The sequence below is a fragment of the Phyllostomus discolor genome, chromosome 1, assembly GCF_004126475.2.
Source record: "Phyllostomus discolor isolate MPI-MPIP mPhyDis1 chromosome 1, mPhyDis1.pri.v3, whole genome shotgun sequence".
Lineage (NCBI taxonomy): Eukaryota > Metazoa > Chordata > Mammalia > Chiroptera > Phyllostomidae > Phyllostomus > Phyllostomus discolor.
In genome coordinates, this window is record NC_040903.2 from 183,484,438 (window position 1) to 183,556,526 (window position 72,089).

Genomic DNA, 72,089 nt, shown 5'->3' on the forward strand with positions numbered 1-72,089 from the left:
TGACCATACAGTTTGTTTTATTAACTACTCAACTCTGGGACAAGGCAGCTACCAACAATATCTGAATGAATGAATGTGGCTGTATTCCAGTATGACATCATTTATGGACACTGAAATTTGAACCTCATATAATTTTCACATGCATAAAAGCTTACCTTGATTTTGGTCTACCATTTAAAAATGTAAAAGCCATTCTTAGCTCCCAGGCCATAAACAAACAAACAAACAAACAAAAACAGGCAGTGGACTGGATTTTACACTTGCTGATAATGTCATTGGCTACTATTACAACTTAGAAATCAGGATCAACATTTTCTTTTTCTTTTTTAAATTTATTTATTAGAGAGAGGGGAAGGGAAGAAGAAAGCAAGGGAGAGAAACATTGATGTGGGAGAGAAATATTGATCTGTTGTCTCTCCTATACACCCCATTTGGGGGACTGAGCCCAAAACCCAGGCATGTGCCCAGACTGGGAATCGAACCAGCTACCCTTAGGTTTCCAGGTTGGCTCTCACTCCACTGAGCCACACCAGCCAGGGCACTATACAGAGATCATTTTATTGCTTCATCAAAGAAAGGGAGTCATTCTAGGTATTTTTGACAATTAATTTAAAATTAAATATAGAAATCAGTCATTCTGTTGGTGGCTTCTTTTCTAGGGCTTTTATTTTATTAGTTTCCATAAGATCATAAATTCATTCGATAAATATTTTTGAACACCTATGTGCCAGGTATTTTTAAGGCAAATAAAAACTCTTATTTCCCACCCTCCTAGTGACTTTATTCTAACATACTGTCTCTTTGAAGACATTACATTAGAACATGTACTAAAAACTCCCAAAAGCAGGGGGAATGAGGGTGGGGAGCCATAGCTGTTAAAATACAAAGTGAGAGGTGGCTGGAGGCAGTCCAGCCCTTCAAAATCTCCATTAGTCCTAGGAATTCACCCCCCACCCCTTAACCATGGACTTGAATAACAGCCTGTTTACTATGCAAATATAGTTTCAAAGGTAGTCCCTTAGCTCCCTTTTCCAAAAGATTGCTATCCTTACACCTGTCCTTTCTAGAAATTCTCGACCACTCCTGGTGTGGGATTTGGACTAACCCCCTCGCAGCCCTCCCAATGGGAAGGATAACAGTGGATCCTGATATGAGAGCCTACCTGTGTGTGTAAATGTCTTTCCCAAGTAGTATTTTTAAAAAAGAAAGAAAAGCGAGCGGGTAAACACTAAGCACTCCACCTGGCATGACTTCAGAATGCTTGTGATTAAGATATTCCGCTTATTGTTCGTCAAAGATCTAGGCCCGCCTTGCTCCACATAAATAGAAGCTCCGTTTCTGCGCCGCCTGCGCGCATCCTCTTACATGTCCTTAGGGTGCTAGAACAGCAGGGCTTCTCTAAATGGTTCTTAGGCTCAAAGAACATGAAAAGAAGCAGCGAAGGCTCCTGAAAGCATTTACATTGACGGGTAATATGTATCGACAGTACATTTTTCTTTTTCTCGCTGTAAAGTGAAAGCCTTTGTGCGCCGCTTTCCGTTGCTAGCACCAAGGGTGATGGAGGCAGTGGCAGCGTGGCCAGCAGCAGGAGCTGGCTGAAATTAATTAAGCGAGGTGGTTTGGGCCGCACCATCCTCACTCCTCGACCACTCCCTCGTGCTTTAACGGACTGGAAATTCGAGGGGGCATGGAAGGGGTCTAGGGGAAGAGTGCGGTGGCCCTGAAAAGTAGAAAGAACCAGAAGCATTCATTTGGGGTTCAGTCACCTGTCAGGTAATTGGAGACCAGGCTATAGACCAAAAAAAAAAAAAAAAGAAAGAAAGAAAAAGAAAAAGAAAGAAATATTTTTTATTTTTCATAGCATGAATCAAAGCAATTAAGTCCCAGCAACACTTATTGAGCCCCTGATATATACCAGACATTGTTCTAAGTGTTTCAATATCATTATTTTATTTGATTTCTGCAATAACTCTCTGTGGTAGGTACTCTAATTATGTTCATTTTACAGCTATGCAACTGAGGCTGGGAGAGGTTAAGGCTTTAAGCAGCAGGCCCAGGATCCTATCCTTGGCTGTCGGACTCCAGGGCCATCCAGTCTGCTGTGCTGCCTTGGAGAATAGTTGAACTTCTGCTTGTCATTTTCTTCTAGATTTACAGCTCAGGTTTTGCTACAGGTGATGGGCATAGATTTGCATTTTCTAGTGGAAGAGGGAATGAAGTTAAATCATAAACAAGACAATGCTTGAAAAGGATGATGTTAAAAAATACTGCAAAAAGGCCCCAGAGGGTAGCTCAGTCCTGAGAGGCCAAGATTGTAGGTTCGATCCCCAGTCAATACATACAAGAATCAACCAGTGAAACAAGAAATCAGTGTTTTTCTCTCTCCCTCTCCCTTTCCCCTCTCTCTCATTGTATAAAAATTAAAATATATATACTGCAAAGAGTTTGTGCCCTTTTCCTGACTGCTTGCTAGCACATTTCTCGCTGTTGGGAAGGAAGGACAGCATAACAGTGCTAGATTCTATATGAAGCAATTTATTAGTTTTTGAAAAGTGATAATGGCCTTGTTTTCATCTTAAGAGTTGAGAGTGGCAGCCGACTGATAGCACCTTCAGAAGCATGCGCTCAGCAAGATTCCCTAAATAGTTCTTTCCTCTCCAGTCCTGACCCAGTAACCTCTGGGCCATTCTATTCCCTGGAATCTCCTGTATAGGGCCCCAAAGAGTATGCTGATGCCTGCAACATCCTTTTAGGATGTGAAGACCCACAGACAAATGGCTCCTGGGGATGGGAACATATCAAAACGTAATCCTTACTCATAACAGAATTGAGTTTGGTGTGAACCCAGCAATCAGGGAATGAAAGGTGAGTGCATTAACCTACCATGTTATCTGTATAGGAGTTTTATATCTTAAATGGAACAGACATCCCTGCAAAACAATAATGGGCTGAGATTAATGAGTTACAGGTGACCCTCAGACACGGGAAGGTTGACTTTGGATAAGCAACCACAAAGGTCAAGTGCTTATCTGAATTAACCACAAGTCTTGGATCTGGGGTAAAAATAAAGGACGAAAAATACCCCAGGGAGAGGCTTTCTTCAACCTGAGTTTTGTGTTCTTTCTTACCTTGGGCTACATTCCGCATTGGATTGGACCAGTTCTTTTCTTATGGCATTTGCACATACATCTCTGGCCTAAGCCAGATCTCAACATCATGCAAATAGGATGAAAACCCAGAGCAATGCTTTTCAGATTTCTAGGGTTTCAGAATGAGTTGTAGGCCAATTATTTTTGCCAGCACAGAATTGAGTCTTTCTGATAGAGCCTTTGTAAGAACTGGAATGAAACTTTACAACCTTAGTCGCTTTTGCCTGGTACTGGCTTGGGGATTTGCAGCTGTCTCATTGTACAGTGCAAATATGTGGTGGTAACGATAACTTCTGTGTTTATTACTCTCATCCTTGAATCAGTTTTAATATTTCCGTTTAAGACAGAATAATCCCAGAGCAGTGCTGTGTTCTTCATTGACTGAAAAACACACTTGGAGTTGTATCCCCCATAGAGAACATATATAAAGAGACAGCCCTCATGCACCCCACCTTTGCCAGGAGTCAGAAATGAGGGAAATAAAATGCCCACTGAGAGCAAAGCTTTAAAAACAATTGGACTGAAATGGAGTATAGACACACAAAGTTTTTTCAGGCCTTATAGAAGGGCCCTAGGAAATCTGAGCAAACACATTAACGCACGCAAAGAAAGAGTGAGTGATTCAGAAGGGGGTTACCAGCCCTGAGAGGTGTGGCTAAAAGAGCCCCAGTGGCAAAAGTTAGCAGTGCTGGTTCTAGCTTTGCCCCTGGAAGACCTGCTGGGCTTGGCCAAAGTCCTTTCAGGCTGGGGTAAGCATCAACTAAACATTTACTCGAGCAAATTAGTATGGAGGTCGACAGTGCGTTAGGTGAATGTCAGGCGCTGGGGTAAAGTGCTGAGGATGAAGATTCTCTCTCAAGGCAGGGGACTGGCCTGAGCCCAGAACAGCCTGGAAGGAAGCACATTCCTATGAGGAAGAACACTGTAGGCTGAGAGCCCTCGGTCCCCAGGAAGACTTGTCTGAGGAAGTAACTGCAGAGGGAGAGGCGAAGGCCATATAGGAGTTAAACAGCTGGAGGCGGTCCATGTAAGGAGAATACCTCAAAGCGAACGAGTGTTTGCTCAGGGCCCCAGCGTGGCAGCAGATGTGAGGGATGGCGGGAGTTGGGGTGGCTGTGCCCAGAGTGGTTTTAGATATTAGACAATGTTTATTGAATACTTAGTAGGTGCTAGGCACTGTTGAAAGGGGTTTACTCTACTAATTTTCATCACAATCCTATGAAATAAACACTGTCTTCATTCCTGTTTTACTGAAGAGGTCGGTAACTGTGAATAAGCAAATGAATCACCTAAGCTCGAAAGTAGAGGAATGGGGATTTGAACCACAGAATTGTGGTTGCATAACCCATACTCTTAACCTGCTCTGATACTGAAGGCAGAAGCTGAAGTAGCCAGACTATGCAGGGCCAGTAGGTTGAGGATTTTGCCTTCTAAGAACAGTGTCCAGTTTTAGAAGAGTGTGCTTTGAGAAAAGATCACTCTGGCCTCAGTGTGATTGGCTACCATTTTTCTAAAATCTGATATGGGTTTGCTCCATGTGTAAGTCTGCAAAGGAAGAGGGAACGCTCAGATTATGTGAACTTCAAAAATACTGCTCACCAAGACAGCCATTTCTTACTATAAATTAATGCACTAGCTTTGAACATGATAGGGCCTTTCAAAATTCTTGATTGTAAGGAGAGAATACATTGCTGATGTAGTTCGTACAACAGTTGTTTCTTAATGTAAATTAATACAATGGCACCCTGGTTTGATAATCAAACTCATGAGATAGGTTAGGCGGTCTGCCCTAGAAAGGTTGATTCATATCCTCTAAAATGTTTCTGATTCGCAACACTAAGGAGCAGGCTTTGTCTATAGCACAGGAAACTCACCAGACTAAGGATACTGTCTGTGGCTGCTCAGGGGAGAGCCTGCTGCCTTTTCCCGAGGGGGACAGTTGACGACCCACAACACTCAACATCGCTGGGACTGTGTGCAACAGCCACAGGTCATTTTCCTCCTCTTCCCCTGCTTCTCTTCTTTCTCCTCCTCCTCCTGCTTAGGTGATGTTCAGCACCATATACAGGTAGGCAGTATTAGAAAGGTCTGTCAGCAGGTGTCAGGTTCAGAACTCCTTGAAGGGAATCAAGCCTTAAGGGACTGTGATGTTAGACAGGAAAATAAGAGAGAAGCCCACTTAACATAATGGGGAGCAAGATGGAGCCTGAATCTTGGGTTCACAATAGGGACCCAACATAAGAGCCTTTCAGTAGGGAGATACAAATCTGGATGAAGTGTAGAGACCGTAACTAAAGCCTCCTAAGTGATGAGATCCTTTGTGAATTGAATGCAGTTAGGAAAAAGGCAAGGTTACACCCCAAGCCCCAGGGCATTCCAACTCTGAGAGGCAGGGAGGTGAAAAGGCAGAAGAAGAGAGAGGAGGCTGACAAAGAAGTAACCATTATTGGGAATAAATTCAGTAGAGCATGGTGTCCTGGAAGGCAAGTTAAAAGTCTTTCAATGGGGAGAAAGTGACCAGTTACATTAAATATTTGCAAGCAAGACAAGCACTGAGATTAACTGGCAGATTTCCCAGTGTGGAGATCCTTGGTAATAGTAACAGAAGCAGTTTTGATGTTTGCAGGGTGAGGCCATGATCAGACTGGCTTCGAGAGAATGGGAGGAGAGAAATTACCTGCGAATACAAACAGCTTCTTCGAGGAGTTTTGTTGTCAAGTGTAGAAGAGAAAGTGAAGCAGGTGGGGAGAGGGATGCTGTCAGAGGATTTTGGGTTTTATTTTTAATGAACGGGACAGGTATGTTTCATGTTTGTATGAACGTGTTTGTATGTTATGGCAGCAGTCCAGGAAAATGAGGGGAGATTGACGGTGCAGGAGAGAGGGGAAGAATTTCTGGAGAAGTATCCTTGCGGCATTGAGAGGGATGGAATCTAGTGCAAAAGTGGGGCCTGGCCTGGGCTGAGAGCCCCGGTAGTCCTCCCAAAGTCACAGGAGGAAAGGCAGGGAGGGTGTAATAGACTCTGATGCCGGTAGGTGGGCATATGAGGTGGTAGAACCTGTGGAAGATATTTCCAAATGTTTCTGCTTTCTCGGTGACATAGGAAGCAAGTGAATGATGGTGAGTGCACTGGTTGTGGAGGGTTGAGGAGAGAAGAGAAGGCGTGAAAGAGTTGAGGAGAATGGGAGAGGGACTGGGCAAGGCCACTGAGTGATAGCCGGGCAGCATCGCTGTCCACAGGATGTGACTCTGATCAGGAGTTTACAACGAGATCCTCCAGCGTGGCTGTGCGTTCTTCTGCAGCACCTTTAGTTGCAGGGATGCTGGCATGAAAAGGGACAGAAAGTTGGATTTAATCAGGCCTGAGAATTTACCAGTGCAATGCAGTGACAGAGAAGCAAAGAGGATGAGGTGCTTGCAAGAGAAGAATAATAATGATGGATCGTGGGATTTAAGTGGGATAAGGAGGAGGAAAAGGAGGACACAGAGGGATGAGGACAGTGGTGACAAGGTGGTAGGATCAATAAATTGTAAGTCTTAGTGAAGTAAAAATATATGTGCTCCAAATGTCTCAAACTCTTGATGTTCACATTTCTTTAAATATTGATACAGTTTTTTTTTTCCTGGGAGTGGGGCGCGTCTGCTGGAACAGTCACTGCTGGGAAGCTGCCAGCAGCGGGGCTCATGGGTGAGGGGAGAGGGAGCGTGCTGGTTCCTCATGAAAGGAGGAGGTGACTGGTGTGAAGTAGCAGGCCTTGGAGTGTCCCGTCTCTTGAGTGTTATAGTCCTAGGATTGTAGGAAGAAGGGTTTAGACCCCAGGTCTCTCTCCCTCTCTTTCACACACACACACACACACACACACACACACACCTCAGATGTACATTTTTTCTTCTTTACCAAGCATTAGCATAGTGCCCTGTGCCAGATGTGTGGTGTGTCAGTGATTCATCAAAGGCCCTGGGAGACTAAGAGGAAGGGCATAGAGAGCCCAAGGTAAGGTGAAAAGTCAGGAGAGGCAAAGGCAGAAGGAAAAACACTTCCTGCAGAGGTTGTTTTGAGTCTTTAGAAGATTAAAAAAAAATGTGATTATGCCAAACAGTATTGAACAAAATAATTTATTTTTTGTTCCTTTTAAAATTTTTTCTGTTTTTAATTTTTTAAAAATATTTTATTTATTTATTCTCAGAGAGAAGGTAAGGGAGGGAGATGTTTCTTCAATGTTCAAGAGAAACATCAGTTGGTTGCCTCTCACACACCCCCCAGACAGGGACCTGGCCCACAGCCCAGGGGTGTTCCCTGACTGGGAATCGAACTGGCGACCTTTTGGTTCATAGGCTGGTGCTCAATCCACTGGGCCACACCAGCTAAGGCCCTTTCTGTTTGTTTGTTTTTTTAAAAAATTAATAAATTCTCATTCTGGAAGAGGTAGGTCACAGTATCCGGCCCAGATCTCCTTTTCTGCAATAGGTATTTAAACAAATGCTTTTTGTTTTCCTTCCCTTTCTTTTTTCTTTCTGAATTAAAAAAAAAAAAACAAAGCACTAAAAAAAGTTTTCTTGGGGTGTATCCAAAATGTGTTTATTGGGATGGCTTCCTGCTCATCCTGACTTGGGGAGCGTTCAGTGCTGCTCCCTGGCGAAGGAGCATCCTCTGTCAGCCTTGCTTTTCCTCCGGCGGGCTGGCCGGGGCCGCGGAGCAGCCCCACACAAGGCCGCTGTCTGTGCGTGGCCAACGACAGTGGTGATTGTGCAGCATCCTGGGTATTTCACATCCATGGAGTAGGAACTGGGGCTCTGCACCAGGTGCTTCTTGTGTTTCCGCTTCTCCTCTCCTGGAGAGGGCTGAAGGAGGTCCTTAGCTAGAGGCATGTTGTCATGGGGAGGTGGTCACCACCAGAAAGGAAAAAAAAAGCCTTTTAAAGACAATGTTTCACCTTAGAATTTAGTTCGTGGATGACATAAAGGCAAGTCACTGTGGAATATGCAGTGGAAACCGGATCACCGTTTCAGGAGGGGCTCCAGCTAGAAAGATGTGACATGTCTTTGCGTGCTGACCACAAGATAGGTAGATACCTGAAGCTTATCTTTCGGGAATTCTCACAGTTATGGGTCACCTCAGTTTTCTGCCCCCACCCCCACCCCCTGGTCTCAGCCAAGGGTTGCTTGGTAGTTTAGATTTTTAAGTAAAAAAATGGGCTTTTTAGATTATCCAGCCTACTTTTGTTGTTGTTGTTGGTTTTCACAGGTGTTAGAATGGAGGCCTAGTGAGGTGAATCCGTGTTCTGGTGTTCTGTGGGGGCCGTACACTGGCCTCTGGCTGCGATGCAAGCAGCCCTCCTTCTGTGCTTCTGTTGGGGCCGTGCCCCGCGTCACGGCCACCCTCGTCCTGGGTTAGAAGGACCGTTCGCCCTGGGGCTGAGATCGGCCAAGTGGCCCACGAAGCACAAGCTCACTTCATCCCACGCTGTCATGCACAGGATGGAACAGGAAGTTTTGGGAGTTTTTCGCAAAACTTATTCACAAAACAATCAAGGACTGGGGATGAGGAGGGAACGAGTTTTTTATTCTTTAGAATAAATCGTATATAGGAGATAGAAAAATAGTGGTAAAAAATATGTTGAAAGAGCTTGGGTTCTGGAGCCCGACAATGATGGTAATCCTCTGTGCCGAGCGCACGCGCCGCGCTGGACGGGCCCTCCCTCCCCTCCCGGTGTCACTGATGACGGGGTCCTTGGCAAGTTACCTCATTTCGTTGAACGTTCTTCTCCCAACAAAAAATACAAGAATACTAATGCCTTTTTCACATGGTTATTTTTGTAAAGCATTACATTTTATATCATATAAAAGTGTCTGGCGTAAAACAGGTGTTCAATTAAGTGTTAATTTGCTTTTTCTACCCTTCCCCGCAACATCCCTGAGCTTTAAAAATACTGTTCCAGACTTTGAGCTGTTCAGAAATTTCAGCAGTAAGGCAAGAATGGTTATGATTAAGTCCATTTGATATTGCGTGTTCAATTTTGTAATGTAACCTGATATCAACAGCCAAGATCTTGGTCCTGAAGGGAATTTCAGTATTCAGCCAAGTGGGGCTGATTTAATAGCCATAATTCTGAAGGTATGTTCAAGTTCAAAGTCCATCTATTTTAAAATGTAAATTGGTCTTTTTTTAATGTATTTTGTAGTGGAATTTAGGAACAAATGCTGTCACTTTTCTTCTTCTTTGCGTGGGATTGCAGGTGCCTTTGTTATCACAGAGTCCTGGCACTGAGTGGTGCCTCACACAGGAAATGCATACTCTGACACTGGGCACCAAATTGCTGAAATATCCCGTGTTTTCTATTCATTAAAGCCCTAGAGCACTATGTGCAAATTCCCTTACTTTAATTACACACCTCAGGGATGTGCAGGCCAAAAAAGAAGGCAGGCAGACAAAAAGCCAGGTCTTTGCCAAAAAACCCCAGCCCCCTAAACTGGTAAACATTTATTTTCAGCTGGGAAATCTGCTATTAATTCATATAGTGACTTTCCCAGCTGAAATAATGAGCCAAGCCCAGTGAACCAAATGCTCGCAGTGAGCAAACACAAACAGTGGGGCATCGGCCCGTCTCTCATTTCCACGTGTGTTCCTGCAGCAGCTAAGGCGCATTTGTCCATGCCCCGCTACCCGGAAGCCTACCCGTGTTTGTGCTCCACGTGTCTGTCTTCTCAAGCAGAGCTTGGAGACTCGACTGTAGAGAGGTGCTTTAAGAATTAAAAGAGAGAAAACACCAAACTAAATTATTTATTGGGGCTTAAGAGCAAAATCTCCCCAAGAGCCTCACTGACTTTCTGTTTTCTTTGAAGGCCTTAAAAATCAGAATGAGCAAAAACATGAGATTTTGAGGGAAATGCCATTTTGGAATTTTGGGGGGAAGTTAACAAAAATGCTAAACTTACGAACAAAAAAATGTATTGTTCCATAGAGTGAAATAGGAATTAAAATCCATTATAAAAGGTTGTTTAATTTTCTGGGAGACTTTTTTCATTTCCATTTCATTACAGAGCTTTCGAATGTGGAAAATAAGGAAAGAACTACCCACAGGCACCATATGCATGACAGGCTAGCGCATTTGTGACACTTAGAACTCAGATTCTAGAACAGAAAGTTGCCCTATGCGTATAAAACTTCATAAAAAGTAGTTTGTAGAAGAGCATGTGTGAAGGCTTCATGGAAAGCAAATAAGGAAGGAGAAATAAATTAACACGTGAAATAGCAAAGTAGAACAGTCAGTCAATATACTGATTAGTTCCTATGACAAAACAGAATATCTACTCAACAATTAACTGTTTACATTTTTCTTGATATAACAGAAGTTTAAAAAGTCCCAAACCCAACTTATATAAAGATATACTTTATGTTTGGAGGTCTACTACCTTCTTAATGTAAGCTTGGATGCAGAGTTTTATTCTCCAAGAATAAGACAGATTACATTTTAATGAAGATGTGGCTTTTATTATAGCAAATGTGATGAAAAGTAGCTATTAATTCACAACACTTTAAAATCAAGGTTAACCACCTCCAAACCCTTTTCCCGGAAATGAAAATTTTAGCAGAGACATGATCTTTCAGCAGTGAATAAATGAATAAAATGTATGGGAATTCTTTTTGTTCTATAAGAAGAAGCAATGCCCTATTAATTTTGACAGACAACTTGGCATTAGCCATTTAAAAATCCAACACGGGATAAAGTTATGCATTACTAGTCTTTCTACATTTTTGTCAAGAGATGAACATTTTTGCCAGATGTTTAATAATTTGCCAAGAGCTTTGTCAGTCGGTTTATTTAGCCCTGCGTGGTGATGCCAGTTTCTGTCCACCACCCCACTGGGTGTAACGCGGCCCGTCACAGCTCGCAGAGCTCCTCCCCTGCAATTAGACAAAGTCAACACAGCAATCACTCCCAACCGCCCTGAGGTACCTGCACTATCAACAGTGCAGATTCCGAGGCTTGAACAAGCTTTGCTTTGTCACTGCCTCCCCACCTCAATTAGGACTTTTTTTCTGCCCAGGCAATTTAGCACCAACACCATGGGTGGACCAGATAACTCTTTTAAAAAGCGCGTTTAAATCATTCTTCTGCCCATCCCCCCGCCCCCAGCCCAACCCAATCAATTCTTCCTCCACCCCCTTTTCACCACTTCCTCCACCACCATCCGTTCTGGGCTCCCCCCTCTCCAAGACCCCAAAAAGCAGTCTCAGATGGAAATAGGAGTCTGCAAGAAGACCGCTTGCAGTCCCTAACTAGTTACCATGCCGACTGGAGCCTGTGCTGAGGAATGTGCTGCTGCCACAAGGAACTCAATGAAAAGATGAAGAAAATGTGCAGGCAATACTAGTTTGGCCGCGATGCTGGGGAATCTGAGACAGGGCTGTTGGTATGGAAGGGTCTCACTGCATGCAATTTGCAAACATGCCAACTCAATAGCCTGTGATAGGCACTGGATGGCATTTAGAGGGCTCAGAGTCTTCAAGGGCCGGGGAGGATAAGAAGGAGATAGGAAATCTGCCTCATGAAACAATGCTTGCCCCTTAGAAATATGAGCATTAATAATTTTAATAGAAATCTGTGCAAAATGCTAAAAGAGATCGAACTTTTTATAAGCCTTCCCCTTCTCTGTCCAGTCATTATACCTTTATGAGATTTATACACACCTTACTCTTGACTGGCCATTAAGAAATCTGACTTTCTGTCCTAAAAGTCATCAGTAGAATTCATATGGTACCAGGGTTGTGCTGTCAGGAGCTCGGATGGAGTTGTAAATTGCAAGCCAGGTTTCTTGAGCCCTTCCACAGAGCAGAGGATTGCTTTCATTTGTTAGGAGAAGGGCGGAAGCAGAACGCAGTCCAGGTACAGCAGGATTCTGAGAGTGGAAGGGATTTGGAACTTTCCATCTAGATGGAGGAAGACTAGGGTTGTGCTGGGGTACTTCTAGGGAGTCTCCCTTGTCTGGAGAACTGAGCTACCATGAAATAATTCTTAGTTCAGAGGTGCCCTTGGGAATTTGAAAGTAAATACAGGACCACCATGGGGACTAGGTCCACTCCAACAAAATTCGTTTTTAAATTGAATTTAGTGGGTGACATTGGTTAATAAAATTATACAAGCTTCAAGCATACAATTCTACAATACATCATCTGTGCACTGCATTGTGTGCTCACCACCCCAAGTGAAGTCTCCTTCCATCACCACTTTTCCCCCTTTCCCTCTACTGTCTCCCCTCACTTCCCTTTCCTCTGGTAAGTGCCATAGTGTTGTCTATGAAGGGTATTTTTTTGGTTTTTGCTTTACTTAAAACCTCATCTTTTTCATCCAGCCCCCCAAATCCCCTCTTCTCTGATAGCTGTCAGTCTGTTCTCTGTATCTATGAGTCTGTTTCTACTTTGTTTATTATTTTGTTTGTTAGGTTCTACTTATACATGAAATCATATGGTACTTGTCTTTTTTTTATCTGCCTTATTTCACTTAGAATAATAATACTCTCCAGGTCTAACAAAATGCTTATCCAAAACCCCTCCCATTCATGTGAACCAGAGAATCCCTTGGACTTCCCAGAGTGAGTGGAGAAATATTTTTCAGAATGAGGATGACTCAGGGCTACTACTTACACATCCCACTCATATTAGTAAAATTTCTTTCTTCTTGTCTTTTCAGTCTTCCACATCGATTGATTCCAAACTGTCCTGCACATCACTGGCAAAATAGTTTTCCATGCTTGCCAATTTGACCCTGTCTTTTCATTGCCCACAGCCTCCCTATGGCTCCTCATTGCCATGGCAACCACGTGTCCTGGATTTTTCAGGACATTTTGATTTCAAATATTCTGTCATGTGGTCAGACCATGTGTCAGATCATATGCCAAAAGATATGTTCTGATTTTGGTTTTGAAAATATTGTCACCATACCCATTGCTCCCCAGATATGTCTACCCTTCCTTTTCTAGCAAACTGGAAAATAGTGCTTCTCTTTAATATACCTTTTATGTTTGCATACTATTTTTCAGAGTGCTTTCACATAATCATTTTGATGGATCCTTTCCTCCCTTTGAAGTAAGACAAGATAGGAGACATTATTTCAGTTTTATAGATGAGAAAATTGGGGCACAGAATAGTAAATTTATTTTCTATTCTATCTTTAGTGGCAAAATGATTAAAATTGCAGTCTCCTGAGTCTAATGTCTTTTATCTGTAACATGCTGCTTCCAAATATAAATATGATGCTTTATACTCTAGGTTTCTTTGCCTTTTTATCCCTGAAAGACTGTCTTTAAAGGGACCATGTGACTGTAAATGAACTCTATCCTGATTTATGCTGCAGATCAGTTCCCAAAGTTGGGTAAGAGTTGGGGGAAAGGCTTTAAGGTGAAGAACTGAGGGCTGGGACATTTATCACCAACGTCAAATGTAACTTAGAAAAAGGGGAAAAAGAGAAAAAGAAGAAGGGAGGTGGAGAGAGAGAGAAAGAGAGGAAGGAAGGAAGGAAGGAAGGGAAAAAGGAAGGAACGAAGAAACAAAGGAAAGAATTCCAGGGATTCTGCTCAACAGTTACACCAGCAATATTTCAAAAAGACAGATTTATCTAGCACATGACTAGTGATATTTGCAAATGTCTGCTTCTTAATATTCTTTATTATTAAAATGTCTCAAAATAGTATTGTTTTAAATTCTTTCTGGCTAATATATTGTATGGTAATAGCCACTATATAAGAATAATGAAATTATTCTTATATGAATAAGAATATTCATAAAACTATAATAAAAAAAGAGGGAAATGTGTATTGTTAACCTAATTATTCATTCATGTAGTCAATAATTAATTTGCAAATATCATGCACCTTCTATGTGCTATACTAGATGGCAGAGATATAGTGGGACATCTCAAAGCTTATAGTCTGGTGATAATTATTGATTGTGACAAGTGCTACAAAGAAGATAAACAGGATGATGTGATAAAGAGAACCGTGGGAGGCTGGGGATACTTAGAAGAGCCACTTCAGAGGCAGTGGTCAGGGAGAGCCTCTCTGAGGAGGTGGTATTTAAACTGACACTTGAAGGATGATAAGGAGCCAGGGTCATGCAAGGAGCTCGGGGAAGAAGCATTTCAGATGGGCTGGGATGGGAGGAAAAGGCAGAAAACTGTACTTGAACAACAATTAAAATAAAACAAAATCTAGTATTTAAAAAAAAGCATTTCAGAAAGTGGGAACAAGCAGCACAGAACCTTATACTTGTGTCCCTTGGGTCTGCAGCGCAGCGACTGCGCGGGTAGGAGCTGGAGGGATGGCGTGAGATGAGTCTGGGGTTTTACTGGCCTTGAAGGCCATGGTAAGGCTTTGGGACTATATTCTAAGAGCAATAGAAAACATTGAAGAAGCCATTACAGAGAGAGACCTATAGCTAAGATTTTTCTAGAGAAAACCTGTGATACTACTTCTGAGCCCAACTGTTATCCTAAAGGCCCGATTCTACAGAGCAACGCTATAGGTAGAATTCCAGAACTCTAGGGCACTATTTGTGCAGCATTATAATGTTCTTTACCCTCTAAAAATGTTCAAAGCAGAATTTTTATGCTAGATTTCAAAATGTGGGTTCATTAGCATCTCTGATATGCCAAGTTCTCTATCATCTAGGCATCTTAACTCAAGATCAATAACATTATCCAGAAATGGGAAGCCAACCAAGGTTAATTTGAGAGGAGAGAACATGAAAATAGGAATAAGCAGGCAGATTGTTTCTGGGTAGACAGGGATGGAGAGGATTTGTTCCTAAGCAGAGAAGAGGTTTAAATTCTAATTGTTGCTGATATCTTGAGCCTTAATGTTTTGCCAGAGAATGGACAGGAGGAAGCAGTGATATGTGACTGAAGCTTTTTTGCATAACAGTTTACTATGGAATCAGCTCAGCAGGCTGGGATTTTAATTTGGCTGTGACTCTGGTCAGGGCAGAACATGTGTGATGTGCATCTCTTTCTATTGTGATCCACGGTGATGTCTGCATAGCAACCATTTCAATGAAAAGTGAAAACTTTCAGTCAATTATCAGAGGCTTTGCAATGGTCAGACATCGTGCACAATACACCACTCGTAGGTTTCGGTTTTCAGCGGGACGTGTTGGCACTAAGTTGAGAGTGTTCTCTAAGGACGGCCACAGTTTACATGACCCTGAAGGAAGTTTGCCTGATGTCCAGAGGCGTAGTGTGAGGCCAGGCATCTATTTAAACACAAAATAATGAAGTATATGACTCTCACTCTATATTCTTTATTTGTTGGGAGTAAAGTATCAAATCAATTTTAGAAAAGGAGCAATTGTTGGATAATTTATATTTAATTTGCTACACTGTTGGAGAGAGAAAGATTCAACACCAATTCAGGCTCTGATTGTGGCTTCTTTAGTTCCTAAAGGTATATGCTCGTACTTAGAGCAGACATATAGCTCACCCAGACATACAAAGGCTTGTTGAGTGTGTCTATTCAGAAGGGCCTACTGTTGAAAAACGGGAGAGAGCTGGTTCATCTATGTTCTTATCTTTGTGCTACTTCCAGAATAAGCAACTTAGATCTAATAGCTTTACAATAACAGGGGTTCTGTGTTACAAAGTGAGCTTTAAGATGTTGTACTATCAGGTGGGCTTGATGATTTATTCATGTAGCAACCATAAGCTCAAGTACCTAAACTACTCATTTATTAAAACACACCTAGCAAAAATAAATTTTATTTTGAAAAGATTGATTTTCCCATTTTGCTCTTTGGATTTGAGTCTTTCGGGTCATATAGCATGAGGCAAACACTTAAAAGCCAAACATGTATAAATTACTTCACACTATCTTGTATTGCTTCTTAATTTATTTAATTTAAAAATAAAACTCTGTTTGCCCTGGCCAGGTAACTCAGTTGGTTAGAGCATTGTCCCCATATGCCAAGGTTGCAGGCTCCTCAGCCAGGGCACATACAAGAAGCAACCGATGAATGCATAAATGAAACAAATCAGTGTTTCTCTCCCTCTCTTTCTCTCCCCCCACCTCACTCTCTAAATAAACAAACAAATAAAACTCTTTTGTATAGTTTACTAACTAAGAAAAAGTATATAAATTAAAAACGTGGCAATGCAATTTTCCCCAGCTGTAGGGCTATATCTTAAAGTGTTCTTAAAATGAAAAATCAATTAAAATATCTTTTAGGTGGGTGACAGAAGTTTTCTTTATTTATTAGGAATTAGCTTTGAATACCTATTGTGTGCTAGGCACAGGGCTAGGGTCTGGGGAACAGCCAGGAGAGCAACCCACTTTATTCTCTTAGGAGGGGACTGGAAGGCGCAGACCCGGGGGAGCGGGCAACCCAGAGAGGCACAGAAGGCTTCATAAACACTAGCTCCTGAGTATTCCTGCCGGTGATTCTAAGCAGCAAGTAACTAAGCACGAACATTCTTTATGTCAATGGTTGTGATGCTCTGTTATTAAAGGGATTGCTTCCAAATCGCCTCGTTGCATGTCTCACAATAAATGCTATTCAGACAGTCACAGTTCTCCACATATTGTGGCCCTGCATTAGGCTCCCTCCACATTTTTATTCTCCGTGGGTTGATTTTAACTAAGAGAATGTCATCATTTCTTCTGTCCCCAAATTTTGGCATGTTTGTTTACTCCTCAGAATATGACTTCCTTTGAGAACACCCTATGTCTGAAAGTTTTGGAGACAGAACTGGGTGGTGGCAGTAACAGAGATAAGTGTGGCAGGGTTGAAATTCTTTTGATAGTAACTTCTCTCCCTGAATGAATTTTTTCCCCTATTACTCTACATTCCTTAGGATCTGTTCTAGATCTGCCATTTAGTGAAAGCTCTGAGAGTATGCTGGCTGCTGCTGCAGGGAGAAGGGAGAGTTTTGGTGACTCAGAAAACAACCATCTGGAATTAAAACACCTTGATTGTCTCCAAAGGGAGCTCACAATACTTCCATCATGAAGTTTGTGCACTGAGATAAACCCCTCCATCACTGAGAACTACATTTAAATTTGTGGTTATTTTCTTTGCTTCCTATCCAAATGAATATGATAATTTCTTTTAAGAAAATTCCCAACAATCCCATTTTGGGTGATTACTCTGCCAAATGTTGTGGAGACCTTCAGGAAGTGTGTGTGGACAAGGTTGCCAGATAATACACTGGATGCCTGGTTAAATTTGAATTTCAGATAAACAACAATTTTTTAGTATAAAAATATTCCATAAAATGATTGGGACATGCTTATACTTTAAAAAGCTATTTATGCCACCTTGTATTTTTATTTGCTAATTTGGCAACTCTATGCCCAGGTAGTGGACACCAGAGTGTTCACTTTGTAATATGAACAGGTAGATCAGGCAATCATTTGGAGGCACTACTGTCGGCAGAGTTTCGGTGCCATCAGCAGCAGCCCCATAAAGACGGTTTATGAAGCACCCACGTGCTCATCAAAATTGTGCTGGTTGCCATGCCGAGTTAGTCAGGTGGACACGGCCCTTCCAGTGTAGGAAGACAATGACGAGGCAATATCAACAGTGAGGAACCAGATAAAAAGAAAAGGAAACCAGACATCAAAGGAGTATCTGCAATAAATAAAGCACTTCTATTATGTGGACAGCTGGTTGTTAGGAACTGACACAAGACCACAAACATTTCATGGAGGTCACTGAGCAACTGTTGACATTTTTGGTTTGGAGGCAAAACAATGACCCAGAAGTAAAAGAATCTCTGCATCATTGAACTCCCAGAATTTCCTTAACTCCAGAATCACCTCCACTCCTCATATCTGCAAGACAGTCCATGGGACTGAAAACATATAAAGAGATACATGCACACACATTACTATACATAAACAATAATGAACAGGAAACTTTTGATGCAATCAGAATATTCCTACATATTTATGTTCAACAGAACTGATCAGTTGCCATTGGTAATGAACGAGGAGGATAACTACCTGCAGACCAAGGGGGCAGATGCTGCAAGTGGTGACTAGGATGACTGAAATGACCTAGTCCATGGTGCCACGACCTAGTCTTACGGTGAGTGTTCACTTGGCAGCCAGTGATCACTGGGTTTTAAATGATCGATTTAGCATGTCCACATTTAGGACTGAGGTGGCCTGAGAGATCATCAAGGATTATCTGTGCATTTTCCTATATTCTTTTCTTATTATAAAAGTAATATATGACAATTATAGAGAGTTTAAGAGATAAGATGAAAGAGAAAAAGCGATCATAATCTCACATCTCTGAACTCCTCTTAAAATTATTTATTAAGACACACGTCATATACCTCTGAAAAGTCAGAAAACAATGTATCAAATTGCTACCTATCCACCACCAACATTAAATATATATTACTGTTATTATTATTACTTGATCTAGATGTGCATTTTTAAAAGAATTTTCTATTTTTTAAAGGAATAAAATAAAACAGACATTGCTAAAGACCCACCTCCATCCCTTCTCCTCCATCCTTCCTTTCCCGAAAGCAGCGACTACTCTGAAATTGTTGGGTGCTTGCACACCTTTGTGGTGGGGTGAGGCAGGCGAGGCCAGCAGAGTGTATCAGGCCCAAGCAGACATAGGCTTGGCCATGTGGATGGAGGGATCTGCACTCCTCAGGCGTGTGAGGAAAAAATGGTCCCCATGCTAGAGCCACACAACTCAGTCTGTCCCAGATTCTGCCCAGACTTCAGTGAGACAGAGCCACCAGAAGTCAGGAGTGTGGGGCCCCTGGAGGCCCAGAGAGTGGGGCTATTGGATCTCCCCTGAGGGGGAGGTACCAGTTAGGCCCATGGGAAAGTGGCGGGAACGGCACCCTCCCTAAAGTCACACAACTCCGTCACTGACACTCCCTGAGTCTGCCCGGACCTCTGCACCCCAGTCCAGGTAGCTGACTCCTCAGCAGGGCACAAGCTCTGCAAGCTGCGGCTGTTTCATTTCCCCAAGCTCATGCAGTATGGAGGGGAGTGCTGTGCCAGGAAAGGCAGTGTCTGTGGTGCCGGGGAGTGACCCAGCACAGGGGTCCCAGCTGCTGTCTCTGTGGTTTTCTCTCCAGAGCCACAAACCCCAATCTGTCCTCCTGAGACTCTAGTCCTCTCTGTCCTCCCTCCGCAGGAAACCAGGGTGAGTGGCTGTGAATAATAATTTGTGCATTGGCCCTTTAAGAGGGTGCCTGTGTCTCCAGAAGACTCCCATCTCTCCCTAGAGGACAGAATCCCTGCTGATATTCACAGCCAGATGTTATCTGGTGCCTCTTCCCAGCTCTGGGCTGGCTAGCCAAGCTTGGGGTTTGGACCCCACACTTCTCAGGGGGAACCTTTTTTTTTCACATTTTTACAATTATTGTTCAAGTACTGTTGTCTCCACTTTCCCCCCACCAATCCCCCCCACCCCAGCCATCCCCACCTCCCACCCTTGATCCTATCCCTTTGGTTTTATGTTTTGTCCATGTGTCCTTTATACATGTTCCTGAAAACTCGGGAGGAACCTTTGAAGCTGAGCTATCCTTCTGGAGTCTCAGCCATTGACTGTAGGAGAAGGCTCCAGCCCTTTTTGTGTCTCTGCCCTTCCTACCAGTCTTGATGTGTCTTCTTCTGTAAATCCTTGGTTATAAGCCTTCTCTTCAGCTAATCTTCAGTTAGTTATTCTTCTCCTTTCTAAAGTTTTCGAAAGTTTGCTTGATTATTATGAAGTGATAGGTGTTTAAATCTTCTTCTATGATTGTGGATTGGTCAAATTCTTCTTGCTATTCTGTCAATTTTTGCTTTATTTGGAGTCTGTATTATTGGGTACAATTTATAATTGTTAAATGTTCCTTTCTTTATTGTTGCTTAAAGGTCTATTTTATATGATATATTTAAATATATACCAGCTTTCTCTTAGTTATCTTTTAACTTTTATGTCTTTCTGTTAAGTTTGAAAAATAACATATGCCAGTTTTATTTTTTTTAAATAAAATCTGGGAATATTCTTAAGTTACTAGTTGGTCTAATTATACTTTTTTGTTTCTGTTTTTTTTAAATTTAGTTTTATTTTAATTGTTTTTCAAGTTAATTACATTTTTATGATACCATATTATGTTGCATTTGCTTTCACTATGATTTTTCTTTATATGTCTCTCCCTATGTCCAGTCTTCTATTAGAATTGAGTGATTTAAAAAAATATATTTCTTTCCTCCCTTTATTGGTATGTAAGTTATATGGTATCATTTTATTTTTTATATAGCTATTATATTAATTATCTATTACTATGTAACAAACTACCTTAAAACTAGGAAGCTTAAAACAAAAATGAACATTTATTATTTGACACAGCTTTTGTGAGTCAGGAATTTGGGATTGGCTTAACTGGGTAGTTCTGGTTTGGGGTCTCTCATGAGGAACGCCTCAAAATTTACCTGGGACTGCAGCCATCTGAAGGCTTGACTAGCAATGGAGGATCTGCTTGCAAGATGACTCACTCATGTGGCTGGCAAGTTGGCACTGGTTCTTGATAGGTAGCCTCAGTTCCCCGCCACAGGGACCACTCCCTAAAGCTGCTTGAGTGTCCTCACAGTGTGGTGGCTGGTTTTCCTCAGATCAAGTGACCCAAGAGAGAGGAAGGCAAAAGCTGATAATGCGTTTATGATTTAGCTTTGGAAGTCACATACCTTGCTTTTCACCATATTTCAGTAGTCACACAGGCTAACTGGGATGGGACTACACAAAAGCACGAATACCAGGAGGTTGAGGTTTACCGAGGAGCGTCTTGAACGTTACTGATCACAATTACCTCAAAATTTTTAACCAGCGTACTCCATTTAACAAACTCTGAAGTTAGTTAATATCCCTATCTCATCTTGAACAATGTATGAGCCTTAGGACACTTTATGGTCATTTATGTAAGACTTTCTGTTATTGCTGTTGCTTTAGTTCTATGTGTGTGTGCATGTTGCACGTTCCACAGTTGGTTTTATTTAAACTTACCCCCCATATGTAGCACGTTATTGGTTCTCCTTTGTTTATTCCATCTTACTTACTTTTTGCATTGATTTCCCTTTACTTCTGAAGTCTATCCCTGGAAAATTCTTTCAGTAAAAACCTATGAGTTATGAAGCCTTATACCCTCGTCTGAAAATGTTTTAATTGTGCTTCCAGTCCCACATTATAGTTTAGCTGATTTTTGTTGTTGCTACTGAATATTCTGTTGTAAGTATAAATATGATTTTTTAAGGTAATCTGTCTTTTCTATGTAAAGGCTCTTAGGATCTCTTTTCTCTCTCTCTCTGGTATTCTGCAATTTTATTATAGTATGTCCAGCCATACATTTAGTTTTACATGTTCTACTTGGGACTCCTTGTGGTTCATAAATTTTAAGATTCATGTCTCTTAATTTTGAAAATATTCAGCCATTCAATATTCAAATATTGCCACTCTCTTCTTCTATCTTATCTTTCCTTCTGGAATGCCTAATGATAAAAAGGTGGGAAATATGAGAAATAAAGAAATGTCAAGAAGGTGGTAAGAAAGCCCAACACTCAACCATCTGTGCTTCATTCTGAGAGGCCCTCAGACTGACTTTCTAGCTCGCCAATTCTCACTTCATCTGAGTCCAGTCTACTATTTAACAAACATGCTTATTTTTAATAAGTAAGATTTTTTATTTCTAAAAATATCAGATTTTTCCTCTATTTCGGCTATCTTTTTTTTTTCATAGAGCTCTGTGCTTGTGATTTCAGTTCCTTCTCATATGATTTAAAATATACTTCTATCGCTGCCAGTTCTATTGTCCGAATTTTTGGGGGTCAAATACTGTGGAGATTTTGGTTTTGTTTGCCCATTATATCTGCTTGACTTGACAACATAGGAATGTTTATGATGTGCTTTGACTGTGAGTTCATCTCCAGTGAGACTTTATCTGTGGGAAACCTGTGGGGCCGGGGTTGAGGTCTATCCACCTGGAGCAGCTGCTTTTGCCTGGCAGCTAAGCGGTGTCCCTGGACCATTGAGGGTCATCTCGAATGCTGGCTGTCACTGGTCTGGAACCATGTTTAATGTTGGTTTCCAATTTCTGGCTTCCCTGACCTGTGTTATGAATTCCAGAGGACATTATTTCTCCCCTATAGTTGAGGTAGATTCAGATAAATTTCTTTATCATTTCTCAGTGTTATTGGTTAGATTTTTTTTTCAGTCCTTATTACTTTCATGGAAGGTCAGAGTCCTGGTTCTGTGCCAGGGTCTTAGTTTCAACTCCTCACTTTGTTCTAGCCCAAAGTCCTGTCTTCTGTTCTTGTTTGGGTGTTAAAAGTCAAGGCTCTGTGTCACAGAGGCTTGTACTTTCCCTTTCTTCCTTTGATGCTTATCTATGTATTTTAGATATTTGTTTTTTATATAGCTTTTCTAGGTGTTTGTAGAGGGAGAAATTGTAGGTTATCCAGTTTTCCATCTTACCAGAACCTATCCTTATCCACATCACTACTGCAAGAAACTTAAGTCAAGTTACCTGCTTGCACCTGAACTGTTTGGTCTATCTGCCATTCCTCAAACAGGGAATGGGGCTCCCAGGCAAACCTTGAAAGTAGTCAAATTCATCTGGAGCACCTCCTTGTTCAGAGCTTTCTCTCCCACCTCTCCTGCCCTCTGCAGCATCTCATTTGTCCTTCCTCACTGGGCCCTATCCTTCCAGGATGTTCCAAGCTCCTTCTGGGGCTTCTCATTGCTACGCTTTTCCCCCTGCTTTTTTGTGGAAATGTGCCTCACCAGTATCTCTGCACTGTCCAAAGTGTCCAGGTGACAATTAGCTAATCTGATAAGCTCATTCATGCTAATGTGCTAATGAAAGAGGCCTACAGAAGATGGCTGTCCTTCCCTTACCTCCTAATCGGGGCCCCTCTCCTGCCAGGTAACATATGTGCATAGCAGCAGTGAGCTTCTAGAGACCGTGACCTGGCTGCAGTGGTCTAACCTGGAGGATTGACGTTAATGGAATGAGATTTTTAAGTCAAGTAGGAGGGACAGCTGAGTTGGGATAGGCAGGAGTGGGTGAGAGTCAGGCAAAAATGACCCTCAGATCATGCATGTGTTTCCTAGTGTGGGGGGTGGCATTAACCCTTTTATACCTAAATTGCAACGAATAAGGAGGATTTCTCAGAACATCCCTTTGCTAAATCACAATTATCCTCATTGAAAACCCCTCTACAAAATAAGAACCAGAACCAAATGGGATTCATTGCCTTGCATGCTAACGTTTTCACTTTACTGATTCCATAGAAGTCTACACCCCTTAAAGGGGATGGACCTGAAAGAAATGGGTTCCTAAGTTGGAGGCCAGAACTTGCAGGGTTTCTTTAGACAGAACAGAGGACTGCTAACTGGTTTTTCTTGCTTGTTTGTTTGTTTTCCCTCCTTCTGGGCTTCATTCTATTAGGTCTCAATCTCTAAAGAGTTAGGTTGTCAGCTCCTGGGAAGAAGCACAGAGATGATACAAGCTCATGTGCAGCTGAAATAGGACTGTACCCCCGAGCCCCAGAGAAAGGGCATCCAAATACATGTGTGTGTCTACTTCGTTCCCCTGCGTTTTCATAAGGGCAGCGCTTTGGCCTAGTTGCTACTATGCTGCGGGGCCCAAGGTGAGGGTAGACTTTGGTAGCTGTGTATTTGCTGTGGCTAATGGGCAAGTGTAACTGCTCTGTGGATGTTGCAGTAGGTAGAACACTATGGTGATTGTCTTCCTTTCGTCCCCTCTTAGCCACTCTCCATGCTCCCTCCTGGCTCTTTCCCTGGGGGCTGATCTGTAGGGATGGCATCAACAGAGTCTCTCTCGCCCTGTGGCTTCCAGGCTTGGCCAATGGGGACTTCTGGTAGAAGGCTGGGGAATGGGGGAGAGTGGGAGGGGGGCATTTACCCTCCCGTTGTCCTGCAGGTCTGTTACAGGCTGGCTCTGCGCTGAAAATCTGACTCCTCCAGGAGATTGTGCACACAGCCTGCTCTTTCTTTGGCTTCTGCTTTCTACTCTTTCCCTCCCAGCCCTGAGGTTCTGCTCTCCGCCTCGTGATTTTCTTATGCTCTGCCCAAACCTTTGTAAAGAGTCCTTTCATTAAACTTCCTTCAAATTGTCATAATTTGATGGTGCCATCTGTTTCCTGCTGGGAAGCTGGATAAAACACCAAATTCTTCTTTTTATTTGTATTGTGTTTTTTTCTTAAAGTAGAAAGTATGTTTTTATTGCAGGAAAATACACAAAACACAAAATTTACCATTTTAACCATTTATTGGTGCGCTGTTCAGTGATACTAAATAAATGTACAATATTGTGCAACCGGCACCATTATTCATCTCCAGAACTTTTTCATCACCTCAAACTAAAGCTCTGGACCCATTAAATAATAACTCCCGATCCCCCCTCTTCAGCTTGTGGCAACCACCATTCTTTCTGTCTATGAATTTGACTAGTCTAAGTAACTCATATAAATGGAATCATAATGTTTTCAAGATTTATAAAAGGTGCAAGTGCATTGATACAATAGTTAGAAACACAGGGGACAGTATTTGTTCCCTCTATAAGCTTGTAAGTCTTTCAGAGGTTTGTGGACAACTTTTCATGGAAGGCAGCTGTGATAGAATCAGTGTCCTGATTTTTTCCTGGTCAAGAATCATTGGTTCTTTAGTGATAATTATCTAGTTTCATCCCAGGAAAAAAATTTAATATTTAATTAATTTATTTTTAGAGAGGGAGGGGAAAGGGAGAAAGAGAAAGAGAGAAACATTGGTGTGTGAGAGAATCCACCATTTGCCTCTCTCATGCCCCCAATGGGGACCTGGCCTGCAACCCACGCCTGTGCCCTGACTGGGACTCAAACCAGCAGCCTTTCAGTTCACACACCGGCGCTCAATCCACTGAGCCACACCAGCTAGGGCTAAGTAGAGATAACATTTATAATAGGCGCTCCTCTTTAAATTTACCTTACGTGGGTGTTTTATAGATTTAGTATCTAGAATTTTTTGCTGGGCTTATATAAATATAAAACTTGAGTTGGCCAAAAGATATCCTTACAAGATTTCATTATGAATTATGAATTAATTATGAGTTTTCCATACTTCTCGGTGTTAGCTAAGTTTACAAAATAGCAATGTTGAGCAGAGGTGTATTTCTGAAATGGAAGGAGCCATGCTCTCACTGAGGTGCTGATCCCACTTGTAAACTCCTGGACTGTGAGCCCCAGAGGCTGGCACTGGTGCCTTTTCAGAAACCCGATGCTCATGGAAGACTCTTGTTTAGTTTCAGGTAAAGCAAGGACAGAGATGAATGTAATTAAGGTGAATGCCTAGGCCTGGTAAATGGTCAGAGCACACTTTTAGGAGTCTGCATTTTCCCTGTTTCAGGTATGAATCCCTTCAGTAAGACTGACTCTTCTGTTTTCATGGACGTAAAAGCAGCCCTTTTAAATAGAAGCTCTCCTCAGGCTCCCAGGCAAAGGCCTTTGTCAATTGTGTACCAGTTACACCTGAGAGAGAAATCCCATTGGCTGCACTGCCCAGATTTTAAAAGCTAGAATCTTGAATGTGCTAATATTTTTTTTGTACCTGATAGGTTGCTTATCTCTATATTGTTTAGCTCTTTTTCTGTAGTTTTGATCTGTTCTTTCATCTGGACCATGTTTCTTTGTCTCCTCATTTTGACAGCCTCCCTGCGTTTGTTTCCATGGATTAGGTAGAGCTGCGCTGACTCCATCTCTTGGTAGTGTGGCCTAATGCAGTAGGGGTCCCATAGGGTCTGGTGGTATGGCAGGAAAAGAAAACCCATGACAAAGTTTACTCTCTGTATCACTTGCAAATGTCACAGTGCCTTTATTTTTGTATGACGGGGAGCTGACTAGGAGCCGTCACCAAAGTAACAGTTATCTCAAGTCCACTGACCTTCGCTCCTGCATCTGTATGCCTGCTTCTGAAGATGATTCACCCCCTCTCTGTTTCTGCCTGTGTATTTAAAGAAGACTCCGGCCCAGCCTTTTTGGGGCTCAGAATTTGGGATTCCCCTCTGAGCCCCCCGGGTAATAAAGTTTGTGCTTCGTCATCTCTCCACAAGTGAGTGCTCTTCCGCAACAGTGGCACAGCCTCCCCTATCCCCCAAGCTGTGTATTTGAGGTGTTCCCTCCATGTGGGCTGAGTACTCTCTTCTCCTGTAGATGAGTCTTGACTGTTGTCCAGAGGTCAATGGGAGGGATATACCCAGGCCAGATAGCTAGTAGGACTGGCCGTGACACCTGGCCAGTAACTACCTTGCTCCATGGCTTGTGGAGGTGGTCGGGTGGTGCTCTGACATGGTCTGTAACTTTCCACTGGGAGTGCAGGTTCTGGGGTTTCCCTGGGTGGTGCATGTCAAGGTCAGCCCCTACCTGTGTTCTGTCTGGGGCTCCTTAGTGTAAGCTCTAAAGCGATCTGCAGATGGCTGCTGCTAGTGCTGAGGCGGGGGCCACTGAGCAAGAGGTATAGGGCTGGTCTCAGCTGTTGCTTGTCTGAGTGGATTTAGCCTGCACCTAAAGCCTGCACCACCCCAGCCCTTCATGTGGAAAAGCCACTGTTACCAGGGTGAGAGGGTTGCTTGGGTGGGCCTGTAAGTTGGATGGGGTGGACCCTCAGGAAATTGTCAGGGCAGGGCTTACTGTGTGAGCCAGGTTGATGGAGATTCAGATATGGTGCCACTGAACTATGGCTCTGTGATGGGGGGGGGGGCTCTGAAAAGGTACAATGACTACTGTCTGCAGTTCTATCTGAGAGGGAGCTGTCCCTCAGCTCTCCCCCTGATTCCAGACACTTTAGTTCCTCCCCATATGTCACTGGTGCTCTTCAAGCTGCTGCCCCAGTGCAGGAGCCCAAGGAGAGTGAGTCTGCATAAGTCTGTATGTGGTACAAGGCCCTTTAAGAAGAGAGACCTGAAAATCCCCCAGTTTCTTCTGCCACCCCAACCCCCACTATTTTTTACAGCCAAAAGTTAGGGGACTTATCTTTCTGGCACTGGATCCCTGGGCTGGTTGGTCTGGTGTGTTGATGTGCTAATATTTTTAAAAATAAAATATGTATAAACACAAAACAAGGAGTTCACAACCCTGCTGAAATCCTTTAATTAGTCTGAATGAGTTTGTTGTATGGCCTAATTCTTCCAAAATAAACCACCATGACAAATGGTACTGAAATACGAAAATACCAAGAATTTCTTATAGCAGACCCTGCAGATTGCCTACCCAATAGCCACTCCCCAGTTCTTCCTTGCTTATAGAACTCCGATCTTATTCCAGAATCTACCCCTCTTCCTAATTTGGGGGTAAATCCTGGTTAGTGTAAATCAATCATGGTGAATCTTGTCGACAGTCTGTAGTTTAGGGGTGGGCATGTGACCCAAATCTAACCAATAAGACAATGGAGGAAAGTTTCCCTGGGGCCTCTGCAAAAAGTATTTTCCTTCTCAGAATAACACACAAGAAGAGACATTCCTCTTCATCTGATGAATGCTGTGTCTGAAGGTAACTCCCAGACTGTAGTTCCTGCAGTCATCTTGTCACCATGGAAGTCCTGGCCTGAAGTCACGATGGCAGACCAGGAAGATGAAAAGAACCTGGGGCCTTGAGGACATTGTTGAGTTGGTAATTCAACCAGCTACTCCTGAATTCCTTATCATGTGCTGTAGTAATTACCTCCTGCGTAGGCCAGTTTAATCAGAAGCTTCTACTCCTTGAAGCCTAACATATCCTAATATCCTAATGTATCTTTTCTTATACATGGCAAGAATATACTGGCATACCTCATGTCTCCACTTCACCTGTGCCTGGGACTGGCCCTGATATTACCTGGGACCTGAGAAAAAATATGTAGAGACCTCTAACTCAGTGGGACTGCATCCAGGCTTTGAAGCATGAGTCTGTCCTGACAGAGCCCCACATCCTTAGAGTGATGTCAATGATCATAATGATGGCCAACACTTACTGAATGTGCACTCTACACACAAACACTGTTTTAAGTGCTTTACATGTGTAAATTGTTTCATCATCAAAAAAATCCTACAAGATCAATGCTATTATGAATCTTACATAGGTGGAAAAGAAGGCACAGAGAGGTTAAGTTATGTCCTTGAGGCTGCATAGCTACTCAGTGGTGGGTTACAGATTTGGCCGCCTGTTCAAGAACTCACAGTCCCAAACTCTGTGCCCGTGGCCTTTCTGTTCCCAAGGAAGCACATCTGTCCTCCTGCTGCTACCAGCAGTCCCAGGGGAAGCAGAAAGTTCCTCCTGTTTTCAAAGGAACTTTGTGAGTAACCAGACTGCACTTAAAATATCCATTATTTAGCATCACTCATTTATTCAGTAAACATTTACTCAACACAAACTATCTTCTAGGCCTTCAATAAAAGTTGAAGAGTTTTTGCCCTCAAGCAGTGGAATCTAATGAGAAAACAAATTTTTAATCTAATGGTATCAGACATCATGCTCAATGTTTTAGCTGAGATAATCACTTTTAGCCTTAGAGTCTTGAAGATGTGTCAGAGAATATTAAGGATGTAACATGTTTTAACTACTTAATCATTACACAACCCCTATTTTCCCCAGAAGGAACCACGTTAGAGCTCAGCTTAGTGTCCCACAGCTGGTCAGTGGCAGGACTGAACTTGAAACCAGGCAACCTTGCCTGTACTGGAAACCACTATGCCAGGGGTGTGCAAACTCCTTTGGGAGCACAAGGAGGCAGTTGCTTCAAGCCAGACAGGACAGTGGCAAAGAAGGGATCTGGAATACTTCATAGATGAGATGATTTTGTAATTGGACCTTGAAGGAGAAATGTAAATTGGGATAACTTGAAGGGTAAACCAATTAAGAATTTGAAAAAAGAAGAAGAAAAAGGAAAGAAGGAAAGGCATTCCAGTCAGAAGGCACAGCATATGCGAAAATAGGAAGGCTTCAGGGAACCATAAGATGTTTTCTGAAGTACGACTTCTTTGTGGCTCCTTCATAGTGAGGAAACTTCAATGTGGAGGAAGGGGTAATAAGAGATGGTGCCAGAAGGCATTTTTTATATAAGAAATCTCTTTTATTCCACAGTTAATAGGGAACATGTTGAAAATTTAAAGGAGAAGAGTGCTATGAGCTGCTTTTATACTGATTTAAATGAAAAGGATGGAACCAAAGCTGTGGGACTGGAGGCCACTGTGGGAAGAGAGCCTAGGGGAATGCCCTGGAAGTAGGTAGACCTCTTTGGGGCCGTTGCTGTTATCTTGTGACCAAATTCAGTCTGGGAGCTGAGAATGGTTCCACATTTTTGAAAGGTTGTAAAACAAACAAATAAACAAACAAACAAAAACAAAGAATATTTGACAGAGATTACATGTGGCCTGCAAAGCCCATAACGTTTATCATCTGCCTCTTTACAAAAATTGTTTAAGCTGTGCTATGCTTAAAGCTGGTGGTGGTGTGCAAGGGGGAAGGTGGGAGAGAGGATAAAGAATGAAAGTCATCCTTAAAATCCTTGGGACATTCAGGGACTTCCAGCCAAGATGGAGGCATAGGTAGACACACCATGCCTCCTCACACAACAAAAAGAAGGACAACAACAATTTAAAAACAAAAAACAACCAGAGCTGACAGAAAATCAAATTGTATAGAAGTCCAACAACCAAGGAGTTAAAGAAGACACACTCATCCAGACTGGTAGGAGGGGTGGAGATGGGCACACGGAGAGGACTCCTGGCAAGGCAGTGACTGGCAAACCCAGCACTGGGGCGCACAAGGCTGCAGCTGGCCAGCAAGGCTGTGGTGGCAGCTGGTGGAGTGGGCGGTCCCACATTCGTGCGCAGATAAACCAGGAGGAACAACTTGGAAGCAAGACAGACTGCACAACCCAGAGCTCCAGCACAGGGAAATAAAGCCTCAAACTACCTATTGAAAACACCTGTGGGAGGTTGAAGTGCTAGGAGGGACTCCCAGCCTCACAGGAGAGTTTGTTGGAGAGACCCACAGGGTCCTAGAATGTGCACAAGCCCACCCACCCAGGAATCAGCACCAGAAGGGCCCACTCTGCTTGTGAGAAGTGGGGGAAGTGACTGAAAGCCAGCAGAGTGTGGAGCAAGTGCCATTGTTTCCTCTTGGACCTCTTCCCCACATACAGCATCACAACACAGCAACTGGGTTGCCCTGCCCTAGTGAACACCTAAGGCTCTGCCCCTCATACGTAACAGTCATGTCAAGACAAAAAAAAAATGGCCCAAACAAAAGAACAGATCAAAGCACCAGAAAAATTACAACTAAACGACAAAGAGGTAGCCAACCTATCAAATGCACAGTTCAAAACACTGGTGATCAGGATGCTCACAGAATTGGTTGAATTTGGTCTCAAATTAGATGAAAAAAATGAAGGCTACACTAAGTGAGATAAAGGAAATTGTACAGGGAACCAAGAGTGATGGGCAGGAAACTGGGACTCAACAGTATGGACCAGAAGGAAGAAAGAAATATCCAACCAAAAAATAATGAAGAAACAAGAATTTTAAAAAATGAGGAGAGGCTTAGGAACCTCCCGGACATCTTTAAATGTTCCAACGTCTGAATTATAGGGATATCAGAAGGGGAAGAGGAAGAGCAACAAGTGGAAAAGTTATTTGAACAAATAATAAAGGAGAACTTCCCCAATCTGGCAAAGGATATAGACTTCCAGGAAGTCCAGGAAGCTCAGAGAGTCCCAAAGAAGTTGGACCCAAGAAAAAACACAACAAGGCACATCATAATTACATTAGCCAAGGTAAAAATGAAGGAGAGAATCCTAGAAGCAGCAAGAGGTAAGGGGACAGTTATCTACAAAGGAGTTCCCATCAGACTGTCAGCTGATTTCCCAAAAGAGACCTTACAGGCAAGAAGGGGCTGGAAAGAAGTATTCCAAGTCATGAAAGGCAAGGACCTACACCCAAGATTGCTCTATCCAGCAAAGCTTTCATTTAGAATGGAAGGACAGATAAAGTGCTTCTCAGATAAGGTCAAGATAAAGGAGTTCATTTTCACCAAGCCCTTATTATATAAAATGTTAAAGAGATTTATCTAAGAAAAAGAGGGGGAAAATATGAACAGTAAAATGACAGCAAACTCACAATTATTAACAACCACACCTAAAACAAAAACAAAAGCAAACTAAGCAAACAACTAGAACGGGAACAGAACCACAGAAATGGAGATCACGTGGAGGGTTATCCATTCAGGGGAATGGGAGGGGGAGAGAGGAGGGAAAGGTACAGAGAATAAGTAGCATAGATGGTAGGTAGAAAATAGACAGGGGGAGGGTAAGAATAGTATAGGAAATGTAGAATCCAAAGAACTTATATGTATGACCCATGGACATGAACTAAAGGGGGGGAATGTGGGTGGGAGAGGGTGAGCAGGGTAGAGGGGAGTGGAGGGGGGAAAATGGGACAACTCTAATAGCATAATCAATAAAATATATTTTAAAAAGAAAAATAATAAAAGCAAAAAATTACAAAAACACAAAACAAAACAAAAAAAATCCTTGGAACGTTGACCTGACAGGATTCATGGCCAGGAGGTGGGGAATGAGAGAACAGGTGATATCAAGCACGAATCAAAGAATTCTGCATGTGGGGGTATCATTTTCTAACATACAAAACGCAAGAGAGAGGATCAAGGCAGAGAAAGTCTTTGATTTGGGACCTGTTGCTGTGGAGTGTCCACAAGGCATCCAGGTGGAGATGCTCTGGAGACACATTCTACTGAACAGCACTCATGTGTCCGCTTCTCTGTGATCTGTGATATCAATTCCATAAGGGCGGAGATACACAACTGCTTAGTATAAATCCTGGCACATAATAGGCTATTAACGAAGAGTGCTGAGTTCACTGAACTATATTAGATGGTTGAATCAGGAGACTAAGTGCTGGACAGGATCTAGATTAGAGGAAGAGACAAGTCATTGGCTTTTATATGGTTACTGAAGTATAGGAGTTGATGGCATGTTTAATACACTCTTATCAGCACAACATTCAGTTATATCTGTACATGCCTTTGTCTGTCTGCCCAGTGAAAAGTAAGCCCTTCCTGTGGCAGCGAGTATCACTTTTGGTTCTATTTGTGGAGAGATAGGACAGTGCAGCAGTTAGCAGCCAGGGCTTATAGTCAGGCAACTTGAGTTCAAAAATCCATCTCTTCTACTTTCTAGGTGTAACTTTGGGCAAGTCACTCAACTTCTTTGTGCTTTAGCTACTCATCTATAAGATTGAGATAATAATAATAGCTTTCTAGGGGTTGTTGTGAGACTTAATAATACATACATGTGTCTGCAAAGGACTACAGTATGTTCTTAACACTCACCCAGTTATTTTTTTTTTAAAATAGGTCATATCAGGTCAGTGCTAAGAAAACCTTCAATGGCTCAGAGTCAAGGCCCGAGTCCTCACCGAGGCTTCCCACAGCTTACTTCCCCAGCCTTATCCTCTCACTCTGCTCTCCTACTCCACAGGGCCCAGTCTCCTTGCTGCCTCCTCAAACTCACCAGTCACAGGCCTGCCTCAGGGCCTTTGCACTTGCTTTCCTCCTGCCTGGAGCACTCTTCTCTAGGACATCACCACATATTGCTGTCTCGCCTCCTTTGAGTCTTCATTCAAATGTCACCACACTTTTTTGAATAGTAAACACCCTCAGTCCTGGAGGTTTCTTTCCCCCTGCAATACTTTATATTGACCTATAATGACTCATATGCTGATATGCCACATAGCTGAGTTTATTTTCTACCTTCTCCCACTATGATGTTAGCACAGAGACTGGAATACTACTGTCTTTGCCGAGTGAATGAATGGCGTCTACTACATACTCAGTGCTCAGTCCAGGTTAGCTATGGTTGTGCCCCAAACATCTGGCGCTACGCTGATGAAACAGCTGCCTCTGACTCCACACTGCCCCAGCGGTGCTGGCGGACAGGAGTAAGAGCGGGCACTGGTGTCTATTCCTGGAGTCCCTCCCTCCCTCAACTGCATGGCGGGACTTCTATTGCCCCCATCATGGGCAGCCCGCTTGTTAGGGGCATACATTTGGGGAAATAGGAGAATGCTTTATGAGAGGGCAAAACCCATCTGTAGTCTTTGTGAACTGGTATAACATCCCAAAGAAGAAAATTTGTGTATACACAGTAAAGCTGTTCTTTTGATATTAAATTAGTATTAAAGTGGGGTGGAAACTCCTCTTCTATTGGGCTCCTATGGAGAGGGACAAAGTAATATTAGAGAGAAAGCAGCTGCCCTCAGCAGGAGGCTCAGAAATGTCAATCTTAATTAAAACATTTATTTTCAAATACATTTCTTGGTTCATATGTAGTGATATGTGTCTACTTCACGCAATCATTCAAACTGCTGGGCTGAGGAAATTGGAGAAAGGCATTTGGATAAAGAACAAACCATATGATCAAAACAAAGAAATGCAAAGAAAAGGCAAATCCGCATTGTTCTTCAGTTTTTCTTCAGTTCGCATGTCAGATTGTTCCTCAGGGGTGTGCCTCCTGCTGAGTAAAGGGCTGCAGACCCCCTTGTAGAAATCTGGTGTCAGTGGGCCATCGTGGGCGGTGGTGGGTCGAGCCCCCACTCACGGGGCAGGTCCGTGTGTGTATGGATTTCTGTTTACATCACCATCGGAGGCCTTCTCCTGCTGCTTTTAGGTCTTAGCCAGAAATAAACTACCCAAACTACCAACTTCCAGTTCAAAATTCTCCCAAATTTTGTCATTCCCTGAGTACTATTTTGGTTTAGAGTTATTAAAGCTGCATAAAGGTGCCCAAAATTTTGCATTGACTTTCTGAGCTCTTTTCCCCTCTTGCTCTCTGCCCTGCAGAGCTTATGCACCTGCCAAACTTCTGTTGACTTCCCCGGGAAACCAGTCATGACTTCAAAGTGGCCAAAATAGCATTGAAATGAAAATGGAGCCAATTTAAAAAAGCAGCAATTTCTGAAAAATTTGTTCAAATGTCTACGGTCTTCTATAAATACATTTTTATTTAGAATTAGAATGTTAAGATAATCTCTATGTGTGCTATGCTGAAAAAATCACCATGGTTAGGTAAGAATCAAAGACAATAAGCTATATTTATTAGTGTGACAAGTGTCCTTTATCTTGTAATCTGGTGAATGCATTTCTGATTAGGGTATATCCTAATATTTGAGAAAATCACAACATATAAATACAGTTGCATCGATTGCTGCTCTCAATATGCTTTTAACCTCTTCAAAGGAGCCATTAACATCACAGTCAGAAACACATAGCGAAGTCCAGAGAACGTACGCAGTGCTGCCATTGGCTGTGGACAGCAGTGCTAAGCACATTTAGCAGGTATGCTTCCCATTACAAGTTTGGAGATTCTGACTTTGTATTTAATGACGATACTATATGTCCCATTTTTTTATTCCTGAGCTAATTTTAAAATGCTTTTATTTATTTATTTATTTATTTATTTTTTAATTGTAGAGAGAGGGGAAGGGAGGGAGAAAGAAAGGGAGAGAAACAGTAATGTGTGGTTGCCTCTCACCAGGCCCCCACTGGGGACCTGGCCTGCAAACCAGACACGGACCCTGACTGGGAATTGAACCAGCAGCCCTTTGGTTTGCAGGCCGGCACTCCATCCTCTGAGCCACACCAGCCAGGGCCCTGCGTTTTCTTTCAGATTGCTAGTGGAAGGGCTATTTGGCGATAGGAGACATATCCTGGCAGAGTGAACTGAGTGGTGCATTGATGCCACAAAGAAGTACGTGGATAAAGAAAGCTTAAGAAGATCAGCACTGGGATCCTTAACACCAACAGAAGAAAACGAGACACAAAGTCTTGCCCATGTCAACCCAGGTGCTATTCTAAGAGTTTTTACATACCAGTTCATCTGATCCTACCAACCTCGCTTTGAGAGAAGGGACTATTTTTACAATTATATTTTATTGTTTATGCTATTACAGTTGTCCCAAGTTTTCCCCTTTTGCCCCCCTACACCCAGCCCCCCCACTCTCTCAGGCCATCTCCCCCACCATTGTCCATGTCCATCGGCCATGCGTATAGAGAAGGGCTATCACTGTCCCCGTTTTTCAGATGAGGAAACTGCTACAGAAAGGTTAGGCTGCCCCCATCATAAAATTAGTAAAAGACTTGAACCCAGGCAGTTGAGCTTTATAGTCTGTGCTATCCTTGTTTTCCATAGGATGGCGGGTGGTTGCTCACAGTGTACCAGTTACAGAGTGGGGTTTTCAAGCCAAGAACTAATTTTAAGTCATAGCTGTTCCAACTCATTTTGATGTAACCTACCACCTCCTATTAACTTTAGCCTTCTGATCGCTCACTCCCAGGGTGTGGTGCAACAAAACCAGGTGCCACAGGAGAAACAGGAATCAGGTCACTAGGATGCCCAGACGAAGTAATGATTTTATCAAGGAAAAACTGCAGAATGTGTGGGTATTATACCTACCTGGTCAAGAGTCTTCACACAAAGACAAATGTGTGAGAAGCAAATGCATTATATGCTTGATGTTCATGTTGCTCAGGTAATCAAAGAAGAGACACGATCTTCAGAACCAAAGGAAGTAAAAAAAGGGAACAGCTTTTCATTACAGTTGGGCACCAGTGTGGAAGCCACTTATTACCAATACAGCAGACAGTCATTCCACGCATAGGTAGAACTCTTTACACCTTGTGGGGGGGCCACTGTGTACTATGAATAATTTAATCATGGTGAGACCTTGGAGAAAGAGGCACCATTAGTAAGAGGGATTCTACCATCCCACTCCTGGCTTGTATTAAAATAAAGAAATGTCATGAATTTGGGGGTAGAAGTTGAAAACTGTAGGTATATTTGCTTGCAATTTTTATTTTTTGTTAGTGGAGGATCACTTTTGCTTTCTGAATCAGTCGATCAATTTAAAAGTAGCTCTTGTCATTAAGTAATCTTTAAATTAACCTTCAACTATGTGTCACCAGCTGTATGAGAGAAGCAAATGAATTATGTATTATGGTTTTGGATATAAGTTCTGAAAAAGCCAACTATCATTCTCAACATCAAAGAGCGCCCTTATCAAGGGCTTGGCTGCGAGGATAAAGCACTGGCTATTTACCTTCTGACCTTGGTTCCAGTCCAAATGCTATTGCCAAGGGAAGCGAGTTTTGTGATTTCGGCCCCACACAGGTAGACAGTAGTTCGTATCACCAAAACACAGATAGGCAGAACTGGAATCTTCCTGCTTCGGAGAGACCCCAGGCTGACAGAAGTCCAGAGATGGGCGAGCGAGGACGCATCCAGCGCCTGCCGTCCTGGGGATGGCAGTCTTCTCAGCTGGACACGGTGGCTCAGAATAGCAGTCTGGGGATGCGCTCCAACCTGGCTTGCGGGTAAAGAAATCTGTTTGCAGAGCTTGCAACTCGTCCAAGTCTATTTTTCAAGCCAATACCTCCTCTCCAAACCCTCCCCTCCTCCAAACCCCTTTTTCCAGAAAAAAAAAAAAAAGCAGAAAGTCAACCAGAAGGATCTTTATTTCCGGATGCCATTTGTAGAACTATGGTGATGGTTTTAATCTTTTGAAAGGATGATTCCAATTGAGCTGATACATTTCAGCCCTTGCTTTTAAAAATTAAGATTAAAGACAGTTGTTACTTTTGTAGTAGAGTTATTTAGATTATAGAGTTAACTATTATTACAATATTCAGTGTTGTATTTTCAGGAAGGAGAACCACTCCATTAACCAGTTAAAAATTTTGTTTAATTAATTAAATTAATAAAAGACAATGTAGTTTGTATTCGACATTTGAATTTGTTTGATAATAGATATGAGTATATAGTCCAAATGTGTACTATCTTAAACAATTTCTTTTTCTTTCTGTACATTTGATCACTTCCTTTATTTTTTACTCTATTAGTTTGCTAATTCAGCCATTCCTAGGTCCTTTCAAGAAATATTTTAGTAATTGTGAAGTAAAATAGTTAATATAAAATAATCATATGTATTTGGTGTAGCAAGAAGGGAGCATTCCGACACCTGGTTATACACTATGTCCTTTATTTCCAAATATAGGCAGATAAGAATAATCTCTCTTCAGCGGTAAGGACATTCAGCCAGGCAAAATGTGCACTTCCATGATAGAACCATTAGAAGCATTTAAGATTCTGTTCGCTTTGTACAAACATTATGTAACTCCAGCTATTTTTAAAGCAAATGCTCGTTTCCTAGATGGGAGAGGGAACATTGCTATGGGCTTATGTTCCTACTACAGGAAAACATCCCTCACCCATAAGATTTAAAGATGACTGTCACCACCCACGTGAGGCGAAGCTCACGATTTTCCATGCATGGAAGCCAGTGTGGCAACGCAGGAGCTGCAGTCCAGCATGACTTGCTCCCACGGCTCCCACGGTGGACTGGAAGGAAACCCAGGCCAGGGTGGGGGTCATCCGGGCGCGGAAAGCTGCACGGGGATCCAGACATTCCAGTGGGTCTGTTGGGGAAGCAGATCCCTGGATTTTCTAGGGGGTTTTCGTCCTTGGTGCCTGCACCACTAGGCTAAACGGGCTTCTCCCACATGCACGGAGGGGAGAGCAGATGAAAGAACACAAATGCAACAGCCTTTTATTGTCAGCAAACAAAAAGGGGCGCACATGTGCCAGTTTATAAATTACTGTTTTCATTAAAAAGGAACTCAGAAATCAGGTTCCACTTATCATTGGTAAAACCTTAAATTTTTTAGCTGTATGATTTCATTATATGAATTACAGAACCGTAATAGAGTAATATTACTCTTAAGCCAGCTCACTTAAATTTAAGACATTCAAGACCAAATAATGCACTAGGTTCTTTAGTTCAAGTTATGCAAATAATATACATTTTTTATTCGGCTTCCCACCAGGTTATACATGTATTATAAACACAACAAAGACCTCTTTCTTATACAATATGTTACTCAGAAGCTGGTGAGAAATAGAAGCCAAAATATTGTGAATTACATTCTTAAATTGGTTTGGCTTTGTATTGCTGGCTGACCTATTTCAAACGCTGAAGAGGGTTCGGGACTGGAAACAAATGTTGACTCACTGTTACCTGCTCCTGTTGTCATTCTTACTGATGTTCCTCCACGTCTGAATCAGATCGCTATCTTTGTATTCTTTAGAGCGGAACTAGCAGGCCCAGCTTTGCTACATTTGGAAAATCAGCAGGGACAATGGCCATCTCAAAAAGACAAAAATAAAAGAAGGGACTGAAACTTAACAACATTGCCACGGCTGTCCCTGAGCTCAGAACTGAACAGAACCTTTTTATGCTGTAGTGCAAAGGTGATGATTGAAATCAATATGGATTATTCCACAAGCATTATTTCTTAAATATTTCATATAGTTTGATAATGTAATTCATACATTTTTAAAATAGAGCCACTGGCATATTAATTCCATTGAGGCTTTAAAAGAAAAAAAAAGCTGAAGTTTAGAAAATCAGAAATACTGAATTCTGTCTTGTGATGAAAACAATATTTACATTATTCATAGATTTCAGCCCCCAAAATGATATGCTGGATGGTCACATGGCCTGTGTCCTACCCAGGGTCGCCATTTTTCCATTTATGCACAATGTACTTCATTGATAACTTGCTCAATTTGATAAAACCAGCAAAAAAGAAATGCAGATTTTTAAAAACAGCAAACACAAGTGTGCTTATGTACATTGCAGGTTAGTCTCATAAGCTCATACTTGACAAACATCCCTTTTCTAAGGGAGCTTTACTTGTTTATGCTGGGCCGACTGAAAACAAAAATAAGTGGAAAATAAGAATTTCAGTCTTTTGGCCTCATGACGTAATGTGAGCCCTGTGGGAACGAGGGAGCATTCCTTTATACTCGTGTGCAATATGAGCTCGGTGGCTCTGTGAGGGCTGAAGTCCTCCACAAAACTCTTCCCTCCCTTTCTCCTCTAAAAACCCCACCTCCACTAATTTATATAATCTCATCAGCGTTTCTAACAGAAATTCTCACCTCGGTGTCCTCCCTGTGATGGAGCGGGTAGAACCCGTCTGTCTGCGGAGTGTTTGGCCAATCACTCCCAGCCGCTTGTTACATTCAACAAGTGTCAGTGGCGTCTCTCCTGTTAGCATATAGCTCTTGAGACAGGGCGCAAGGGGTGAGTGGATGGCAGGCAGGCACGGTTTGCCGGGCTGCATCGTCTACTCTGATGCTGCTCGTCTGCCCCTGCATCTGTGCATGGCTTCTTAGCAAGTGGAGGCACAGTGAGCGTCCCATGCACTGCCACAAAACATGAGCAGTACTGATGGGAAAGACTCAAAATCGCCCTCCATCAGATTGCTATAAAGAAAAAAAAAAGACTGTGAGGTCAGAATTATTTCTTAATTGCATTTCACACCTGGTTAAGATAGTGTCCACAGCTGCACGGAGATGAAAGGAATGATTGATCCTTGAAAAGAGAATAGGTAGGGTAGGCATTGGGAGGCCTGAGAGCCAGGCACACTGGGGTGGAGTGAAAAGCAGAGTTCATTTTGGGTAGAATTAGTTTCTTGCCAGCATTTGAAAAAGAGGAAGGTGGCTCTGGGAGCAGCCTTCATCCTGCGATGCTGACTGCAAACCCCCCACCCAAACAGCCTCACTGTCCACAGCAGATATTTTAGATGCAATTAGACTTCCCTGTGCCACGCACAACAGCTGGGAAGAGTTTCCAAAGTTTTCTCTTTTTAATTTGAGTGGAATACTAAAGAAATAAAATATCCTGACAACTTCTAGCGTTGTCTTGTGACTTTAAAAAAAATCAGCCTGTGAAGTATCACTGCTCTGTTTTAGTCTAATGCTACTTCTATCTTTTATCCTTTTTAATTAGAAGGCAAATTCTCAGACCGCCAGGCCTAATCCCTACACAGTGGAACAAAGCCCAGCAAAGCCTTTGAACACTGTTCAGCCGGGCAGCACAAACCGTAGTAACTGTTGGCAGTAGGGGCAGGACTCTGACCCTCATCTCAGCCATTCTCCTGCAGCTCCTGATGCTCCCTGCCCTTCGGAACCCTATCTGTTGTTCTTCTGTTTAGACTGAAAAGACAAAAGAGGAGACAATGTGGGAAACCTAGAGGATTGGCTAGGTAGGATGCGGGGAGCTAGTGATGGATAGGGGCAAGTAAATGGAGTTTCACGGGAATGGACACAGTGGGGAGAATTGGATCACCAGATTAGGTCTTTAGGTTCAAGAAATTTCTTCATCCCTCACTAAATCTTTTCATGGACAATGCCACTTTTTAAACAATTGTTGCATTTCCAATTACTCCAGGAGTGTTCAAACAAATGCCCCACACCCTCCATGAAAAGTTTGCTCATATATTAAACTCGCCAGATGAAAATCAATAAAACAAACACCCCCAAATCAGCGGCAGACACTTACATCTCCAAAGTATTTACACTTGTAATAATATTTGAGTCAAGAGCATAATTTGAGCTCACTCAAGCAAAACATGCAACTAGACAGAAACATGAATTTTCAAAGCTAATGGGAACAATCATGAATCAAAAAGCCAAATTCTGAGTATGCAAATATGTAAAAGGATTGTTTGCATTTCCTACTCTGGCTAACTGTGAATTATTGAACAGTGAAACAACAGATGCTACCGCCACGCTGCAAACTCTTCCAAATTGTTCTTAGATGGAGCTACGTATGTGTGGGAATTACTGTCTGTCACCAGGATGCTTGAGAGCTGTATTGGGATTTCTGAGAAAGATATGCATTTTCTGTTTTGTTTTGTTTCATTTTGTTTTGTTTTTGAGATACCTAGGGTAGACATTTCAGGGGGGCAGAAAGGGAAGAAAAAACAAAACCTCTTATTGGAAACATTTTTGACAGCCTCTCAGACTCTTAAACACAGCAGGTTTCAGAAAGTCACTTTCAGCCGCCCCCCCCAGTCTACTGCCTACAGAAATACCGATATATGCACCCCATACTTAACCCAATCATCAGGGTTGTCTTTGTAACCAAATGTGAAATGTGTCACTGACCTGGTTTTAGGTGATTAAGGGGTTAATTTAAACCATAGGGAAGGGTTCAGATGAATGATGTCCAAAAATTTGTGCATTTTATCATGTAATCTTAAATTCAAAGTTAAGGCTGAGCCATTTTTAAGGAAGTTTCCATTTGTAAAGCTCTTAGTGCTGGGTTTTATGGAACTTCTCACCTATGAGTTTTACATGCATCTCTAGCACATGTATTTTGAGAATATATGTTTATCTTATTAAAGGGATAGCAATATATGTAATTATAGTCCACTTCCATCTACTATCTATTATTCAAGTCAGAAAATTCAACATCTTCCTCAATATCCTCTGTCCTTGGACTGCATAAGCAAATCAATTCTCCGGGGCGAACAGTGGTAAAATAGGTGAAATGCGCAACAATAATCAAATATTGTTTTATAAAGAAGGATGTGGCATTAGTGAGAGTCTTCTCTTGGTTTGCTTGCATTTGCTTTTACCTTCAATATCTTCAAAAGATATGCAAAATATAGCCAGCTACCTACATGGATGCCCTTTAAATGCATCTCATATTTATACTTTTTTCTTTGTTTTAATTGAAAACTGTCTAAAAAATGAGAATATGCTCATTATTTCAGGAGCTCCCAGCAGCAATCCCAATTTGCAAATAAAAGTATTTTAAATTTTTAAAAAGTACTCTGTAAAAATAGAAGCCTTTTAAAGAAATTGTCTAAATGTTTGCACACATTTCACTGTCTAATGCTCCAATGGAAATGATCAATAAACATTTGCATAAAAAAGAGCAAATTCATTATGCATGTGTGTTTTAATAATCACTGGAAGTCTTTACCTGCTGGGAAATTATTCCTTGTTGCCCCTCACGCACACACGTGCTGTCTTTGGCAGGTATGAGATGAAGTGCTATCGACAACAGGCTGTCGTGATATTTGATGCTACATTTCCCCAAAATAAAAGGTTCTGGAGACTCAGAGAGAGTCCCAGAAATGCATACAAACCACAGCAAAACACAGTTCCCACAAATCCAACCTGGAGTCACTCCTATCAGGGCACGGTTTTTGTGTTTGTTCTTGTCTCCGCATCACTGTGGTCTACCTAGTCGTCGTGATCCTGTGTATGAATTAATTTTATTAGAATGGAATAGAAAAGAATCTAGATCAGAGGAATCCAAAGCTTTTGAAAACTGCTTTGTCTTGTAAGAAAGTAAGACTGGTACGAACACTGACAATGCAGTGCCCCTTGTTGTCCAACACGGCTGGACACGCTCATTAATACCTATTAGAATGGCAACATTAGAATAACCGCTGTATGAGATTGCCAAGGTTAAAATATTTTTTGCACAGGTTGGTTTTTGTTTTCGTTATTCAGTTTCTTTCAGAGAAGTATGCTCTCTTTACTAAGAATAAAACCTTAGAGGGTTTCTGAAGCTTATAATGTAAATGACCAAAAATACTAAGCTCAATCAAACCAAATACAAAAAAAAAAAGCCAACCCTTATTCTGTATTCTGATCCATCAGTGACTGTATAACTATATCATTAACGATGTTCTCTAACTGGGGAAGTCCCTACCCTAGAGTGTAAAGGATCAAAGAAAACATTCTTTTCTGTCTGGTACACTTAGTGGTCCTGCCTCCCAACAGTGGGATAAAAGGAACTTGCTAAACTGTTGCCATTTTGCAACATCTGCTATAATTCCCCTAAATCCAGATTTGTCTGACACAGAGAGGCCTGTTCTTACATCATTGCCATGTGACAGTGTAACACCAGTCACATCCAGCTTGAGGACTGCAGCTTCGGGCTATGATAATATGAAGAAAACCTTTTTGCCTAGGGCAAAACACTTGTAACGAAGTATTATTCATCTGGCCAATTTAAATCTTCTCTCAAAAAGGTACCCAGAAACATATGCAGTATGCCTTTGTAAAAGGCTCGAGCAGCTCATAGGCAAATGACCTGAACCAGGAGTACAAAACCTAGTGTCCTGATTAATTACTGCTAAGCGGCTCTGATACACAGAGAAGAGAAGGCTGGTCCTAATCCCTAACCCTGTCCTACATTCTCAAAATAGCCAAAACATTGCTGACAGTCACAAAAACAAACCTGGCCATTCTTTTTTTAGGTTTTACATGATCGCTTGGTGTTTGTCGAATAAAACCAGGATGCAGACAGATGAGGCAGTTACCAGTCCAGGGGGGCTTCTTGGGGCAAGGCCAGAGGCTCATAGGAAAAAAAAAATTTTGAAGGAGAGAAAAAAAAACAAACCAGCAAGAACACATAACCCCCAAACATTTTGGGTATTTTAGGTGTTCTTCTTTTCAAGGTTCAGCTTCCAAGAGATTGAACTTTTCTGGCAACTGTTCCTTAACACAGAAATGCTTTAGGTTTTTGGAGCCGTAATAATTGCTGGAGCCGTAATATTGCTGTGTGCTTAGAATTGTATTAGGAAAAGATCTTTGGCTTTCTTTTACCTGTAAACATAAGAGGATGCTTATATTTTACTATAGTTATCGGACATATTAGAATCTCAAACCATGTGAACTGGAAAGCTCTATCGGTGTCATCCGTCTCTCAAGTGACACGTCCCTTCTTTAATAAAGCAGACATCCGCAGCGTCCGCCACTTCTGCCGAGCGAGAAATACACGGCTAAAAGCAGAAAAGCCCTGAATATGGGAGAAGGAAGTTGCTTATCATAGCAAATTTCATTTAAAAAAAACCCCAAAGATGACTAAATGCAGCTCCTCTCACCATTAGCCAAAACACTATTACATTACAGGGAAATCAAAATACGTCTCTTGCACTTCATGTAAAACATGGCACTTCAATAGCACTAATTCAAAGCAAATAATGATTTTATCTGTTTTGAAGACTGTCCTTAATTTGACATTATCCTACAGGCACAGCCTACCCTACAGTTGTCAGAAATAATAGTAAGGAACAGGGAAGCCAACAATTGCTGGGGTTCTGAAGGGCCTGCCTGACTGCTAGAGTGAGGGTCCTTTTACCCACAAGCCTGCCCCAAATGCAAAGGGGAAGAGACCTATTTTCACCCACAATGCACTCATTATCAAGTCTAATTCCATGTTAGATTTTCAAAAATTTTTCTGTGTGAGCACATTATTTGTAGACACAAGCATTTTTCACAGGCCACAGCTACCCACCCAGTTAAGAGACTGCCCAGGAAATGCATTTTCCACCTGTTCGGATGCAATGCTGATGCTGGCTGCCTGTGCAAATGTGGGATGCTGGTTCAGCATCACAGGCTGAGTTTTGATGATCTGTGCTGCTTTTAAAAGCACCAAGTCCCTGGTTCTCTTTGTACAAACATTTTCCTCCCTTCCCTTACCCACTCTCTCTCCCTCAACTGGTCCGTAAGTGATGCTCTTTGGCTTCCCATCATTCCCCGAGTCCCTTCTTTTTGAATTGGTGTGACTCACCTTCTCATTAATGAAGGTGTAGCTTTGGAGTCAATTCACCTTAGTTAACAGCATCCCCATGATTCTGAGCACCCTCTGCTTCCAGACAGGACGACCTTCGATGAAGATTGTCCTTTTCTGGAACTTGAAGACCCGACTCTATTCAGAAGCAGAGTAAAGAACCAAATCTTGCTGCTTCTCATGTCTGGACACCAACTTGGTCATCCTTCGGAGGTGAAAGGACTGCTGTGTGATCTGCCAAAACTGAAACCATTTAGGGGGAAATTTCTCCTCTCTCCGTTAGTTGCAGATTTTTTGCAGATTAAAAAAAGAGAAGTTTGAAAATCACTGTCCTTCCTGCATTGTGAACTGGAATGTAATTAAGGCCTGGAAAACACCGAAGTATTTCCCATTATCTGGTTCCCCTTTCACTTATCAGCGCCCTAAGGCTCGGGAGGTACAGTGGAGAGCGCGTAGGTTTTGGACTGGGGAGACTGAGACTTAAAACCCTACTCTCTCCCGCATGAGCTGCGTGACCCTGAGTGAAACACTTGACATCTGGACCTCAGTGTCCTCGGCTATAAAATGGGGCCAGATGAGGCCTATTTCTCTGGGCTGTTGGGAGGACTCAGTGAGATAATGAATGTAAAGCGACCTCTTTAACCAACCTCAACAATCCTATTAGGCATTATAATCTCCATTTCACAGAGCGGGGTGAATGGTTCAGGAAGGTTAAAGCACTTGCCAAATGTCACAGTCACATCGTAGGTGTTTAATAAGCAGGGACTATTTATAATCATCAACCCGAGGAGACTGGATTCTCACCTACGTCCAAATAAACTCATTTTTAAGTTAGAAGGCCTTTGCTCTGGGGCGAGACAGCCAAGCTTCTTTTTTGATTAGCTCTTCAGAGGCCTTGCCAGGAAGCACAGACGAAGGGAGCCCCCACTACCAGCCTCCCGCTTTGCAGGAGGTGTTTCTGAAATTCTTCAATCAACCCAACAACCTTTCGCGTTATCATCTCCTTTTCACAGCGGGCTGCTGAACCCGAGAAACATTAAATCGCCTGCCAAAGGTCACAGGCATTCTTTATGGGGGAACCAGCTTTGTGCGTCCAGGTCTCTCTGCCCTCGGGGTGTGCTCTTTCCACTTACTGCGCTCACTCGCGGCCCTTCAGCTCAGGGACGGGGGCGGGGCCAGTCAGGTGTTGGCGAAAGAGTGGCTAAACCTCTGCCAAAGGGCATGCTTGGCTTCAGGGGTCAGAAATGCCCTTCCAGTTTTCCAGAAACTCAGGAAAACCGTAAAGTTTTTGCGAACGAAGCCTGCATACATATAAACCAATCTTAAGTAAAATTAGAAATCAGGGCTAAAATGATAGTTCACTAAACCAAAAAGTCCAATACAGTAGAGGGTGTTTCAGGGTGCTTTTGTAAAACAAAGGGGAGAAAATGTAGGTAAAACTTCAAATTATTTCTGGAAAAAACAGGGACTTAGCATCTATTTTTGATTGCGTAAGTGCTAAAGTAATTTTTAAATTCTACAGTTAGAAAGCCACGTTAGTAACAATGGAGCATAATCCCCACTCTTCCTCTTTCCCCTCCAGCCCTCCAGAGATTGTGATTAGGAGACGGAAGATGAACTGAAAGAACCCACAAGAGTAGTCTGTATCCCTCCCTTCTCAAAATCCTCAGGTGATTAGAGAAATGCGCATACGAATCACCTGGGGAACTTGTTGAAATGCAGATTTTTGTTCAATAGGTCTTGGGATGAGGCCTGTCATTCTGCATTTTAACTGGAAGCAAAGAGTTCAGATAAGGTAATGCAGACTCTCAGGGTGTGGATCGACTCAGTTCGAGTTCTCCGAGATGTCAGTGCAGCCCTTCGACCTCGAGAGATCCTGGCTGAAGCGGGGCTGCGAACTCAAAAGTACTCCTCTTTCGCAGAGCTGGGAGGAATCCCAGCAGAAGGCCCTCTCTCTCCGTGGTCAGAGCAGACTCCGCCTGCCAAGAACAGGCACTCACACCAGAGAAGGTAGGCAACCGGGTTGTATGGATTCCCATCCCAAGACCTACTAAACTAAAACAGCCAGGAAAAGATTTGTCAGTGACCTAACAAGCCTGACTTATAACTTCTAAATAGAGACCAGACTCTGATTGTCTTAAAAACCAAACTTGTTGTTTAATTTGAATGTAAAAGGTGAACGATTGGCTGTTGGTAGGACTTGGTGGGTCGGTGTTGGGGAGAAAGGTACTGTGGGTTATCAGGAAAGGCAACAATGGATCTACCGAGCACAGAACGGCGGTAAGGGAGGTGGTGGTGGTGGTCTTTCCCTCCTGTCCCCTCCCCTCTCCTTCCTTCAGAGCGGTTTTTCTGGTTCTAGTACAGTGAAAGGGAGTCAGGCGGGTGTGTTGCAAAACTGGCTAAGATGAAGGACAAGAGTTTAAGCTGGAGATAGCCAGAGATAACTGGAAGGAGAAAATGGCCCAATGAGAGGTAAAGAAAGCTTCTCAGAAGCTGTATGGGGGCTGAAAACTGGCTGCCTGCAGGCAAGAGATCTCATGTTTAAAAAACACCTTTTTTTTGAGGACCCAGCTACATCCCAGCAGCGGGGCCATATGTTGACATGTCACATCGATTCCCTAGTCGCAGGTTCAGGTTGAGGCTGAGTTGAGAGTACGACTGAGAACTCCTAGGATTTGGGTTTCATCACCCATTCCCCTGGAAGACTGAACTACACATTAGATTGACATGCACCTGCCTCCACCCCTACTGCCATTTTCCACTCCTAGGTATCTAACAAGGTCAAGACTGTCATGAAATTATAGGGTGTTCTGTTGGGAAATTTGATGGGGAGTGCCAATGTGAATTGGTTCCTCTCATCTCCTAACAAGATTGTCTCTTTTGTAACAGTTTCTTTTTTTAAATAAGTGTTATTACAGAAAGTACTATTTTATTTATTTTTTATGTTATTTATTTATTTTTAGAGAGGGAAGGGAGGGAGAAAGAGAGAGAGAAACATCAATGTGCGGTTGCTGGGGGCCATGGCCTGCAACCCAGGCATGTGCCCTGACTGGGAATTGAACCTGCGATGCTTTGGTTGAGCCCGCGCTCAATCTGCTGAGCTACACCAGCCAGGGCTTGTAACAGTTTCTAAAAGTGCTTTTGGCAGGATGAGGGTATGGGACTATGAGGAAGGACTATGCTAAGTGTTTTGTTAAATAACAACTAATTCTTTTTAATTCTTGTAGAGAAAAGGAAAATCATTCCCCTTTGGCTACTAGAGTACATGCTGTTGTAAAAGACTGGCAGACCTGCTTCCTGTTTCCAGGAGCTGGACCGAGGGGTGACTGGAGAGGAGGGTCATTGTAAAGCCTCGCAATTCACCTACCATTTCACGTTGCTAACGCCTCCTTGAATCTGTTAACACTATTTTTTTTCTTTCTGAAAACTTTCTTAGTGGATGTGAAGGAAAAAACTGGGAGGGGGATAAAGGCTACTGTCAAATTGATTAAGTGAACGCTCATTAGAGAAAGTAACAAGAGGTGAAATCTGCATATGCATTGCAGAAACGTGTCTAATCTTGCTCAGTTGTAAGAAGACAGAAAGAGCTGAAAACCTTCTTAGCTGGAAGTACTTGAGGGGGAGCAGGGGGTGTGGAAAGTTCTCTCAAAGGAACTGTCCTTTATAAGTCCATGTCACAGCATCCACCCGGCTGCAACACTTCGGGATGTATCTGGAATTTTGTCCTCTAGAAATGTCTACTACAAATGCCAAGTTCCTGGTAATTTGAGGTTTACTGTCCCCTTTTCCTCTACTCGCTTTCAAGACCCTTTGCCCCACCATACACATGACAACTATTCCATTGCACAAAAGAAGCTAAAGCAGCTGATTTTGTGTCTCTGGTGCATAAACTTTCTGTCCAGTGTAGAACAGGTGTTTTTCTTTCTCAGTTTAAAAGTCCAGAATTAACTATTTTTGTGGTTGGTGGAGGTGGGCAGTGGCCATCTTTACCAAAGTTTTCCTAGCTTTTTGGCCTGGACAAAAACAATCTAAAATGAGGATCCAGGTTCAAGGTAACAGCATCAATTTTGGAGCAGATGACCCTGTTCCTGTAAAAGGAGTAGCTCCATAGTGTAATTCTAATGCAGTTAAGCTGGTAACTTCGGTTACACTTTGCAGAGGCCAGTACTATTTCCTGCTGTCTTCTATCTGTGGGAAAGGCCTAATAACACAACCACAGGGTAACACTGATGGCTTTTTAAAAAACAAGTATTTCATACATAACGTTAAATCTGATGGTTCTGTTGACAGTCGTGCTCCCATGCTTCCTGCGATTAGCTTTCAAATAATCTACGGATACCTCTGATTTATCTCCTCCTCCCCTGAAACCTAACCAGAAAATTCCTTACTGTAAGAGGAATAGTATTGACCTTAACCTACAGAATGAAGATGCTTGAGGACTCAGCCTGAAAAGGTGAGGTAGACAGTGACATCAAATATGTCTCAGTTGACACAAACCCTTAATTTCAAAAAGTTAAAAACAAGAAAAGCCCAAGCTTGATATTTTTTAGGGCTAGGAAAAAGACTACATGCATGCCTGAGGTGAGCACCAGATTGTCCCAAAGATTTGAAAGGAAATGAATAATAATAATAATAATAACAATAACAATAACAGTGCTGTGCCAGAAGATGTCCTTGGGAATATCTGCAGATTGCAACAAAACGGTTCTTCTCCTATGTGGGGTAGTCTAGGCTCTTTTGCACCATTATGTTCTTTGGAGATCCTGGTAATTACAAATTTAAGACTTAAATCCTCATTTCTTCTTTATATTTCTAAACAACCCCCATAGGTACATTTACTTCTTTCTTTTGTCAAGCTTAAACATTTCCAATTACCTCAGACTCTAAAGGGAAATGTGATGGTTAAATTCCTGCACTTGTAATGACATTTATTAATCTGGCACTGGTGAGAAATGTTGAATCTCTTGCCTCCCCAAATCATACATTTTAATTCTGAACACACCTCCAAAGAACACTGACATTGTTTAATTAAAGTGAGGGTGCACATTAATAAGAAAGGATATCATTTTGTTATTTATATATAATTTTATTTTGTTAAAAATGAACAGAGACTGGTAAGTTCCATAATTGCCCTCCATGGCGAAGGAATAAGTGTAGGAGAGAAGAATAGCACAGTAAGACACATATGTTAGTAAAACACTCCTTAATACTACACAAGCTGTAGAAAATGCTACTTTGCATTTGGTCCTCAACATGGCTAACTGCAAGCCACTGAGTAGAAAGTACACCTTTTAAACTAATTCCTTGGTCAGAAGATAGAGCCACATTTAGAAGCTTCCTTACTAATATGCTATAATGGTCAAGTAAGAGATTAATAGCAAAGTCACCTGCAAAAGCAACCAGGAACCTGTTGATTAACAATAAGCTCCCAAAAAATAAGATACCAGATTGCAAAGCAAAATCAAATCCCAGGGCAACAAGTGCTTCTGTAATTTATTCCTTCTTTATATGAGGGCATAAAGCTTCCTTTATAAACGTGTTTTCCAGGCCCTGCTGTGAGCTGTAGGTGTGAGCTTTTCAGCTGATTTATTAATTTTAGTTTCAATCAACGTGTCACCTGCAGACACAAAAATGTAGGCCTCACCACAGAAAATACAATTTAAGAGAGAAAAAAAGAAAGAAAGAAAAAAACAAACCACGGCTTTAACTCAAAAAACTCTGCCAGGTTTTTTTAATTTTTTTTTTAGATGAACACTGAAACACCTATTCTTTGAGATCTAAAAGAATTCCCAGCAACATAATATTTTAAAAAATCAAAATTAAACATTTTTGTCATACTTCAAAAGTCAGTCTTAGACCCAGGGAAGAGTAACATGAGGCTGCCAAAACAATCAGTTCCTCTTGTCAGTAGGGGTACATTCTCCCCAAAGAATCGAATGAACAACACGTCCCCTGGGCAAAATGTGCAAAAAATTCTCAATTAGTTGTCTTTATTTAGTGAGCACTATGGGGTCCTCAACCACACTATAGAATTATGGCGAGAGAGCTGAGCTCTTCACTAGCTTATTAGCATTCTCAGAGGGTTAGAGTGCTGCTGATAGCAGACTGTTGCCTCCAAGAGCTGTGGGTGGGACCCCTACACTCCCCGGCTTTGTCCTTTTGTCCTTCCAAGCCAGCAGGAAGTACTGCCCCATGTTCAAGGCATTCTGGGATACCTTCATTCCTTTCACAGTTTGCATAACCAACGGGGCTGAAGTCTTTGTTATTGACTATGACCATCACTGTTGCAGGTTTAAATGAAAAGCAAAAGCGATCTGTATCAGTCAATGCTAAATGCAGGTTGAAGAAGTAGCCCCCTTCCAAATGAACATCATTGGAGGGCTGGAGTAGCCTCACTTGGCCAAAGCCCCATAGGAAATCCAGGTCCCAGGTTACAATCTGCCTGCATTCTTTTCATCCCAAAATCACAACATGGGGCTAGGGGACAGATAATGGGAGTGGGCTAATGAATATTCTAGACTGACTCCTCAGCATATACATTTTTTTACCGCACTCCCTTGCCTATCAGACCCCCGCCCCCAACTAACCCACTTACCCCTAACTACACCCAGAAAAAGAAAACGAGAAAGATGAAAACAGTAAAACAACTGGCAGCAAGTATTAGAAATGCCTTTTCTAAAAAAGAGGGTATTTACTGCTTTAGGGAAAGCACTATCATTGACTAAATTAACAAGTTGTCTTATCAACTGCTGTAAGCCTGGGAGTCTAATTAATTTAGTACCGATCAATAGTCCTGAATGAGGCATTGATTTCTGCCTGCTTGACAGGGCTGCCGCCGAAATCACTTTCTGTGTGCGACACACACACAGAGGCACCCAGAGCCTATCCGTTATCACGTTAAGATTTTGTTTCACTCCTCCCGTTTGGGCAGGAATTTCGTGAACCAAGGACACGTGAGAAAATGGGGTAGAAAGCAACTTTGGAAGTACGAACAGTTTCACCAGCCAGTGGGAACGGAGCTCGAGCCGGCAGTCCCTGCCGAAGTTCTGCTTTCTTGGAAAATGGCCTTCGAGTGAGAGGGAGCATTTAAAAGAGGGGAAAGAATCAAAGTTCTTCACTTAAAGAACATAGTAAATGCTTTCCCTTGCCCTCAAATGTGAAAAGAGGGCTTGAGTTATTTTTCTCTCTTATTTTTAGAATGTTGGTGATACTTTTGCTGAAAGTGTTCTGATCCCAAGTAATAATAACAGCAGTGCTATCTGGCCAAGGGCAGAAGCAGATGGCGAGCCTCTGATAAGAATGAGAACCTGGGACGGAGCTACCCCGGTCTGTCTTTCACTGCTGCGGACCGTGGGCTAGGGCTGGGGGCGGGGTAGGGAGGACTTCCTAGTGCCCGCATCCCCGCCCCCCAAAATCAAAGACAATGTATTGGGATAAAAATAACTGAAGCATTTGACTTTTTAATTTTTTTTCTAGACTATCAAGATATTTATTCCCTTAAGACAGGCAGCCTAAGAAAGAGCTGGGTGTGAATTCGTGTTTCCAGATTCTCCTAGGACACACCCCTTGCATTTTCTCCTGGGCCCCTCCCTGTTTCTGTACTTGCTCACTTGCAACCTGCCCGCCAGCTGCCTGACACTCGTGAGAATCTCAAGGATTTTCTCCTCAGGCCTGACTGCCGGGTGATTGTTCCTCCCGTAGTTCAAACGGTACTTGAGATAAGAAGTACAGCAAAACTTTTAAAATATTTTAAAGATGCTGCTTCCATTGCAACCTCCGGGAAACAGCTAACTAAGAAATGTGCCTATCTCAGAGCTGATTTCCGACTCGGTACAAACCAGGGGTGGGGGAGAAGGGAGGAGAGGAGAGCTGAAAGCACGTGTGACCGCCTCCTTCCAGGGTTAGAGAAACTACCCAAAATGACCAAAACAAAACAATTCATGTTCTTTCCTGGGCATTTATTTAATATAATTTGGCTTATTGAAACTTGCAATTATATGTATACATATATTTTCAAAGTCCCAGAAAAGCCCTCCCCTTAATCTCTTTGGGGCCTCTGAGTTTCCATAGCACTTTACAAAAGATCTTTATTGAGGAAAGGATTGGACAAACTTTCCTTATATGTGTGGCCGCACCATTAATTGCCCCATCTCCTTTAATAAGGCCTTATTCCTATGTAAATACCCTTGCATAATGTTACAGGCTATTGTTAGGCCAGCGCCAGTCAGTCGCCACTTATATGCATTTTTATTTCAATCTGCTGCTCAGAGAATGAAAAGATGTCTGGACTTAAGCTGTTTACCAACTGGGCTGAAGCTGCAGAGCAGCAAAACTGAAGAGAGCCCCGAGCAACTGGGGAACAAGCTCTCACAATGCGAGCAGCCATTTTCAGTTGAGTTATTAACCCACCCTGAAACTCTTCTAATCTATGCTTTTTTAAAAGAACAAATGTGCTGAATCAAACATGAATGAGCCAGAACTATTTAGAGAGAAATCCTCTAAAGAACTATTGAGCACAACATAGGTTTGTAATCATTTTGTCTCTGTTGCCTGCTACCAACATTATCAAGGATGATAATGCTGGCTCAGTTGTGGACTGGCTCATAATTAAACAGTAGTGTGGTACAGTAAAACCACACACGCAAGCAACACGCACCCAGAATCAGAAAACAGCCTTCGAGAGATGAGAAGACTGAGTTAATAGCTCACCACCAGGACCTTATGTTAATTTGGTCACTAAAACACAGTGGTCATCTTTAATGGGAACATTGAAAAATATGCTTCCAAATCCAAGTCTGTCTCTCAACTCTGCGCGGCCTCATGCATGCTTACATTCAAAAAATAAAATTAGTTTTACTTTCCAGTTGTAAAGATCTGTTGGAATGAGACAACATGGAGATAAAGGAGCCAAATTCTACTAAAGAGAGCTAGCTTTTTTTTACAAGGCAAAAAGTCCTGCAGGCCACGACCATCATACTTATTTAATGGCACCACCGTCTGAGCAGTGTGGCATTAGCCTAAAGAAATTCTTGACTATTTGCATTCATATTAGATCCAATGACTGCTTAATAAGTGCATATATATGTCAGAGGAAACATCTCATTGCATAGTTGGTGCTACAGGAAAGACACCGCACACACGCACGCACACGGAGGAAAGCAGTCTTGAGTTAATTACCATCACAATGCAATCAAGTACAACAGTCATAGCTGAAAAGCTTTCCTATTAAAGCTGCTAGACTCAACCTTGCCTCTGCAGGTCAGCCTCAGCACTGATAACCTTTCCAGCAGACAAACACATGTAACATTGCCTCATCTAATTAAAAGCTCAGGGAGGTGTAGAAAAATACCAGCACATTGACTCCAAAGCAAATGAGTGCTGCCTTTGGCTGAGGACACTACCATATGCTGCTGCTGTTTACTCTGGAAGGAAACTGAGTCACTTAACATTTCAATAGGTTAATCAATTGGCAATTAAATGAAGAAATTGGTTAACTCTGAAAACAATTAGCATGACACTCCATTAAGTACACTTTCTAATTGCCCCAGCTGTGAGTGGAAATTAACGTGCATGTTGAAGCATCTAACTGGGGTGTCACTGTTTTTTGTGTTTGAGAAAACGGAATTAGCTGAAAACTCGGGTTTTATTTTTATAGATTAGACAGTAGGACTTCGATCATCCACTGCAGTTTTAGCAGAGGGGATCTTTGTATATTTTTATATTCTTTTAAGGGCTCACTTCAAGTTGTTGAAATAAACATTCGATTTGCAGTAATTCACTAAAATAGTCCATGTCCCTCCTATCAAATTACCGGTTGGTGGAAAAAAAAAAGAGAAATCCCCCCCCCTTGACCCATCTTGTGGACTGAATTACTTTGCAAGATCAGGTATATTTCACAATTTCCTTTCTAATTAAACAACGTGATGCCTAAGTTTTAATATCCGAGTTTTTGCTGAGCATTTCACTGTCAAATAGTAACAATAGTGTTTGTTAATAACAATTTTAAATTGGAAGCCCTGAGTTTGGATTTTTACAGACTATTACAAATGCCTATTATAGGCAGCTATTACGACAAGGAATATTAATTTACAGAAGAGGTGACACTTAAGTAAATCATAAGTGTTTCTGATATGTTAAGTGCCACATAAATATGTTTTGAATGAGTGAGAATGGCACTCATTCTTTTATCTTTAAAAGCTGACTACTAAATTATATCATCTTTCTCCCCCATTCCTTTTGGTAACTTTACTATCACTGGACACACAACAATAAATCCACTTTGAGGAACTGATCGTCTGGCAGCAGAGCGGGAGAATGGCATTGAAAAAGGAGAGGCTAAAGGAGTGTATTGGTCCCATCAGGCCGACTTCAACCAATGAGAGATGGGGAACAGCAGGGAGTTCCATGCAGCCTGCCTGGAGGATGCCCCCATCACTAAGCTGAGGGGTTATGCTGTGGTCAATTCAGAGCGGACCACATTTTACCTGCTTTTCTTTTTTCTCTGCCTCACTTCTCCTTTTCTCTCCCTTTTAATACCCTGGCATCACACCTCTTAATAAAGCCTTAGATCATGACTTTTGCCTTAGGGCTGTTTTCTAGGGAAATAGTGTACCAGAAATGTGATAGAGATGGTAATGGTAGTGTCATCATTGAGATTTCAGCCCATCCTTTCAAAAGAGAATGGGATGTAGGAAGAAAAGGAGAGTCCAGTGATGGCCACTGCTAGTCCATATAAACTATTGTGTGGATTTAAAAAAGCAGACTCCTCTGCATGTCTATAGTTCACAGGCACATCGTTTATTGTACAGCATTCAGGCTGGATTTGAGCCTCCATTTGTCCCCTTAGCTGGATGTCCCTGTGTAATGAACTGCCCATGCAAGCACAATAGAAACATTATACAATTTATGAAGGAGTAAATCTAGGGGTTTTTTGGGGGGGGTGCATTTTCATTTTAGGCTGCAAAAACAAAAACAAGCAAGCAAACAATAGCGAAAAAACTTGAAATAAACTTGTCCAATGATGAAAGTTCATCCTTCCTAGGGAAGCAGAAGGCAGGCCATCCTGCTTCACTGCTCCTTGCGCTCTGCTGGGCTTTGATCCTTCTTTGAGTCACAGCCTGGAGCATTTCCCTCATCTTCCCTTCCTCAACTGTTTCTCCACCTTCTTCATCATGACTAACATTATATTCTTCAATAGCTTCTCCGAGAAAGTGCAACACTGATTTGGGGATTATACACTCACTAAAAAGTGAACAGCTTCAAAGCCTGCGGCAAGGAGAGCGTCAGCACCAGCATCCAGATCGCTGCTCTCAGGAACTTCGGGAGGGGGAAAAATATTTTTTAAATCATCGAAAACTGTTTTGGTCACAGTACAAACTGTCCCACATCCCTTGTGTTTCTGCTTCTTTTTAATGGTTTTCAAAGTGACATTCTTCCCTTTTTTCCAATCTATCTGACAACCCATAATTTCTAGTCCATCAAAAGAAAAGGGATCAGAATCACCTGGTTCTGACCTCATCCTATATGTCTTTGTCAATTTTCACTGGGTTCAAGGTGAAGTTCTAAAACAAAGCTCATAGGCTGGCCAGCACCTAAGAACTTCACTTTAATATCTTTCAAGTGCTTTGGAATAGGCTCGTCATGTTCCTGAACCATATCACTGAGCAAGTCAATATTCTTAAAAACAGTCAACCAAAATTCAGGCATTCCCTTGGGGTCTTCTTTTTCTTCATCCTTCTTCTCATCTTCAATCTTGGCCTTTTCTTTCAGCTCCTCAAAAATTTCATCATCTGGTTTCCATTCATATTCTTCTGTAGGTTCATAAATTGCATTAATGATTTTGAATCACTTATCAAATAAAGGCTGATAGCAGCATACTTTCTTTCAAGGTCATGAACTTCCTTATAGAACTTGGCTTCTATCTGTGCACATTTAACTTGATGGTTTTTAAGAGCATTCACTTGCCTTTTAACCCCCTTGGGCAAGCTCTCGATGTGTCCTGTTGGTGTTTATACCAGACCATCAAGTCTTTGTTGGAGAGCAGCAAGAATCTGAAGGTTTTGCATCATCCGAACAGGCAATTGATGTGCTTTTATTGTTATTTAATCACCAGTTTCTCCTTCTACTTCTTCAACATCATCCAAATCTTGATCAAGTTCAGTCTGTTCTTTATTGTCAGTGTCTGCCATGTTGTAAGAGCTCCAAATACCGATGCCTAGCATGGGGAGCCAGGCGGCCAGAGCTGCGCAGTCAGTGGCTCATTGTGGAGGTACCACAAGCAAATGGCACTAAAAAGCTAGAGCTTTTCAAAGCACTTCTAGTAGTGCTTTGCTGATGTGGTTATATCCAGTTCTAAACAAAAACTAAATTTTACACATCGCTTACAGTCCTTGATCCTATGACAGCTTGTCTCTCTTAGGAAATAACTTAAACAGGTCTTTTCTTTAGTAGGTGGGCAGAGGGAGATGAGTTGATTGAAATATAACTAACCAATTCAATTCATATTCAAAGTTAGGGTTTAAAACGAGGGCTGGGAATCATCTTACAGGTGGAGCTACAATGAGGAATCAGCACCAGGATGAAAAGCAGCAAAAAAGGAGGATTGCATGTATGTGGGACTGGGAATGCCTTTTCTTTAGCTTCTTACCTCTCACCTATCACTCAAACGCTACACCACTCAGGCTTTCAATAGTTTCCTGTCCCTCAACTCTCTACCACACCATGGAAGCACTTAGATTTCCTGCTTCTTCATTTTTGGTACATCAAAATCCCAAAGAAATGGATGAAAACAGCTATTGCCTTTAATATACGTACTGTGGATAAAACCTCATTTCAAAATCTTGGGGCGCTCAGAGTCTTCAAGATGGAAGGTAAGTCCCTGGAAACCTGGTAGAATGATGGGAGAGACAAAGGAGGGGGAGAAGAAGAAAGCAAAGCTCAGCACCTGTCCTTAGGTGGGGCTGGATGAAAAGGCCAGCGGGAGACCTCCTCATTACACATACTGTAATAGAAAGACTTCCTCTATTCCCCTCTATTCAGCAAACATTTATTCATCATTTGCCCTATGTTGGACCAAGTGCTACTGCAAAATGAAGTAAGAGTTTCTGCCTTTGGTGAGTGTATAGTCTAGGAGGAAAGTTGAAAACATGAGCAGATGATTTTAATCTAATGAAGTAAAGACTATGATAAAAGTACATAAGAGCCCTGGCTGGTGTAGCTCAGTGAATTGAGCACCAGCCTACAGACCAGAAGGTCACCAGTTTGATTCCCAGTCAGGGCACATGTCTAGGTTGCAGGCCAGGTCCCCAGTTGAGGGTGTGCGAGAGGCAACCGATGGATGTATTTCTCACACATGCACAACGATGTTTCTCTCCCTTTCTCCCTCCCTTCCCTTTTCTCTAAAAACAAATAAATATAATCTTTTTTTTTTTTTTTTAAAAAAAAGTACATAGAGCCCTGGCTGGTGTAGTTCAGTGGACTGAGTGCAGGCTGAGAACCAAAGCATCACAGGTTCGATTCCCAATCAGGGCACATGCCTGGGTTGCAGGCCAGGTCCCCAGCAACCGCACATTGATGTTTCCCTCTCTCTCTTTCTCTCTCCCTTCCCTCTCTAAAAATAAACAAAAAATAAAATCTTAAAAAAAAAAGTACATAGAGTGTGCTATGGGAGCCTGGGGCAGAAGCTGTTCATCCCACTTTGGGGGGTATAAAAGGCTTCCTGGAGAAGAAGGCCTGTGAGGTGGCTCTTCTAAGTCTGTTGTCCAGGGGCCACATACCAGCTGGCTCTCTACTTAATCTACCTCTCTCGCTTTCTCCCTGCTCAGTCTCTAACCTGGCGCTCCTTGATTTCCTGTGCAATCATACACTCATCTCTCACTAATTTTCAAACACTGCATGTTTGTACAAGCTAGACTTTAGTTTGGATGCTATTCTCCCATTTATAAATCTGGAAAACCTTTATCCATTCTTTTTTTTTAATTCCTCTAGAGAGGGGGTGGGGAGAGAAAGAGAGAAACATTGGTGTGTTTCACTTGTTTAGGCCTTCATTCATTGGCTCTTACACGTGCCCTGACCTGGGGACAGAACCCACAGCCTAGGTGTATCAGGACGATAGTGTAACCAACTGAGCTCCCTGGCCAGGGCTCTTCTATTACTATTATTTTTAACTTTTTTATTGAATTTATTGGGCTGACATTGGTTAATACAATTATATAGGTTTCAGTTCTATAGTATATCGTCTGCATATTGTAGTGTGTGTTCACCACCCCTCCTGCATTCATTTTTTAATACCCATCCCAAAAGTTGCTTCTGTGGAGCTTTCCCTGAAACTCCAGGGCAGAGTTGCCCCCTTCCTCCTTCCTGCTTCTACCCTACCATTTAATGTCTGTATTCACCATGTTGTACTTCAAAGATAATATTTACCACTGTTTTTCTGTGTACCTGTCTGTTTTCCTCATTAGACTGTGAACTCATAGGACTGAAGTCATCCCTCTTTGTTTCCCCAGGCACCAGCATTCCCTATGGCCCTGAGCTCTGTAACTTAATATTTGAAGGATGAATGATTGCATGTAATATACTGTGGAAACACTGATGGTAGAGTTGTTTACCATGCTGTTCACGCTGAATAAAACATTCGGAGCATCATGGCAACATAGCAAATAGGCCTGTGTGATGTGTGAGATCTGAGATGGCCCAGGACAGAACCTCCACTTAGAAGGTGCTGCCGGAATCTCAGATCTGTTGTGTCTGTTTGGCCATCACCTCCATGTGGGTCATGGGTTGCTGAGTACTTTGTGGGTGATTGAATGGAGTTGGGGAATTTGCTTTAGTTAAGGCATTATTTGGGTTCATTGTTCATTTATTAATATGTCAGACATTCATTCACTACCTGTTAGGTTACTGAACACTGTTCCAAATGCTGGCGGATACAGTGATCAAACCATATGATTTAGGACAGGGTACCACGGAGAACTCCAGAACCGTGGTTCTCAAAGTGCAATCCACACACAGATCAATGTGTTAGGAACGACAGCTCTTGGACCCCACCTGACATCTACCACTTCAGTAACTCTGGGGGTTGGGACCCTGCAATCTAATTTCACGAGCTCTCCAGGTGATTCTGATGCCGAGATCCAGTGCCGAGTCTAGTCCAAGTCCATGCTAGAGAGGCCATCTCTGTTCATAGTGAATGGTCCAAAGTTTTGCCACCCCAAACTGTGCCTTTTAAGATACTGATTTTAACCTGGTTATTAAAAAACAAAAAAACTCAGAACATTGGACCCTCCCCCTTTCCTGCCTAGGAGATTCACATGGAAAGGCATGGAATCTTAATATATTGACTTCAGTGTTAGACAGAAGGGTTCCAGGGAGGGTCCTGGTGCCTGGTAGTTAGGTCCCCCTGCCTTGTGTCATATTGTTTTTGGAATACCTAGCAAGAATTTGCCTGCTGCAGTGTGTTCTGCTCTTTCTCAGCTACCTGTAAATTGTGTATTTCTTTTGACATCTCAGACCCCTGCCCTCTTTCTCCTTTGTCCACAATGGCATGTAAACCTCAGCTGCCCAATGTGCTTGGGGTCTCATATCTTATGACACCTCCGTCATGTACATCAGTAATAAACTTTGTACATTTTCTTCCGTTAATCTATCTGTTAATTTGATTACTAGCCCAACTAGAAGAACTTAGAAGGTATTATCAAACCCCAGTATTTGACTTTGCCGGCCTGTGCACACTGGCCAAAAGACATGCATGAGCAGGAGTTTGCAGTGTAGGAAGGAAAATAGTTTTCTATTGAATTGGCCAATACTAGTACTCTGAAAGACTAGAACTCTCAATGGCATGTCAGTTACAGATTACATAGGACAAAATCCCAAGACTGTGGGTTAGGGGTTCCGGGTTGTGCTGGGAACTGATTGGTTGGAGCTGAGATGAGAGTAATGAATCATTTTTTCAGGGCTTAAGAACGGTTCTGAGGTCTGTTTCTGCATCCCTCTGTCTGGTTTCTTGGAAGAGTAGACAAGAAGTCGTTCCAACTTATGGCTCAGAAGCTGAAACATAACTTAGGTCAAGATGTCTTTAGCCTGCCGGAGGTCCAGATCTGGTGAATTTTAGTCAGGTCCAGGTTACTGTTTTCTGCTGCCATGGGGGTTGCTGATTAGCCAGAAGAAAAGCTATGTCTATAAGAGGTATAGAGAGACAGAAATATGATTTCTAGAGCTAGGATCCAAAGGCAAATTTAATCAGAGTTGTAGAAATTCTCAGTGTCAAAGGTGTGAGAAAAAGCATTTTTGCAGCATTTTACAACAGCTTCTGACTGGTCCTGCAGACCCAGCCTTCCAGCAGCAGCGCTCTACCCTGGGGAATGGATGCGTGTGCCTGGCATCAGCGGTTCTCATGCCCTCGACTTCTCGTTGGGCACAGTCAATGGGGAAGAAGGGATTTATAATCCTGGATTCCTCCCTGCAAGGTTATCCCAGGCTAACTGCATCCCTCAAGTCAAAGCCTCCTAAGGGACTGTTCCTCCTAAGGATGCCTTCTCTTCACAACACATATTCCAGCCTCTGGCAATGTCCCCGGCCCTCCTCCCTTCAGGCCCAGGTGAGGTCAGGGCACTCAGTTGTTCTGAGCCCTGCATTACTACACAGGACTTTGTGATTCCCTACCTCACTCCCACCTTCCCCGCCCCCTCAGATTATAAATAACCCCTTCGTGCATAAACCGCACAAATTATGTTGAGCTCCTTTCTGGGTTCTAGCAGAATCCCATCCTTTGGTTCAGGTCTTACCATCTCATTTCTGGTCTTCTGCAGTCCAGCACCTCCATCAGGCTTGGCAGTATGTGCCTAGGGCCATGATCCCTTTGGGGTCCATGAAAATGTTTCAATATCTTTAATTTTATTTTTAAAAAGATTTTTTTTTGTTGTTTTCAGAAAGAAAGGAAGGAAGAGAGAAAGACAGGGAGGGAAGCATTAGTGAGCGAGAGAAACAATGATGGGTTGCCTCTCACATGCCCAAAACTGGGGACCTGGCCCCCAACCCTGGCATGTGCCTTGACTGGGTATGCAACTGGTGACCCTTTGGTTTGCCAGCTAGCACTCAGTCCACTGAGCCACACCAGCCAAGGCTCAATGTTTTTTATAATCAGAAGAAAAGATATTGATATAATCCAGCCTGGATTATATTTGTCCTTATATTGGTGTAATTGTAAAATAGAATTTAAACTTTTTTTTTCCATGCAGGAAGAGGACCACAAAAGCAAAAGTGCCAAGGGCCTCCCAGGGTCATCACGTGGCCTCGCTGCACTGTCTCACTAATTGATTTTCCTACCTTCCTGATATCCATCCCCTGACCCATCTGCTCAGTAGCCCCTGGTGCTTCACCATTTCTTCTGAGCTTCCTTAACCCTTTGTTAATAGCTTTTGAAAACAGTTTCCCCATTAACATGTGTATGGGCCTATTTTTAAGTGATAGTACACCCTAGCTATTTTTGATTTGTACAGTCAGTCCATCACAAACACTTCCCAGGACTGCTGTAGACTCTGCATAGTGACCACGATATACCTTTTGATGTATATTAATTTCCTAATACAGTTTTCTTACCCCTTCTTTTTTACTCACTTTTTATTATCAATGCCTTTTTTTACTTTTACTTCCATTATTGTCAGAAAAAAGCAAACATTCTCAAGGTACAGATTTTTACTGCATATCAATTTTTCCTGCATTTATATTCTTTTATTTATTTAGATTCTGAGGCCATCTGCCTTATAACCACATTTCTACTCTTTCTTGTCGATTCCTCTATGACAAACAGTTTTACTCACTCTATGTGGAACATATTTACACTCAACAGTCAATAGACATTTGTTTAAACTCCTCCCCCCACTTGAAATACTCTCTTCTCCCCAGTTTTTCAAATGTCAACTTTCCTGCCTACCCAAGTTAAATGTCATTTTCTCTCTTGAACTTCCCTTTGAAATAACCTATTCAAATAATAGATTTGGTAATTAGTAATTCTTATTATTTTGAAAGTCAGTTAAAACTTTTTGATTATTTAGTTCTAAATATATTACTATCACTTTCAACCTGATTATTAAATTTTTGACAAGAATTCTTATACTACTTCATCTCGTATAGGGACTTTCTTATGATAATAACTTAATAAATATGCATTAATCTGAAAAATGGAGTCCCACATATAAAAGATTGACTTTCAAAATCCCTGGTAGGCTTATGTGATTGAAGTTGAGTTCTCTGTCCATTTCTGTGTTACAAGTGGTAACTTTATCACATGATTCTTGAATTTCCAGTACTGTCTGGAGATATTATTGTTTTTAAGTGTCACTAGGAGGGAAATGCTTTAGAAGTGTTTACAGCTCTCTAAGCCAAAAATGCACATGCATGAGAAAGCACCTCAGCTGTATAGACGCAGAGGGAAAAGCCACGGCAATAATAATAATAGTAATAACTCAGCTTCTCATTGCTATTAGAGATCCTCAGTCATTCTGCAACAGATTTCCCTGTTTAACTTTCATCATAGCACCTATCACCTCCACATATATTTCTCATTGATTTTATTATTTGCAACAATAATAAAACCTCCTTTACTCCAACTAAGATACATGCTACATGAGAGTAAGTATATGCTACATGAGAGTTTTTTGTTCTTGTGCTCTGTACTGTATTCCCAGTCCTAGAAGAGGTCTAGCAATAGAGTATGTGCTCAATAAACATTTGCTGAATAAATGAATGAATAGCCATAATAGTATTTCACAATATCCCAGATGGTGCTCTAAGTGCTTTACACAACATCCTACTAAATAGGTACCAGGTCGGTTTACAGAGGAGGACACTGCAGCTCAGAGAAGTCAAGGGACGAAAGTCCTTTCACATCTTCTAGCTGGAGGTGGTGGGACTTAAATCCAGCCTGACTCTGGAGACTACGATTTTAGCTAACATGTTAAATCTTAATTAATAAAATATTGTAAAACAACAACAACTAGCATTTGCTATGTGCTTCTAAAACGTATGAACCATTTTCCAGGTATTCCTGCTTAGATAACGTCCAATGATCATGAGCTAATATTATCATTATCACTACTTTACATTGGGAAAACTGAGAAATGAAGTGGCTTGTCAAAGGTCACGATGCCATTAAGTGGCAGTCCTGGAAATTAAACTCAGATCTTCTGAGTCCAAATTCCATCTCTCCCCCACTCTCTGCTCACTACACGCACCATGTTGCAGTTTAAATGTGACTAGAGAGTACAATGAAGTAATGACTAATAAAACCATTGTTTGTAGTCACCGATAAAGAGGTCGATTTTTATATCCACTAATTCTGTTTTAGTAGTTACTAATAAAACAATTACACAAGAGTTATAAATTGTGTGTGTGTCTGGTGGGGGAGAGGGAGCAATCACCAAGCATTTATCTTAGAAGGATATGAGGAAGAACCCTCCAAAATCCCTGGTATTTATTTATAGAAAGTTGTGTATTCTCACATGTTTAAACTTCAGTTTAAACTTTCAAAGTACTCCCCATTTGATGCAATACGCCCATCAAGACATTTTTTTCCATTGTGCAAAAACAGTTTTTGAACTCATTGATTTTGATGCCTTTTAGTGTCTCTGCCATTTTTTTTTTTGTCTGTTTGTTTACTTCTTCCTTCCCTTTGAGGACATTTTTCATCCAGAGAAACAAAAAATAGCTGTTCTGGGTGAGATCAGATGAATAGGGAGGGTGGGGCATGAGGATCATGCTGTTTTTGGTCTAAAACTGCTGAGCACTCAGTGCAGTAGGGAAAGATGTATTTGGGAATCACCCATCATGAAATGGGCAAAGGTGTTGAAAGAGTTTTTTAAAAGTCACTGAGAGGCTGAATGCAGCCTCTCACAACACCACCCCCTGGTGCACTGGTACAGATGGGTTCCTAGAACACTTATGTAGTGGGGAAGCCTGTACTAGAAGGGGCCTGCCCTCCAGGAGATAATTCTGTATTTTTTTGGATCCCTGTTCATATATCAATAACAATTTGCTCAGGAATGCTCTATGGTATGTATTTGTTCCATACATCAAAAAGAGGTACTTACTTACCTTTCTAGATATTTAGTCCTACAATGGTGATGGCAAATGACTCCAACTTGTATTTTCTTGACAAGGTCATACAAATTATAAATATGATTTTGACAGTTAGGACTCATCACATGAATGTAAAGAGAAGAAAGGAGTAGCAAGAGATCAGTAAGCTCCATGAGTCACCGAGGAAGGGTGGGGGATGAGAAAGAGAGATCCCTGGAACAAAGTGCTGGAGGGGGGTCCATGGCAATGACAACAGGGGAAAATAAAGCAATCAACAATATGATTCTGGCCGTGACTTGACAAGCTTAAAGTGGAGTGATAACGATAGAGTTGAATTAGAAGTAAATTAAGGTACATATCAACCTTCTCTTCAGGGAGATGGATGAAGAGGCATTCTGCACTCTTGGAAGGCAGAAAAGGAACATTGTCACTTTATGTCCTGGAAAATGTAGAATAATTAGCTCTATAAGAAGGGCTCTGAAGACTAGCTGAAAATGACTTGGAAATCTTAGGGGACCAGGAACTGAATATAATTTAACATAGAGGTAATATCATCAAATAGAAAGATATATTCATACCGTGCACTGGCCAATTTGACATTTGGATTGACCCAAGACTCCTCTCAGCGCATTCGGACCTGCTCACCTACTCCTGCAGAGATTTCTCTCTTTATGAACATGTCTAGCTCTTCCTTTCCACACTACTCTTTTGGAATTTATCACACTTAGACGTTTAATGGCAGTTTCATTTTACATGCATACATGCACGTAATCTCACCAGTTCCGTGTATATGTGTAGTTGCAGGAACACAGGTTCTGTGCTTTTTCTTAGAGCCACCATTCTTAGTTTGGGGCCCGGCATAGTAGTTACTCAGTTATTATTTGCTAAATGACTTTTAATTTAGTTTTCTGCAGTAAAAACCATGTAGTAAAATTCGTGAGAATTTGCGTGTTGCAATGTATTTCCATGTTTGCCTCTTGATGCAGTGCAGCGAATATCTCTTTGAGGGAGAAATCTGATAATGTGTGGGTTCTGAGGAAGCACCTCCCGCCCCCACCAGCGGGCTTCCTTCCACAGGAGATCCCGGGCACAGAGCTGCCAAGGTCGCTGGGGCAAACCTTTGGATATACAAATTTGGGTCACCTGGGCTTTCTTCCACAGGAGATCCCTGTAGATAGCTGCCAAGGTTGCTAGGGCAAATCTTTGCAAATACAAATTTGGGTCAATGTGTTGACAGGATGTCAGATTTGTGTAGCTAATGGAGCTTCAGCATGAATATTGAGCTTTATGCCACTCCATTGTTGCCCAAATGAACCTGTCTCTATTGGAATAGAAAATAGAGGCCCTTCTTGTGAAAACCTGACCAAGGTCCACAACCCAGCCTTGATCCACAGTCCCTGGTTTTTAGCCCAAACTGAAAAGTAAATTCAAAAAGACCCAAATGGCAGAGCACTGGTATCTTTCCATCAACATAGCCTGTAATTTTATGTGCAGGAATTTTTACCCTGGCATGGATCAGCAAAAAGTGGAGTAACAAAGAAGGAATCTGGTCAGCTGATCTGGAGGGGCTGAGTCTTTTACCTTGTCTCTTGTATCACAAAAGACCTCAAATATTAATTCAGTTCACTGAAACATATAAATCTCAGTGGGGATGGTGGGAATGTGACAACTCTTTGTGGGTTTTTTGTTTTTTGTTTTTCCATAAAACTACTCTTTGAAATTGTATTTCAGGACCATGGAAATTTCATTTGAATTGAATGTAGTAAACTGCAGACAACTTTTATATTCTTGGAGAGATGGGAGTGTGAATCAAGTGGCATTTACCATAAGCCCCCATTTTAATGTCTTAATGTTCTATTACCTATAACTGTATCACCTAGTGCTTCTACTATCAGGCATTTCTGCATATGTATACAGCCAAAATCTAGAATACCTTTGGCTAGATCATTTGTTTAAGCAGAAGACCTTATCTTCCACTTATTCAGATGACATATTTTCTTTGCTTCAGTTGAGTGCCTCGTGTATTTAACAACTGGAACAGATCATTTTTTAACACTTCCCTTGTCTTATGCAGCAAATGATTTTCTTTTAAAATAATGACATCAAACAAATAATAACAGTGTCCAGAAAAGAAATACATACACCAAATATTTTTACTGTACTTTGTATTTTACTTGTGCAAATAAAGGAAAAAATAATAATAAATAAAATAGAGATTACAGTACAAAAATGAAAATGTATTAATAGTTTTAAAATACATGAATGCATTTGTTGACAAAAGGGAAAATATTACACCTACATATTTGTCTGTTGCAGTAATGAGTGTACGTAGCTGAGCTTATGTGGGTTCAGGACAGAGCACCTCTTCATTTTCCAAGTGAACTTGAGTGTAGAAAACAATGTCTATAAAAGCCTAAGTGCTAAAAATGTGACAGCTAAAAGTGGTCACTTACAACATTAAAATTTAACAGTAACCACGGAAATTGTTTAGAACTTACACAAACAGTGTTTTTTGCAGAGCGGAGTATTTCATGTCTAACACTGTTCAGAACGTCAGTGCACAATGATACTAAAAGGCAGACTGGATTTTCGCTGATTTTAACATTGGGTCTCACACGGCGTGGACCATGCCATGGTGCTTGCACCAGGGCCCGCTGTTTGCACTTGGGGCCCCCACGCTGCATAAAGTTGCATTTCTATTTTCTTCTTGCATACTTTGAAGTGCAGCTCTCAAAAACAATTTTCTCAGTGTATTCTTTTTACCATGCCTCCTCTCATTATATCAGAAATCTTATTTTTGTTTACCGTTTCTAAACTATTAACTGTTGCTCAGAAAGCTGTATACTGTTTGATGAGAACTAGACCTATAGATAAATACTGATTTGTATTAGTGTGTTTTGTACATTAGTTTAAAAGGAATAATGCTTTTTAAAAAATAGGAATGAAAGGGATTAAATAAAGAATGTAGGAACATTCTGACAATTTTTTTTGTATGTGTTTGTATTTGCCATCTATAGAAACCACCTTTTCATATCTTATCTCTTTCACGGAGGCACAGAATAAGAATCCTTCACCAGAGAGCTCTTCTCTCCTCTCATCATCTCAGTATATAAGTGCACATGGATATTTTTCATACATTTATCAGGGTTTGTTTTTTCCTAGCTGGTGCTACAAATAATATTCAGGCAGCATCATGCTATGTATGAGGTTGTTTTGTTTTGTTTTTGACACTATTGTATTTTTCCCCTCTCTAAAATTAATTCCTCTACACTGTCTAAATGGGTTTTTTATCAATTAGCTTTTGCTGGGAAAATCTTTTCCTGTCTAATATAGAATAATGATTTTTTTTTCATCTGTCAAGGGGGTTATTAATAAATGCCACCAGTGGGGTTAGAACATTCTCTGGTGTTTGCTTTAGGGGAACAAGGGGATTGTCGGAAATCCTCGCCAAACTGAACCATAATTAGAGAGAAAATGTTAGCAATTAGAACTATACATTAGGCTTTAATTTACTACCATGGAAAAGTCAAGGGTGGCATTTTTATTCCATTTTTAGGTACAGCCAGATGGATTGCTCATTACAGAATAATTTCCGCCGACCCTCTGCATTTCTCAGGGTAACAAAGCAGCTGAGAACACTGTGCAGTTAGTGGCTTAGATTTTATTTCATTTTTTGTGGGGGTGGCGAGCGGAGTGGGAGGCTGAGCAGTTATCAGTTTCTACATAGCCAGTGACATTATTGGGAATCATTTTATACGTTGAATAATTTCAGGCCAAGAAAACAGTTTGGGAACACAAACACATTAATGTGATTTACTTTCCTCCCCTCGCCTAAATGGATTGTCCTGACACAGTGTAACAGCCTTCACATTAAAAAGTACCGCTTTTCAGCGTTTCCACTCTTGATTTTTCTTCACGACCGAAATGAACATTTTACATTATTGAAACAAAAGTGTCTTCTCAGCCCAAAGACAATCTAGCTCCAATCTAATGCCAGTCTAGTTCCTGAAAAGCTCCTGAAGCCACACAGGGGAACTGTGTTGAAGGTGTGGGGCACATGTGACCATTTTTTCTTTTTATCTCACACTTGAATGGCATTTTCAAAAAATGAATGATATTGGGCCGACATGTTAATGACTATTTTGATGCAACAATATTTTTTGTGAAGAAAAAAGTTTTCTAGTTACTTTATATTATAATGAGTCAAAATCAGCCACGGTTTCCTTTGCTTTTGAAAATATAGTTGAAGATACCTTTATTTTATTTTGTTTTATTTCATTTATATTGTGTTAAAATGTATAAACATAAAACTTACTATTTTAACCCTTTTAAAAAATCCTCACCTGAGGATATGTTTATTGATTTTAGAGAGAGAGGAAGGGAGAGAGAAAGAGAGAAAAACATCTATGTGAGACTTAAACATCAATTGGTTGCCTCCTGTATATACCCCAACTGGGGATTGAAACTGCAACTTTGATATGTGCCCTGAACAGGAATTGAACCTGCAGTGTTTTTGGTGTATGGGATGACCTCCAGCCAACTGAGCCACCCAGCCAGAGCATTATTTTAACCATTTTTGGATGTTTGGTTCAGGGGCATTAATACCTTCACATTGCTATGAATCACCACCATTCATTTTCAACACTTCTTCATCTTTCCAAACTGAAACTAGATTTATTAAACAATAAGTTCCCATTCTTCTTCCCCTCCCCATTCTACTTTCTGTCTCTATAAATTTGATTACTCTAGGTTTCTCATATACGTAGATTCACACAATATGTGGCCTTTTGTGTCTGGTTTATTTTACTTAGCATGCTGTCTTCAAGTTTTACTCATGTTGTTACAGAATTTCCCTTTTTTAAAGGCTGAATAATATTTCATTATTTGTACATACTGTTAAGGCGCCTTATTTTATTTTGTTGATTTTAAGAAAGAGAGAAGAGGAAACGTCAATTTGTTGTTTCACTGCAATCATTCATTGATTCTTGCCCATGCCCTGATCAGGGATCCACCCAAAACCTTGGCATGTCAGGATGGTTCTCTAACCAACTGAGGTACCTGGCCAGGGCAAAGGTAACTTTATTTTAAATACTTTACACATTTTTCTTAAAGATGTTCCTCCACACTCAAGTGTTGTTGAATTGACATCTATAAACAAGCTATGTTCTGCCACCAGTCAGGTGGCTTGTCAGTTGGCAACTTTTGCTCCATGACCGTTCACTCTAGACAGTTTGGACAACAAACAAACAAACAAACAAACACCCATCTGATCTTTCCATAAAAGGCCCGTCCGAGAACAACCACATTAGACTAACTCAAGTCATGACATGGAGAGAAAAGCAGTTAACTGATTTTATTTTCAGGTAAATGTTAAGAAGCTATTACTAAAAACATTTGCAGCCATGATTATTACAGAATTTTCAATGGCTGAGAAATTCAGGCAACTAGGTATCCTCAATCTTCTCTTTAAATCAAGGATCAGAAAAATGAGGAATACTTTCCCTGTGTTCCAAATTGTACCGGAATTTAGGTAAAGTTGTTCAGGCTTCTTATGGAAACATCAATACAAAATTTCCGTACTTTGTCAACTAACAATTCCATAGTTTTATTAACAGTGTGACGGAAGGCATTTTTACTAAGAAAAATCTATATTATGTGAACAAGACACTACTGAAGTTTTGAGTATTAAGTGTTTAGATGGCAAGAGTTGATTTAAGACTACTCTGCCTGAAGTGGAACTTCAACTATAACGCATCACCTTCCATAAGCTCGCCTAGAAGGAAAACTCTGCAGGAAAGGGATGGGAAGACTTCGGTGGGTGCTAAAAATAATATTTTCCCTCCCACTTTCTAACTTCTTCTAGCTGGGTGAATGATCAATTTAATAGAGGCAGATTAACAGGAGAAAATGTACAAAGTTTATTACAGATGTACATGTTGGGGGTGTCATAAGACATCAGACATCAAATGCATTGGGCCATTGAGATTTATATCCCATTATGGACAAAGGAGAAAGGAAGAAGGGGCCTGAGATTTCAAAGGAAATAGGATATTTACAGGTATGTAACTGGGCAAAGAATTTGTCCACTTGTCACTGCAGAGAGCCAATTATGTGGATACCAGGGTGCGGGGAAAGGAAGTGGCATTTATTGTACAGCACTGCACCCTAGAGAATGGGCAGGCTGTGCTAGAGAAACTCAAACACCCTGATGCAGGGTTTAGGGTGGGTTTTTAATGATTTATGGGGGACAGGTATGTGGAAGCATTGATAGGGCGAGTTTTCACTGGGAGACCTTGGAGCATGGCCATTTATGTTGAGAAGCCATCAGTACCAGATCGTCCTGGACAACAAATCCTTCACTTCTTAAAGTGTTCTGGTGATAAAGTTCTGGTTATGTTCAGGTCCTTTGGTTCCAGGTGCAGCTGGAGGTCAAATTTCTCTTCTCTGTGCATGCTGCAGCTGCAGCACTTGAGGCTTTGGTCTGCTATCTCAGGAAAGCAACTCGGTGTCTCATTGAACAACATAGGAGCATTTTGAGCTGGTTCTGTGGTTACAGGGTAGTTTACTTGTAGCACAGAAATTCTTGCTGTACAACCCAGAAACAATGAGAACAAGGCAGCATCTAGCTAACAGATCCCTGTCTAAAGACTAACTATCATAATGCTAAGGTGAATACAGGTCTGTCCAGAAAGTATCCAACCATGTACTGTTAAAAAAAAAAAAAGACACTTATTGAAGACAATACAATACACAAGAAACATATTGTACATAGGGCAAGGTCACCTCAGCTCTTTTCAAGGTAGGCACCCTGGTACCTCACACAGTTCTCCCAATCACCCTGTCATATTTTCCGGAATCTCATCAGGTTTGAAATCTCTTTCCTTTCAAAGGTGATTTTAGTTTTTGGGGAAAGCCAGAAGTCACAGGGCACCAAATCTGGGCTGTAGGGGGACTGAGTCACCTGGGTGATTTGATGTTCCCCCAAAAGACTGCACAAGACATGATGCATGAGCTAACGTGTTGTCATGATGAAGCTGCCAATCAGTCACCAGTTGCCCATAGCTGCAGCCTTCTGAATCATCTGAATAGTTTCCACAAAGGAATATTCAAGCTTCACACAAATCTGATGCAGATTCGTTGCTCTACTTGCGCAGTCATTTTGAATGTGATGGCCACACAGTACACGTGGTCACTCTATGGCATTTACTGCCCTTACTGACTAGTGTAGTGAAGTGGTCATTGTTCACTCATGTGCATTCCAGTCCACTCTCCTTGGCTGCCAGGTTACATCGATGTCGGGCAAACCGTTCTCATTATATTAACAACGGTTGCACTTTTTCCAGACAGACCTCATATGTTAAGATTCCCTTTCTGGAACAGATCTCTT

At 41.7% G+C, this 72,089-nt stretch overlaps 1 long non-coding RNA gene and 1 pseudogene across 4 annotated transcripts; both read right to left on the minus strand.

Annotated features, from left to right (window-relative positions):
* Positions 1-27,266: 27,266 nt before the first annotated feature.
* Positions 27,267-45,251, minus strand: LOC118496983. Of its 4 annotated transcripts, none has more exons than XR_004899528.1 (4): positions 44,630-45,251; positions 39,190-39,516; positions 36,290-36,552; positions 27,267-27,356 (listed from the first exon to the last, which is right to left on the minus strand). It is a non-coding gene; the product is annotated as an uncharacterized LOC118496983 (long non-coding RNA). The 4 variants fall into 4 exon arrangements; XR_004899526.1 differs by lacking the exon at positions 27,267-27,356 and adding an exon at positions 27,368-28,020; XR_004899525.1 differs by lacking the exon at positions 27,267-27,356 and having other exon boundaries at positions 35,989-36,552; positions 44,630-45,249.
* A 9,871-nt stretch (positions 45,252-55,122) lies between these two features.
* LOC114493235 lies at positions 55,123-57,831 on the minus strand (annotated as a pseudogene).
* Positions 57,832-72,089: the final 14,258 nt, after the last annotated feature.